Source organism: Strongylocentrotus purpuratus, unplaced genomic scaffold (genome assembly GCF_000002235.5).
Source record: "Strongylocentrotus purpuratus isolate Spur 01 unplaced genomic scaffold, Spur_5.0 spur5_scaffold_8, whole genome shotgun sequence".
In the NCBI taxonomy this organism is placed as follows: domain Eukaryota; kingdom Metazoa; phylum Echinodermata; class Echinoidea; order Camarodonta; family Strongylocentrotidae; genus Strongylocentrotus; species Strongylocentrotus purpuratus.
The window spans coordinates 9,714,931-9,782,829 of record NW_022145614.1 but is presented as its reverse complement, the minus strand read 5'-3'; the positions used below and the strand labels follow the sequence as shown (position 1 = coordinate 9,782,829).

The 67,899-nt window shown below is 37.7% G+C and overlaps 4 protein-coding genes across 5 annotated transcripts; 2 read left to right on the top strand and 2 right to left on the bottom strand.

Annotated features, from left to right (window-relative positions):
• The first annotated feature begins 10,028 nt into the window (after positions 1–10,028).
• On the top strand, positions 10,029–11,231 carry LOC585961 (histamine H3 receptor-like). Its single transcript, XM_030975605.1, has one exon. The coding sequence runs from the start codon at positions 10,029–10,031 to the stop codon at positions 11,229–11,231; it is 1,203 nt and encodes a 400-aa protein (XP_030831465.1).
• Positions 11,232–18,984: 7,753 nt separating this feature from the next.
• Positions 18,985–43,748, bottom strand: LOC100888484 (transport and Golgi organization protein 6 homolog). The gene is made up of 14 exons (XM_030975302.1): positions 43,632–43,748; positions 41,556–42,248; positions 40,716–40,964; positions 39,841–39,950; positions 38,956–39,118; positions 38,152–38,329; positions 37,034–37,216; positions 36,111–36,234; positions 35,089–35,247; positions 34,097–34,318; positions 32,464–33,640; positions 30,621–30,772; positions 22,729–22,842; positions 18,985–19,318 (listed from the first exon to the last, which is right to left on the bottom strand). Exons 1-14 carry the CDS (start codon positions 43,735–43,737, stop codon positions 19,139–19,141), a joined length of 3,810 nt encoding a protein of 1,269 aa, XP_030831162.1. The 5' UTR covers positions 43,738–43,748; the 3' UTR covers positions 18,985–19,138.
• LOC105447377 lies at positions 23,224–29,693 on the top strand. 2 transcript variants are annotated; one of them, XR_004062234.1, is made up of 2 exons: positions 23,224–29,006; positions 29,626–29,693. XR_004062234.1 is itself a non-coding variant. In XM_030975303.1 (2 exons), the coding sequence occupies exon 2, from the start codon at positions 24,181–24,183 to the stop codon at positions 27,625–27,627; it is 3,447 nt and encodes a 1,148-aa protein (XP_030831163.1). In that variant the 5' UTR covers positions 23,224–23,419; positions 24,039–24,180; the 3' UTR covers positions 27,628–29,693. The 2 variants fall into 2 exon arrangements, 1 of the variants encoding a protein (XP_030831163.1); XM_030975303.1 differs by having other exon boundaries at positions 23,224–23,419; positions 24,039–29,693.
• A 7,550-nt stretch (positions 43,749–51,298) lies between the features above and the next one.
• LOC583890 (adenine phosphoribosyltransferase) lies at positions 51,299–60,517 on the bottom strand (the record flags this gene model as incomplete). Its single annotated transcript, XM_783779.5, has 5 exons — positions 51,299–52,466; positions 53,450–53,528; positions 55,434–55,567; positions 56,786–56,892; positions 60,444–60,517. Coding segments are annotated over 5 exons (540 nt in total), but the record flags the coding sequence as incomplete, so codon positions are not given.
• Between the last annotated feature and the right edge of the window lie 7,382 nt (positions 60,518–67,899).

The window sequence follows — 67,899 nt, the reverse complement described above, 5'->3', positions numbered from 1 at the left end:
TTTTTCTTCCATGTTTCCTTTAACACAGCTTTCTATAACTATGTCACCTCATGACCAGTAATAATGTCTACGGCCTTCTCAGCTTTTAGAGTGTGTTTTTCTTGATGGGCCTTCGCTGGTAAAAGCAGTCGCCATCATAACCATCAAAGATGAAAGTACCGGGATGCACCTAGACCTTTGAAGGTACATATTTAAATAATAATAATTTCAACTTATAAACGCACATATCCAAAATATTGGATATTGTGCGCTTTATAAGTTGAAATTATTCAAAAAGACTGCTCACTGCTTAAACCGGTATAGGTTAGTGATAGTGGTGGTGGTGGACTGGTGGTGGTGGTAGTGGTGGTGGTGGTGGTAAATATAGGTGATACCGATTACGATGAAAGTGAAGATGATGACGATGATATGCATGCTGATGATCGATGATGTTAATGGTAATAATGAGGAGATGGGGGGGGGGGGGAGGGAGAGAGAATTTATACTAAATTATTATTATGATAACGATGATGATGATGACGACGACATCGTTATACGTATGACTTCACAATAATGTTCTCATATTTGAATAGGTGATGAACAAGGCTGATGGAATTTCTTCACGATTATTTTTTTCTCGAAAATCCGCGGTCGTGTTCCCATTTTTGAACCCCTCCTTCCTTTTCTATTTGTTTTGTCCTGTCACCCCCTTTTTATCATTAATGTTTACATTTGATTTGTTGTTCTGAAAATTAAATCAATCGATCGATCTGAGGACATCTACACAATGATGATGTGAAACAAAACTCACTTACAATAATATCGTGCATTTTCACACCGTTGTGAGCGTCTGTAGTACTCGTTCAAATAAAATAAAAATCGACATGATATATATTTCAATGCATAGGGTAAATATGTAATGTTAGATAAGCTAGAACCCATTCCTCTTCATCTTCGAAAATTCCGGATTAGAGACGGCGGGGGGGGGGGGGGGGGTCTTCTAGGCCCTAACCAATTAGTTGTCAGAGGACATTTAGAATTACTTTGTTGTATGCCATATGCTGGTACATCACTGAACTGATTCTTCAGCTAAAAGGGAGTAGAGATTCATTACATTTTGACATTGGTAGCAAAATCTCTCTCTCTATATATATAATACAAAGAACAACGTACGAAATGGATCATGTCAAAGGAAAAGACATAAGCCCAAGACTTTGACGAGATAACTTGCAAACGCATGTAAGATGACAGAAGGTTACAACAAAGACTCTTGAAAATTGAGCGCTAATGGCATTTTCAGTGCCATATTTCATCATTCCATTAAAATCATGTTCGTGTTACGTAATACGTCATTGTCATGAGTGCTCATTTCAATAAGTAACAGACGTCCGGCTCTTGAAATTTCATAAGGGTTTCTTTGTTCAAAAGTCTTTGAGATCGTGTTTAATAACTATACATAACGAGACGTTAAATAATGTCGAGGGTGATGTAATTTACAAATATGATTATATAAACATTAAATTATGATAAATATAACGATATTCAGTAAATAGTCAATGTGGATATTATTTTATAGGGGATAGTCCTGAAATGGATTTAATGAAAAATGCATGCATTTTTACATGCTCTTCATCTACATTTAATTTCATTTATCATTTCACGTTATATATCCTGAAAATCAGTTATCTTTTGTTATATGAATATTTTCAATATTAGTATACTTTTAATATTGTACATCTTTCTCAATTCAACCAATGGCTGCGACGAAAAATATGATAAAACATTCAGCTTAATTCTATTCAATGTACTAAATGCCACATTAAATAATTATCATTAGAATGATCACAATCAATATTATCTTGTCTATCTCAATATGAAAATTGTCATATACAAAAGGATTATTTCTCATTGTATCGCTTACTTTCAGTGTTTCTACAAATCCCTGTAAAGCCTGATCGAAAATCATCACCAAATGACTGATTTCCTGCATAATTTCTTTCATTTTATAAAGCGTGTTCCTTTATGGAGATTTGCAGCCTGCATGTTTTACCCGAATTTTTCCTTACATCTTGCTTCATTGCTTACAAGAGAACAGTATCGTAGCTCGAACATCATCGTAACCATCTTTCTTCCTTTCCTCATCCTCCTCCTCCTCTTCCTCCTCCTCCTCAACATCATCCTTGTTCGTCGTCATTGTCCTCATGTTCCTCATTATTATTCTTAATTTTCATGATCACTACTAGACCTATTCAGGCGCGTAGCCGGGGGGAGGGGGGCGGGCGGTTGGGGCGGTCGCCCCCCCCCCCAAAAAAAAAAAAAACGCCTGCCCCCCAAAAAAAAAATAGAGAAAGAAGAAAGGAAGAGGACATAAGAAGAAAAAGGATTAAGAGTCGATTAAGAACGGTACAACGAATCGTCTTCTTTCTCTAATAATTTAATGAAACGTCGAAGCTTCCCTTCGCGCGGGAGGGGGGAAACTGAATTCAGACAAGGATTAGAGTCGAGAATGGTACAACGAATCGTCTTCTTTCTGTAATAATTTAGTGAAACGTCAAAGCTTCTGCACCCCCCCCCCCCCCCCTAGGGAGCGCGCTTCGCGTGCGAACTACCACTCCCTCAAATAAATTTCTGGCTACGCGCTTGGACCTATTACTTTATAATCATCGTTATCGTCATCGTCATCATAATCATCTCCATCTTCAACTTTCTTCACCATCGTCATCACCATTCTTTATCACCATCACCATATTCTTTAAATGATGATCATCATCAACATCATCACCATTCTTCATCACCATCATTTTTCATCGTCATCACCAGCAACATCATCATCACCATTCTTTATCATTATCATAATTATCCTCCTCATCATCGCTATCATCTCCATCTTCACCTTTCTTCACTTTCTTCATCATCATCATCCTCGCCATCATCCTTATCATCGTCGTCCTCGTCATCATCATCACCTCTCCTCATCATCTCTACCTTCACCTATCATCATCATCATCATCATTATTTTGAAATCATCCACGGTGTCTGATTTCCTGGCCCTCTCTATCATACTCCTTCTCCTCATCCATCCTTCTATTTTTTTTTCTGTTCATATCCCTTATCGTTACAAATATCATCATTGGTAACAGTTGACATTAGCTTGCCGTCTAGATGATCGTGCTTGCTTTTGTCTCGGTGTCAATACTCCTTCCACTCCCCCGCCATTTGAACATAAATTGACATAATACATTGAAGTACACATTATACAAACTCTAGGTACTTCGAACGGTATTGATTATATTTCTATTTCTGTCTCCGTTTTGAATCCATCTGTAGCAAAGTCAACACTCTTTCTGCAAACAAAAAAAAGTTCTCTTCGTCGTCCCCTAAGAAAAAAAAACTTGCTTAAGAGCAGCGAAAGGGGAACAAAATGGTTGATCCTAATCAAGTGTGTCTTCATTAACATGATTATATATTAAAAAAATAAAAAGAAGGGAGATGGAAGTCGAGAAAGTATTAAAATAGAAGCAAAAGGAAATATAAGAAGAAGAACAAAGTAATGAAATAAAGAGAGGACAGAGAGAGACGGAGAGAGAGAGAGAGAGAAGGGAGTATGTTTATACTAAACTTTTTCTGGCCAGAATCAGGCATCTGTTACGCATATAGTTCAAAACACGGTTGCGTCCTTTCTCACTTTTGTAGAATCACCGAAAAACGGCGATCACGATCGCCGATCGTAAACTCACAAAAAGGTGCGTTTACAATTTGTAAACGCGTTTAAATGGGGTCAACGCACTGATCTCTAGTGGGTCTACGTAGCATGCACAGTGCCGGTTTGCGAATCCAGCTGAATGCCAATTAAGGCCACCCAGCGAGAATTGCCTGGAGGAGCCAGAGATGTGAGCATAAACAGTACACCGTGGAACTGCGATTACGATGAGCGTTTAGGATGTGCGTTTCAAATCGCTCATTCTGCCTTCAAAATTGAGCTTAAACGCACCCTAAGAGAGATAGAGACATATAGAGGGAGGGAGGGGGAGGGGTGAGAGTCATATCTCTGGGTTAGAGGGCTTAGGTATAGTGTTGGGTCCATGGTTCGTTTTACCGCGGCATAAATTGTGAACATTTGCATCTACGGATTACCTCATGCAGGAGTGGTATTCAAACAGGAACTATAAAAACGGATCAACCTCCCATTAGGAGGCTTTACTCATTCTTCGTACGGCCAAAGATATATTAAGCTTAACAAATGATACGACTCTTTTCTAAGCCTTAATAATGCCAACGATACAACCATTTATTTAGATTTTATCTTCTTGCCATAAAATCTACCATTACGCCTAAATTCGAAGTTTATTTTTTCATTTGTGTGTTTTTATTTGGTATATAAACGTTGGGTTTTTAGGGTCGTTCACCTAAAAACTGTTAAAGTAGTGCTTCAAAAAAACTAAGCTAATCCCGATCTAAAAGTATGATATGTCTGCCTCAATATGTCACTCGGGTATGATGACATTATTAACCTACCTTTTTTTTCCGCAATCTGAAATAGATGATAATTATGGATTTATAGTATGTTGCGCTTTATAATGATTGTGATATTAAGCTTCAAGAGACGGTGCAGTCTACAAAATTAATAATCGTCAGTAAACGTTTGTAGATAAACACAGCATAAGACTTTTTAATGATTCTTTAAATTTCATTTCTAAAGGTAAATGTAAAAGATATCGTTATAACCGCCCTAATCTTCCCGCAAAATGTGTCCTTATTAAGAAATACACACCTGACTTTAAAATTCAATAAATTCAAGCTTATATTACGTTTACATTATGCAGGCGCTGCTCTGTTGCAACCAGCTCTTCTTTCTTTTTGGATTTATCGTCGCTTTTCTTTACCAGAGTAGAACAAAAAATACCAAAATAAGATCACTAAATTGCACAATTAAATAAAAGTCGTCTCGAATTAATTTGTTGTCCAGTTAACAAGGACTAAAACAAACGAAACAGCAACAATGAAAAAAAAAACACATCAACAATACAACAACAAAAAACAATAAAAAAAAAAGCATGCCGTCTCTCTTTTCGGGCACCAGAAAGTGGCATTTATTGTAAGCACAGATTATTGATACTTTTTTCTTCTTTACAGTATACGTTGATCTGTTTTATTGTTTGTATGAAAACTAAAACACAGCACGATTTAGGGAAGCTACAGGCTTATTATAGACTGCGACATTGCACAGCATGTACAAAGCGTATTGGGAATACACTTTTCTTAAAGCAGGACTGTACTATACTTGTGGCTATTTGTGCCCTAGAACCAACAGTGCCTAAGCGGTACCCGTTGGTCCCCCATAGTCCTCTTTTTCTTACAGTATGTTAATTGAGAGCTGATTTGATGAGATGACCACCTGTCAGTGACCACGCATGGAGGTCTAATCCCTCCTGGCCAAATAAGTGCAGATAGGCTTTAAAATGGTCACAATATTTTATTTCTTCAAATTGGTAGCCAAGCTGGCATTCAAAATAAATGCAATTTCCGTTTTTACACATTATCGAGAAGACCCTTGAGCTGAGTTCATATTAAACCTTTTAAACATTTTAATCCTTTTGAATAACCCTAGAAACTGAGAAGAATATTGCTTGTCGAGCTAAACGACAATAAGCGCCTTCAAATATGTATTGAATTGAAGGAGGTTCATCAAGGAGCTAGGTTTTGTTAATCACGCTCCATTTCTTGGAATGAAATGTATTGGTCTCGATTGCTGCGTGAATGAGAAAGACATACTCATTTGTCGTTGTCAACTTGTCAGACTTCTCGGTAATTACACTGCAAAATGTTTAATGAAGCAACACCTCGTTACTATGATATAACGAACTTCGTGAATTGAACTCTCTGAGATTTCGAAGGTTTGCAGTTAATTTGAATGACTAGTGAAAGAGAAATCGTAAGATTTTATGAGAAAGAAGCTTTTGAAAAGGGTATTTTGGGAAAGGTGGAGTGTAAGAACGAGATAAAATACAGAAAGTTAAAATGGGCGATGAAGAATTCAAAGCTACATAATCTTGAAGGAGAGAGGAAAAGAGATGTGCTTTGGTGTATACATTGAATCGAAAACAGGGCGGGGGGGGGGGGGGGAGGTAAACGGATGTCACACGATCTTATACAATTTTCTTTTACGTACCACATCGACATGACATGAGATATTAGATGAAGGAGGAAAAGGATGAGTAACATTAAAGCACTATGGCAAGGAAGAATTATCCTTACAGACACAGATGTCATAATCGTATAAAAACAATTATTACAAATACATAGGCCTATATATCAAAACAATACAAGCAGTATACACACTTTACAGGCTTTTATGCTTATATATGTACTGCAATTGTGGATTCTTTTGTCTTCCCCTACTGAACGATATACTCCCGTATTCTCAGTGAGTCTGTGATAAAATTGATTGCTTCTGCCATTATGTTCTTTATTTGGATCAGTATGTTTACCGTCTCCGGACCTAAAGCAACTTAGTTGCATGGACAACAGCAAAAAAATCATTATTTCCTACGTGTGAGGAAGGATAGTAAGCAAATAATTACCGTTGGTGAAGGCGATGGGACAAACTATCACTTCCGAGGCGATCCGGATGTAGCTATCTTTCCGAAGCGAAGCTGAGGAAAGATAGCGTATACATTCTGATCGACGAGGAAGTAATAGTTTGCCATCGCCTGAAAACCAAAAGGTGATTATTTGCTTTATATTCCACATCTAAAACAATTTAATTACAAAAAGAAAAGGACGTGTATGCATCTACATAAAAGACACCTAGGCCCAAATTAACACACAAAAAAGTTTAAGTTTAACCCAACCCCTTGAGGATACGGTGCGCGCATGTGTTTTCTTTAATTGCGCTCATTGGGAATGCGCGCTTAATTACGCCTGTTTTAGTGCGCGTTTGGATAATCTTTAGTGAAAGTGCATTGCCCTTTGTAGATAGTACCTCTATCTTCAACGAAAGTGCGTTGCACTGTGTAGATAGTAGTACTATCTATCATGTCGGTCCATCTGCACATCGAAATTGGTAGCTAGTAGTAATATATCTACACAGTGTAACGAACTTTTTGCTTCTCCCATCAATAAAGGGCGAACTATCTTTCCTCACGTGATTTACCTTTGACCAATCGTAGAGCAAGATTCTTAGTATATGGGATATAAAATTGAATATCTCATGATCCATATAGTGTTGTATTTTTTCCAGAATAAGTATAGGCAATAAATAATTAGAACAATTAATACTTACAGTTATACTTAGACATGTATACTTCATCACTTGAGGCTCGAAGCGCCTACACAGTAATACTATAACCCTGGCAAATGGCATTAGGTTACTATGGAATATAATCTAGGGTCATATCTGCATTTTCATCGTAAAATAGTATCCTATCAATATATGGTTCAAGAACGAATGGCATGCTTATAAGAAATAGGTATATTTTAATGCAATTAAATAAATAAATTATCTCTATAGTGATATCTGGAATTTATTTAGAAAAAACAATACAGTCATGTCATGATCTGATACAGGCATTCCTGTAACAATTGAATACGAACAGGCGCGTACACAGGAGGGGGGGTTGGGGGTTAACCCCCCCCCTTGGTATTTTTATGTGTGTAAACTCCCCCCCCCCCCATAACCCCCCTAAACCCCCTCTTTGGATTTTTTTTTTAATTATAAAAAAAAAAAAAAAAAAAAATTCCCATGGCTGACCTAAAAAGGTGACCTTACCCCACCCCCCCCCCCCCCCCCCCACCCCCCCCCTCCCAACGGAGCCAAATGTCAAATTTTCAATTTTCGAGAGACAAAAAAAAAAAAAAGGAAAAGTGTCCTCTTACCCCCCGATTTTGTTGTTCTTGATATCAAACACTACTGGAAACCGTTGAAAAGCAGTTGATTGTAATTTTGTGTTGGGTCAAAGCCTATATAATTGACCCGAATATCAAGATAAGTAATAAAGCGCTGATCCGAGTTTAGTTCATTTTCCGGTCGTGTACGGCACTGCCTGCGCGTGCGTAGAAACGAAGTAGACCTACGAATCAAACTAATCCTCTATATACCTCTGTCGATCACGATATTGATTCTTTCGTGAACGATGTTTCTAGCCAGCACGATGTTTTGTTTTGGGGGACAATATTGTCGTTATTTTAAAACTTGGACTCGACGGATTCAAATGAGTGAAATTAGCTCATTGTGAAAATGAGCGCGCATCGATTAGCTTCTCTTAAATGCTTGATGAGAATCAACATTCTTTCATCATTTATATTCACCTGCCATACCTGTGAATAGTGGAGTTGAGCGCGTGGAGTACTTAAGTGTTTTGCGGAATTTCGTTCTCGAGAATTATTGTGGTTATATCATAATTTTCTCATTCAGACTTTATTAAGATAATTTACGATGTTCATCGCTTGACTTGTCTATACTGTCGTCAGCATCGTTGATTCAGCTCTTAGCTCACGCTGTAATCACAATATATATTTTTCGGTACCCGTTTTCTTTAATCAGTTAAGACACTTCTCATTATGGTAGTTATCTGTTTATCATGATGAATTTTTCCAGCTCGGTTCTTCCAGTTACTGTGTGTTTGAACAACGTGAGTATTTATTTGTTTTCTCTTCATTTAGACATTACAGAGAGAATATACATCATTTGCATTATGTGATGTGTTTGTCTTTCGCGAAAATGATTTCAAATTGACGATTTTCTTGTGTTACCAGAGGCTTCGATTTATTGTCTTTCTTCAATAGAATTAATTGGAAAGTATAGTACACGTATTGCCTCCATTTCGAAGATGTCTCGACGCCCCTGTGCTTTACTAACAAACGACTAAAGCGGACATAAATTCTAATGACTGATAAAGTTAGGTTCCAGGAATATAATATTGCAATCATAAACATCCTTCTTGAATGACAACCTTAAGGCCCCTCTAAAGTGTTGGGAGCCCCAGAAATTTTTTGATGGCAAAATTTCACTTAATTATTGTATCATAATGTGAAGGAGGATGTCATTAGTTTAAGACACATATCTGCAATGATTTTCAAAACAAATGTGTTTGAAGTCGAATATTGATAAAAGAATTCAAAATTTAGGTTTTCTTCGTACACTACAACAGAAAACCCAAAGTATGTATTCTTTTATCAATATTTGTCTGCAAACACATTCTTTTAGGAGGAATCTTGTCAGAATTGTGTTTTAAATGGCATCCTCTAGTTATCACATTATGATACAATTTAAGTGAAATTTTGCGATCAAATTTTTGGCGAATTTGGGGCTCCCAACACTTGAGAGGGGCTTTAACTAGATAATTATGATTGTATATTATTGTTCTTTGCGATGGGATTCATATCTCTGGATCAAGTCAAGCCAAGTCAAATCAAAATGTATTCTGTTCTGATGTACATTTCCTACACGCATAACAAGGAACACATAATTGTGATCGTACGAAAGAAGACTGTGCCAGCGCCAAAAAATATATTGATTTTAATCCATCTTTTGTGACACATAATGTGATTATGTGCGAAAGCATAGGGCAACCTGACATTTCACAATTAACGAGTCATTTTGTGGCTCACCAGGCAATTAGGTGATTATTACGAGTAGGCCTCTGAAGATTTCTGCACCTACGCATTGCAGTTAATGGGGTCGATAATTTGCCATTATTCCTCTCAACTTTACCCCGTTTACTATCGATTAAAAAAAATACTATTAAACTTCATCGTAAACCTAATTTGACATTTTGTGATGTTCTAACTTCGATACAAATTCTGATTTTACATCAGGCGCTATCCCCTAAAGTATTCACGAAATGATTACTTCTTTACCACAATATGCTTTATTGCAGATTCCCAGCTGTTTCAAATTTACCGTGACTCGGAAGTAAAACGTGTCACACACATTTTGATAATTGTGGAACAGTAATTTTGAGCGAAGGGACGTGTGAAAGAATCTTAACAGCATGACGGCAACGACTAGTCCCGCAATTTTTCAAACTGACCATTCATTCAATAACAATATGACGACAGTGGACATCAATGATCACGACCTTAAGCCAATCGGACTCGTCTCACCCGATCCCGTAATGGGGACCATTTCCGGAATACTGGTAGTAATGATGGTGCTTGCGAACCTTGTCAATGTGCCTTTCTTCATCAAAGGAGACGGAACGTGCCTCAAACCAGCCACCCTCTACATCATCGGCCTCATGGTTGCTGATCTCGGCATCGCTTTGGTGTGTCAGACGATGATGACGGTGATCGTTTACCTTGGACGATGGCCATTCAGCTACATCAGCTGCAGCATCTACAACTTCTTCCGACTCATCCTAGAGAACACTGGTGTGTGGATCATGGTGTTGATCAGTCTTGATAAACTGCAGCTGCTCTGCTATGACTACCCTCGATACGTCCGCGTCAAGCGAAAACCAAGAATCATCTTCGAGATCATGATGACGTTCTTTACCCCAATGTTGTTCCACCTCGGGGGCATCATCGTGTGGATCCTGACGACGACATCAGAAGAACGAGCCGCTGACCACAGCCCAGATTGCCAGGACATCCCAGCCGAAGTCGATATCCCTTTTGTTGTTCTTGGTGCGACGGTTAATATATTCATTCCTGGTCTCACTATCATGATCATCAATTCTGTAGTGTTTTACAAGATCAAGCAACGGTTGAAGAAGCGAAGCAAGATTGGAAATGGATTAGTGGCTACGGCCCAAAATAACAGAAGGGAGCCGTCTTCTTCACAAGGAACTTCTTCACAATCCTTTTCATATGCAAAAAAAGGGCCTCGGCAGACGAATCCTACTGATACTCGGAATAGGCATGCAACGACGACAATGAATGCCGTCACAATTAACAGCGTCACAGATGTGTCAGCGGCGTCAGCTGCTGCCAGAGGAAACCACAATATCTTGGCGAAGAAGAATTATCTCGACACCGAGTACCGCCGGTATATCCGTCCTGCCGTCACACTGGCCGGTCTCGTTGCCACATTTTCCATTTGCTGGTTTCCTTTGGCCATCTACCATATCTATGTCCACGTGTTTTGTCCATCTTGCTTCGACATTACGACGCAGTTATGGCTCAGATGCTTGATGTATGCCAACAGCGCCCTCAATCCGTTTATTTACATGGCCACCAATCGAAAGATCAGAAAGTTTCACGCAAAAATGTTTCAAAAAGTATTTTCGTCCCGCACTGTGCAATGGGAATGACAAATTGTATGAAATGTACTAGACTTTGACAAAAAGGCGATATAATATTTATTCTGAAGCTTTGACATTCGCACCAAACTATTTATTGTTCTTCTTTCAAGTTTCTTTGACAGTCGGGCAATCCTGGTTACAAATATTCGAGCTGTACCGTAACAGTAACCATGAGCCGTACATTAATTTCCTAAAATACTGGCCAATATTGCATAATCTGGAGTTTTAATATGTCACGAAATTCAGCCTCCGTGGCCCGAATTCCCAAAGGAGGTTTGTGGACAAACCTAGGTTTATGTGCGTCATATAAAGCGTTTCGATGCGTTTCAGACCAAGGTTCAGACAAACCTTGGTCTGAAACGCGTCAAAACGCGTCATATGACGCACATAAACCTAGGTTTGTCGACAAACCTCCTTTGTGAATTCGGGCCCGTGTGACTTCAAAATGACGGCGTACTAAAACAACAGATCATGATTATACAGGGGTGTTGCAATTGGGGGGGGGGGGGGGGGGGGGTCAAACCACACCCGTCTGAAAACGGGGAAATTGTTACCATTATTAAGCACATGATCCACACAACATATTTGTATTCCATCATTATTTCTGTTACATATTAATTTCTCCCTTTCTCTCCGATTCAATTCTGTACAGTTACTCTTGTCACCATAGTAGATGTATTCTTTTAACTTGCACACAGAAATATCAAGACCTTCCTCTTCATACTTTTATGTCACTTGTTTCTCATTGGTCAGAATAGCTTATGTAAACTGAACAGGGACTCCAGAGAAACGTTTAGTACTATTAGCGAACCTTAAATAACATATACTACCCACAATATTTGTTGACATGTGCCACAAGGGAGAAGGCGCTAGGAGAAAATATACAAGTTATTTGATATTTTTGTACAAGACAAACGGGAGAGTAATCACAGTTCAGTGACCAAATTGCCTTTTTGCGATTCGTATAGATATAGTAAACTCATACTTAAACACTGATAACTTTCTTATTATTTGTCCGATTTATTTCAAACTTTCACCATTCCATTTCTCTTATTTGTCAACTTGTAGACAAATACAATTATTACAAGGGTCGGATTGCCCTTCGATTTGTTGTTGTTGTTGTTGTAGGGTTTATCGGCGCTATCCATCGATTCCGATGATTTCCGCCAGGCTGTGTGTGAGGGCGTCTTGCTCTCACTTCTGCTGCTCTACGTTTCTGTGATTCTGATACTTGCCCAGTGTGTGAGATAAAGATTTATCTTGGCCTTTGTTATTGGCGAAGTGCAAGATTGTGGGGGTTAATGTGCTCGTTACTCTTTATTTTTTAGTCATTTAGTGTTAGAGCTGGTTGGAATTAATATCATGAAGTTTCGGTGTCAATTTATAGGGTTAATGATAAATAATGTGTCTTATGTTTAATAGTATGCGCATTTAATAGTCGGCTGCCATCATTTATTCAGGCTTTCGTATGTCCATCATCTCCTCCGTCACTCTGTTACTTTTATTGTAGAAAAAAAAAATCCTGAAAAGCACAAGCATGATAACAACTCAATGCCATAATACACTTCGAGGTAAAATTCATTATTTTATACGCATGTTAGCTTCCCCCGTACCGAGTTCTCATGGCTGAATCTTCGCTGCAACAAAATTACCCCTTGAGTATTTTCTTTCTCCACGCGCTGTCAAATTAAAATCTGTTATCCATCTTGAACAACAAATTATTTTCCAGTAATCATCTGCACTAATAAGTGATAATGTTCATCTACATCCTTATGATAATAATTATCAGCGAGGTTAGCAAGGTGAAATGTATCATTAAGGTTTGCATGATTACGGGAGTTTGGAGTTATTGATCTAACTTTAAAGCCGAGTCAATTGTGATCAGGAGGCGGTCGGGAAATGTCGTTTCCGGTAGAACAGGAGGGGGGGGGGAGCAAATTAATAAGAAGAATATTATATGCACACCTCATTAAAAAAAAACTTATAGCTACTGATGACATGGGATATCTAGACAAGACTATTAATGGTATTTATACCCCAAACAAATCATTCGGAAAACCTCGATCCGGTTTATTGTCAAAGAGGCTATTTGTGCAGGGAATTTTTTTCTTCCGGGGGTAAATGTCCGAGAGTAGTTATTCTATAGGGCGTTTTTATCCACGGGGTAGTTGTCCCAAAATAGACGTGTTGCTATCCTATAATTTCATCAAGGTATGCATGGTCCAGTATTATTGGTCTGGCCCCCTGGGACAACCATCGATACCAGAACCTAGTTTCTACGACCCACATTTTGTCTGTATTACCCCATAACTCCAGGAAGCTCCGACGCCGATGTCCGACGCCTTCGGCATCGGCGTCGGAGCTTCCTGGAGTTATATTACCCCTGGCTGGGGTAGTTGTCCAAAGGGCCTGCGGGGTTTAATTTCTTTTCTAGGGAGTAGTACTTTCCGGGGTATAGATACCCAGTGATGATTGTCATATAATCCTATATTCTACCCAGGATAGTGCTAATGAGAACTTGATGAGATTCAGTAGTATTCCCTCGCATCTATAATTAAATTAAACCATGATTGATGTTTATCAGAATGATGTATATATAGGTTAATAACTCTTTATCTGAAATTTCCTGCTAATATCAACATATTGCTTTTGATGGCAAAAAGGGCCTTCAATATCCGTATGCTTTATACATAACATTGAAGCCAAATAGCCGAGAGTGCAGTAAAACATGCAACATGTAGATTGCTCAATTTACAGACATAAAAAGCGGTCTCAATAGGCAGGTAGACTTTATATACAGGTTCCTGTAGTATCCCCTACACGTTTTAATGACAAATTGTACTCAAGGGCCGAAACATCAAATGTGGTCTTTATAGAAATGTGGTATTTCTATACAGGTGGTCGCTAAAGAAGATCTCAGTTCACTGTATTTCGAAGCTTGGTTTTGAATGTCATGATTAAGTATTTGTATATGTATTTTTCTGCTTGACATCTCTGTTTTCTCTCTTCTTCGTATGTACAGGTTCTTTAGCATTCCCTACACGTTTAAATGACAAACAGTATTCAAGGTAAACAGCAATTGTGGTCTATTTATACAGAGGTACAGTCAAACCTGCTTTAGTGACCACCTGTCTACAAAGACCACCTGTCTACAAAGGCCGCATTTGTTGTTTCCCTTGAAAATGGTTTCTCATTGAATCATGTACTAAAGGAACCTGTCTACAAAGACCACCTGTCTACAAAGGCCACTTTTTGTGTTTCCCTTGGGCGGTCGCTATAGACAGGTTTGACTGTATAATGGTTCACGGTATTTCAAATATTTTTATTACGATTATGTACTTTTATATTCAGGTATGTTTTTGCTTGGTATCTCCGTTTCTCTTTTCTTCTTCTTTTCTCATATGAGTGTAAGTATTTCAAATTAGAATGTACATAATATTTAGGTCTTACCACACAGTCATTGTATTATATGGTCACTCATTATAACTGCTATAAAGTTTGTTTTATTGAATGCGATAATATATTGTTTGTAATGCTAAATTCATGAGGCCTATCATTTGAAGAGAAAATGTTACGGAAAAATATCACAATTTTAAAACAATGCATCTAAATTCCGTAATTAAACATCAACTGTGTATTTTAATAAAAGGTGATAAAACAAAAAATATTATACCATTATTTCAAAAGGATGTGCATGATTTGAATTAGAAAGGTAACAGAGATCAAGTGTGACGTGTTGTCCCACACGCTCCGCTCCCTGGGGAGTAATCCAGCCATGCGCCATTTTATAAGCGCACATGCCAGTCCAAATACACTAACGCTCGCATGCTACTGGGTACCTATTTATGACATCTGGGTGGAGAGTGGCAACTGTAGAATTAAAGGGATAGTTGAGTTCTGTTGCAGAGGGCGCTACACCAAATAATTTTTTTGTGAGATAATGAAAAACTCGAGTCTCAAATTTGAAAGAACATAATATTGAAATGAAAAAATCATCTTTGTTTGATCGAAATCGGTTCAGAGACGGCTGAAATATAACAATTTCCAAATACTTGTGTACGTACCACAAATATTAGATATTTACACAAATTTGAAAAAACCGTTGAAAAAAACGAAATAACGCCTTTTACCTCGTATATCAGCCAATGCCGGTGTTGGCTTTTTTGTTGGGATTTCCGTGTTGTTAATATTACCCACAATAAGCCGGCTCATGTATTGTTATTCTAAAATAAGTAATTAATTAACGGTCACCATGTTTTCTTTTAAACTGGAGCTGAATTGATATGATCATATTGCCTAAATTTCACACATTTTGGGCTCTAAAATTACCTTCATAGCAATTTTAGGTTCTAAAAAGGCACTATAAATGTCATAGATAAGAATCAGAGCAATAACCATGCACTTTGAAGGCATTTGCGATCTGAAAACAGAACTCAACTATCCCTTTAATTAAGGTCTTGCCAAAACACAGTGCCACGGCAGAACTCGAACCGCTAACCATGGGATCAATCAACAATCCAGTGACGTATACGCTATACCACGACACCTTACAATGGCCAAACAACAAACTCGTTATCATTTTGTATAGTTAAGAATGTTATAAAATATTATGTAATAATGCCTCTTTTACTACAACATTCAAGGAATCGCCTAATTAGAGCATAATTATGAACATGATGAACTCATTATTAAACAATAAACACCAGTTTTGAAAATGCTAAATTATATTTATTTCAATGGATTTATCGGTGTTCGTGGGAAACAGTACTTGTTTCAGTTTATGTATCAATGTTCGAAATTTCGAATGCATGAATAGACAAAATATATGTTTTTAATATGTTTTGTATATGTCTATATCCAAGACCCTCAATGCATTTAACAGATAAGAGTTGTTAATAAAGTCCAGTAGTTCGAATACTATATGAGATGGCATGCAACTTAGACCGCAGGAGAAACCGATACTATTTTTGTTGGTAAATACATTTTAGCCCTCCATAGGCTATTTTATTGAGTCGAACAAAACATTTTAAACAAATCAGTGAAATTATGTCTTTCTTTAACTCAAATGAAACAAAATACTTAACATTTCTCTCCTTGTTGTTCATAAAAACAAATGTTGCAGTGACTGCCATTTAGTAAAAAACTTGTTATACATACCAGATATATATAATTTTCTTCTTCAAAGAACTAAAAATGTTGAATTTTGTTATTAAGCTTTTGTACAAATAGCTGATGCGTAATCAAAGCCACCATGCAATTCAAAGCATCGTTTCTTTTGTCTTCAAAACCAAAAATTACAAACCGAAAAACCGATACTAATGATTTGCGTTCGGCTTAACATGTTCAGGAAGGTTTTGTAGATGAAGTAATCTATCTCAAATTTTAGTTACCATCATCGACAAAAAAAACACGAAAATTGTAAACAGAAAATTACACATTTCAAATATAAATGCAAATGCGCAAGATTTATTCTTCTGCTGTTCGTTAGCTTATGCTAAATTCTCATCCATTACTATCATTTTCAGCTCTTTTTTTTAATATCAACTAAAGAGGTCAATGACTCATCTCTACATCTATTTTGTCGAGGCTTCACATTTCGATTTACGTAAATTATTCTCCTAGAAGGATAGGTTCTTCTTGATCCAGTTGAGTACCGGCTCTTAAATAAGAGTATTTTCGTATTTTTTGCTGTACATGTTTTTCAGTGGCACGTGTGTGGCTGCGAAACTGTCCCTAATAGAAGCAGGTTCTTTATAATACAGTTTATTTCAAAGTATTCCATTTTACTATGAAATGTGTATGTTGTAACCGCTTGAATCATATCAAACATATACATCATTATTTAATTCTACCTTTGCACGTTTTCTTAACCTGGTAACACCAATAATAGATCGACTACAAAAGTGTTTTGAATGTAAAACTTCCTGGAAGTAATTTCATTTTTTCTCCTTCAAACTCAAGAATGAAATGTGGAGTGGTTGAATTCGGGCCTTTGGTGAATACTTTCAGATTGAGTGGGAGGGGGAAGGGGAGAAAGAGAGCGCAGAGTAAATACAAGAACCAGGAAGAAAATACGACAATCAGCTACTTTCATTCAATTTAATAATTCTTTTATTTTTGTTAACAAAAGTCATATTGTTGCCACATATTTCGTAGACAGCTCTCCATAATCACATGTTCAGAAGGTTACTTTTAAATATTTCCTTTAAGGTTACTTTTAATCACGAGATATGCCAGTGCTTCTCTCATTTCTCCTTCTCCCACCCCCCCCCCCCCCCCTGCTTCTTCCTCTCTCTCTTTTGCAAAGGCAAAATTTTTACAATTTAATTTCAACAAGGTAAAAACCTGCCTCACATATGCATACATATTTGTTTGGAAGAAAAACTGAAAATATCATGACCACCCCCCCCCCCCTCCCACGATAATCTTCCTTATTGCTTGTCAAAGATTTTTTTTTTTTTGTTAGACGTTTACCTGCCAGTCAAAAGTGACAATGTGAAAAAATGATAATCGTTTTGCCCCCTTTGCTTTTTATCTAGCATGTCAGCAGAACTTTAGACATTTGCCCCCCCCCCCCCTCTCTCGATCGTCGGAGACTCGTAGATCTACAACTTATAGGTATTGACATACAAAAATTACAGTTATACAAGTCACTCCTAGATTCTAATCAAATGATAGGTCAAGTGGTTCATTAACTTTTTAATGAAAAAGCGTGCAATACTATCCAGTACTATTCAACAATTTGAAGTACGTGATGACAAGTGTAGAGGTAAGTGCACTTATCTCTGCATTTGCACTAAAATAAACACTAGCGATGACACAAAACAATCTTGAAATGACTTCTTTTTACATTAAATAACAAGGAATCTAGGAGTTTTGTTGTATGCAATAGATGATGGATGTGTTTTATTCCTTTATTACAGGATCTATCCGCTCCTGTTGAGGCTGTTTACGCACTTATTGTACAAAGCCATCAGGGCTTGTACAATAGATGCATACAGTCTGGACTTGAGTGTGGATAGATCATACAATAAACCCATTCACAAGCATCAATTGTATATGATAGCCAAATAGAAATTTGACCAATTAGACCTGTCTGAAGATAGCACATGGTGCAAATGATCCCAACCACCAAAGGATCTTTTAAAAATGGAGAAGTCACACTTTATACATTTGAGAATATTCACTGTCCAAGTGATCAAGATGGTTCACAAACTTTCGTTTTTCCTCTCAAAAGAAATACTTGCGTTTCTGCATCATAGAATGTAAAATTAGTCTATAAATGAATAATAATAAAATAACTTTTACGAGCATGTATCCAGTATTCGTCTCAATGGGTTTTACAGTTTGTTACCATGACCAGGGGCGTGTTTCACAAAGATCCTAAGTTAAACTTGACTCTAAGTTAGACTTAAACATTATGGAGAGCCATCTGTAGCCGTAAAATAAAATACAGTCAAACCTGCTTTAGTGACCACCTGTCTACAAGGACCACCTGTCTACAAAGACCACATTTTTTGTTTCCCTTGAAAATGGTTTCTTATTGAAACATGCACTTATGGAACCTGTCTACAAAGACCACCTGTCTACAAAGACCACTTTTTGTGTTTCTCTAGGGCGGTCGCTATAGACAGGTTTGACTGTATATTCAAAAGTATTTTATAGTTTTTATAAATTCCACATCAAGAACATAAAATCCCTGTAGGTAATAGAAAATATTAATGATTTGAATCAACATTTCATGCTTTTTAAAATAACTTTTACAAAATATTTTCATAGATACCAACGGCTTTCCATGATTATTAAGTCAAACTTAGAGATAAGTTCAACTTAGGATCTTTGTGAAATGCCCATGACCTGGCAGGCATAACCAAAAACTGGGTGATTGGCAATAAATCGATTCAGCTTGGGACCTACTATGGATTTAAAACTGTAATCTTCTTTGAGAGGGTCTGTTTTGGGAATAAATATTGTCTCATGAAGATGTCCAGTTCTTCCAGGGCTAACTGGGCATGCAGGAGCAGCACCTCATCCTTCTCAACATCCCTCACATGCTTCAGACAGCGGTAGACATCCCGAATCGAAGCATCCAGAACCTAAGAAAGAAGAGGGGATGGAGGTTGGCTTTATCAATAATTTGGTAAACATTTGATTAAGGTAGCAAAACACAATTGAAGTGGTATGAAAGGTGTGTCACGAACGCAAAATGTAGTGGAGTTAAAACCAAGTTAATATCAAAGTGGACTTTCTCATTAATGACATTTTGACCATTTTACATATTTGACTTAACAGATTGTTACACAGTGCACATCAAAGCAGACTGTTTAAATTGTCACCTACTGCAGATAAAGCAAGTAGATCAAAGTAGAGTATATTTAAAAAGGGGGGATTTTTTTGTGTTTTGTTGTTGTAATAATTTGGTTTCGAAAATGTTACAAGTTTGACTGCCAAGACATACATTTTGTAGATTATATCTTATATGTTAATAGTCCTCCAAAGTTTCTACTAGTTCTTAGAGAGACAAATAAACAAAAATATAAATTGTACATGCATGTACACACAGCACTACACATTTCTTGAGCATGTTTCGTAATTTTTATGAAAAAATTGTTTGACTACCACACCCATTTTTAAAAACGGTTTCATGAAATTAACCACTTGTTCCCGGACGTTGTATTGCATATTAATATATATGATTGTAAGAACTCTAAAAAGCAATGATATTAAATCCCTCCCCCATTAAAGAAATATCAGTACATAATATCAGAAAGTTATGACATTCATCAAGTTGACTGACGCACACAGAATATTTTATAAAATCATACTCAAGTTTAAAAAAACAAACTTTTAAATGGATATGTTTTAAAAAAATAATCCTGGAATCCCAGACACTTTCATGAAGTTGATTAGACGCACCCAAAAATTGTATCTAATTATTATTTTCTAGAAGCATTTGTAATAATTTGTTTGTGTGGAATATTAATAAAATTTGGATGCTTCATTAGGAAAATTTGCTTTTGTATCCATTAGTTCTTGGTCTTTTAAAGCGTTATAGAAATGTAATGGATTTTGACCAACATTCTGGGGGGGGGGGGATGATGAAATAGACAATTACAAAGTGCTTACATGTAAATGCAGATATTTAAGCATTACACACTGACGTAAAAGATGGAGTAACAATCTATTATGTAAGGTGACCAAGCTCTACCTTGTCATTTCAACAATCCTTATAAATGATTTCATTCCTTTTAATTTTGTCATTATAATATAGCTTTCCTTCAAATCTTTTTATGTAAACCTCCTTTTTATTGGGTATAATTTTTCTCATTTTCTTTTAATAATAATAATAAGATATTTGTATACCACAAATTGCAAATTGCCTCTAAGCGGTTTAGAAGAAAATGTAACTATTTTCATCCTCACACGGTATTTATCAAGAAAAAGAAATAAAAAGAATAAAAAGAATAAAAAGAATAAGACATTGCATCTCGCAAAAATCCCCATTACTTTTTTATAAGTCAAGTAAATTAGATTATTGCGATGTTGTTTGGAACAATACGAAGAAACAAAATATTCAAAAGATACAAATTTTACAAAATAGATTACTTAAAACAGTAATATGAGTGGAAAATAGATACTAAACTAGACTTTTGTATGAAAAATTGTTTTTGGATACCTTAGTTGAGAGACGTAACAAACATGTTCTATGTATGATACCAAGAATTAAAACGTGCTTCAAAAAGAAAAGTTTAAGTTATTATGGTGCAAAACTATGGAATGAAATGCCGCTAGAAACTAAATATAAACCAACTTACTGTGCTTTCAAAAGGAGTTTATAACATTTGTAATACCATGTTTGACATTTAATGGCAAACAAAACAACTGATTTGTTTCCTTTTATTTTTTTTCTCTGTTCGTTTTCTCTTTCTAAATTAGGGCTTGTTTGGATTTCTCGCCTTCTAACCTATTTGTACATATATATATATATATATTATATATATATATATATATGTGTGTATGTTTGATTAAACTTTGTATGTATGCCATGTTTATCTATAATGTATATTTCTTTGTAAAATTGTGATTGCTTTTATTATGCACGGCTATGCTGAAGAAGAGCCATTGGCTGAAGTATGCCACCGTGCTTAAAATAAAATAAACAAACATCATTTGTATCCAGTTTACAATTGCTCTCTTTCATTCAATAATTTGTGTCATAACTCATATCTCTATCACAAGGTTACTGCAAACTGTATTTAGGGAAAGGTCTTAACCTTTAAATTTCAGTTTCCAATCTTGCTCATACAATAGACAATTGCAATCACAAATAATTACAAATATCAAAACAGGATGAAAGCTATTATTTGGATTGAAAATGGTTTGATTGAAGTAGCACTTGAGTTCTTGAGAATAATTATCAGCCGGAAACTCCAGGCTTCCAAGCTCTTGAAGAAGACTCAAATCTTCTGCCTATTTGAGTAGTTTCTATCAAAAGGTGGATCAGGTAATTAATTTCAACAAACTGAAGGAGAAGGTCGAGTTCTGGGATAGATGTAAAGTATGTTATAAGATTTCTCATTCTTTATTTTACATCATTATATAAATTTGCCCGGAAGATGATTGTTATTCAAATGTCCTGTATTTAAACATGATAAGGAGCTAAACAGTTTGGACCAAACATTCCTGCCGCATGTGGGTGTAGTCCCGTGTACCTACTTCTGTGTCCAGTGCATGTGATTTCACGCTAGACACAAGGCAATTTCTTTTTATTTTGATGCTTCCAAACCTCGCAGTAGACATGATGTCTTATAAACTACATATAAACTACTTAAAAAAACCTTTCCAAGTTGTTTCAAGACAATTCATTTCACAGTTTAATTGGATGACCAGTACTTGACTTTATATTTCAAGTGATACTTCAAGTGATGGCAGTCTGTGACCTCACGTTCGTGAAGCTGTAACAAAGATGCTCAGGTAAAGTGAGTAAGCCATGGTGGAAGGGATCGAGTGGGCTGATTCAATAGATCATTTGACCTGGAAATGTCTTGGTCTACTCAAGGAGTTAGTGGATTAAGTACTGAACAATAAGGTAGATTATGTTATCATCATCATCATCATCATCATCATCATCATCATCATCATCATCACCATCATCATCATCATCATCACTGATCATAATCATTATGATCATTATCGTGATCATCATGTAGTAGTAGTAGCAGTAGTAGTAGTAGTAGTAGTAGTAGTAGTAGTAGTAGTAGTAGTAGTAGTAGGAGTAGTAGTAGTAGTAGCAGTAGTAGTAGTAGTAGTAGAAGTACTGGTATTAGTAGTGGTGGTAGTGGTGATAGTGGTGGTGGTGGTGGTAGTGGTGGTGGTGGTGGTAGTAGTGGTGATGGTGGTGGTAGTGGTGGTAGTAGCAGAAGTAGTAGTAGTGCAGTAGTAGAAGTAGTGGTAGTAGAAATAGCGGTAGTAGAAGTAGTAGAAATAGCAGTAGGATCCAACTCACTTGTATTGCATCTTTTCCCAGACCTCGGAGGAGAAGGTTCATGACCTGGACAGCTGACCTCTTGACCTCTGGCTCAGGGTCGTTCTTGATAGCAGATGTGACACAGTTCAGAACCTTCATTAAAACATTCAGAAAATTAGAACTACCATTGGATGTACTCAATACTTTGTAGGTTTATAATAAGATATAGGATGCAGTGACATTCGACATCTCCCCAACAAATTAAGGACTTGACACACATTTGTAATTTCTAAACAGTACTACCATAAACTTTCGAAAAACAGGATTATTTTCAAAGATGATTTACAATTACAGTGGAACCTCAGTATAGTTATAAAGAGCTTTGATATAACAAGGTATCTGTTATAACAAGGTGATTTTGCTGGTCCCAACTCTTTATATTCTTCTGTTTTTGTACCCTGAAATAACTAGGTAATTTCCTTAGTCCCTCGGACCTGGTTTTAACGAGTTTCCAGCACTGTATTAATTATGTTTCAGTGATCGATGTGAATTCATTTTATTAAGTCGATCAAGTAGATTGATTATATTTATGTTTAGCGCCATCTGGAGGCTACTAAATTCGTGTTAAGAAATGGCACCCTTTTTGGTTTCCAGTGGATGAAATCTATTGATATTGGAGGCATCCTTGTGTAAGATGGAAGTTAGATGCACTTAAGAAGGCAGAATGAAGGTATGTAATGATGATATGTGATGAATGTTGTATATAAATGCAGTAATGATGCGATATTCCATGATAAAGTACCTTTCATTCGCACCTAATTCGTTGTGTACATTACATGGATGTAACTTACATTGCACAGTAGCCGAGACGGTCGGCTCACATACCGAATGTTATTGTTATGTAATGTACACTACGGCATGCGAATGAAAGGTACACGTATGCAAGAATGTAAACAAAGATTTGCCTAGTTTGAGTCAATGTACTAAGATGAGTACTTAGGGTGCATAATATGAGAAAGTTGTTATATGATTTATACAAGTTTATATTGATAATTAATAGATGGCTTAGTTATAAAGATACATGCTGTAATTATGAACAGAAGTGATACAAAGGATGTATGTCAGAAAGCCTGACTTAGTTCAATTAAGCATACATGTACTGGTAGAATTGTATTTAGTTTATATGCAGTACAAGTTAATGTGTGAGATAAGGAAAAGGTTCAAACAAGGGGTTAATTAGCTGTAAGGTGCATATTATTGATACGAGTCACCAGGGTTTCTCTAAGCATAATATGTATATTTATGAACAGTTGATTTATGATCCGTTCGATCTATTTTCATTTGTGCAGTTTTTACGGAGCATTTGGAGCAACAAGAGAATTGGAATAATAAAGAAAGACCAATAAACAAAGTCAAAGATGCTTCCGCTACAGTAAAAACTTCATTTACGTCTAGACGTCTCCACAACAACTGAAAGAGAGCTATCACATCATGGCTGACACTGAAGGTGAAAGTAGACCCCATCGTGAACCCAAGCCCACAGAGAAAGGACTACAATGGCAAGTGGAAATTAAATCCAAAGAGTTTGACAGCTGCATTAAGTCCTGGAATAGAACCGCAAACAAGTTGCGAGTTTTACTTGGTGATGAAAGCGAAGCGTCGACAGTACAGGAGACCAGAGATGCTCTACAAAGTACTGTAGACAAACTGATAAACACCCAAGAAGAGTTGGCTGCACTTAGAGTAACTGCGAAAGTTGAAGACAACAGTGATGACAAGCTAGATGAGGTAGAAACAGCACACAACAACATCATGAAACAGACTCTTGATGTATTGATAGCCCTTAGACCCTCATCTCGAACTTCATCTAAGAAGTCGAAGAAGTCTCTTCCTGTTGAACCGCAGGAGCTACAAGATTGCCAGGACTGGGTGAACGACATCCAGATAAACGACATCCAGGAAGAAGTTGAAGCAGTAAGTCAAGTTAGTCAACCCAAGTTAGACAGTGTGCAGAACGTTCAAGCTGAGACGATGAGATTTCTGGTTGAACAGATGAGGATGACGAGGCTTCCTTTACCAGAACCAGCAATCTTTGCAGGAGATCCATTGACTTACCCAGCATGGAAGCATGCATTTGATGTTCTCATTGAACAAAGCGGTATACAGCCTATGGATCGTTTCTTCTACTTGCAGAAGTACCTCAAAGGCCAGCCCTTGGAACTTGTGAGAGGATATGCGCTCATTGGAGATGAGAGAGCTTATCTAGAAGCACTGGTAGCTCTTAAGCAGAGGTATGGAGATTCTTTCATTATAGCAAATGCTTTCAGAGACAAGCTAGACAGATGGCCTAAGATTTCTTCGAAAGATGCACTTGGTCTAAGAAAGCTAGCTGATTTTCTTCACCAATGTGTCACTGCAATGGATAGGATTGGAAATCTACACCACCTAAACGATGAGAGGGAGAATCAGAAGCTCTTAGCGAAATTGCCAGACTGGCTTGTGGTGAGATGGTCACGTAAGGTCATTGGATGGACAGAGATGAAAGGACAGTTTCCTCCCTTTCAAGAATTTGTGAGGTTCATAGATGAAGAGGCTAAGATAGCATGTTATCCAATCACATCTCTACACCACGTGAAGGATAGGAGATCTGATCAAGGCAAGCCTGTACCAGATGTTAGAACTCTCAACACCAATGTCAGATCTTCCAATTCAGACAACAAGAGACAGAGGGAGAGGAGAAATATTCAACGCTCCTGCTACCTGTGTAGGAAGGATCACCTCCTAGAAGAATGCAGTGAATTTGCATCAAAGGACATGACAGATCGTAAAAGGTACATAAGAGAGAAAGGTCTATGCTATGGATGCTTGAAGGCAGGCCACATGTCCAAGCATTGTAGATGGAGAAGTACCTGTAGTATTTGTCAAGGGCGACATCCATCTTGTCTACATGAAGATAGGAAGAAACCAGAACCAAAGACGGAGACAAATGTAGAAGACAGACCCATGGAAACTCAGACGTCATGGTCTCATGCTTCATTTAGTCAGCAACCTACCGATACTAGTAGATTGACCACCAGGAAGAGCACGATGATAGTTCCTGTTTGGTTATCTCATCCTACCATATCAGATGAACGAATGGTGTATGCATTAATAGACACCCAATCTGACACCACTTTCATGTTAGAGAAAACCAAGGATGAGATGAATCTGCAGGGAGTTCCTGTCAGTCTCCTTCTTTCAACGATGTCTGCTATGGATGAAAGAGTACCAAGTGAACGCATAGAGGGTCTGACCATCCGATCATTTGATGGAGAACAACGGATTGCTCTCCCGACAACCTACACCAGAGGGTTTATACCAGCAAACCATGATCATATACCCACTCCAGAGATGGCAATGAGAATCCCTCACTTATCCAAGATTTCACATCATCTCATGCCCCTGCAAAGTTGTGAAGTTGGTTTATTGATTGGATATGACTGTGCAAGGGCACTCATACAAAGAGATGTCATCCCTCCTGCTGATGATAATGGTCCGTATGGTCTAAGGACGGACCTTGGATGGAGCATCCTGGGTAATGTGAAGGAAGATGAACACAAGTATGCTTATGAGGATGATCCCGTCGGTGTAAGTCATCAATTGACAGCCTGTGAGATTGCTGCTGAGCTAAGGACAGAAAACAAGGATGTGTTGTTCGCTCATAACACATCAGTAGAGGAGGAGATCACCCCTGCAAGAGTGACGAGATTGATGGAAGCTGATTTGCTTGATAGAAAGGATGAAGGAGCAGCACAAGCTGTCAATTCAAGAGAGGTACTGAAGACTGTTGCAGAGGAAGACAGGGTAAAGAATGTCAGAGAGATTAGCCTGCATCATGATGATTTACCTCTAGAGCGAGCTCTTGGTGTACGAGGGTGTGTCAAATCCGATGCATTCAACTTCAGAATCACACTTCAGGACAAGCCCCTAACCAGGCGAGGGATACTTTCCACAGTCATGTCTATTTATGACCCCTTAGGACTGTTGGCATCAGTTATGCTTATAGGGAAGCAGATTCTCCAGACATTGTGTAAGCTGACAGCAGACTGGGATGATCTGCTTCCAGATGTTCTGCGAGAAAGATGGAAGAAATGGAGAATATACATACTGGAACTTCCACCACTCTCTATCCCTAGATGTTACAAGCCTGCTGAATTCGAGGCCGTGAGGTCGGTACAGTATCATCACTTCGCAGATGCAAGTACAACAGGGTATGGTCAATGTGCCTGCATGAGATTAACTGACGCCGCTAATAGAGTACATTGTAAAGACAGGCGTGATAAGAAAGCAAGTGACTACCCAACAACCAAAAGGGGTGTTACTGTGCAGGATCTTCATCTAGCAGAGATTGAAATTCTAAAGCACGATCAGAAGAAAGCCTCTGAAGATGAAATTCAGATCCTGAAATCTATCCAGAAGAACCAGAGTCTGCTTGAAAGAAAGAAAAGGCGTCAAATCAAGAAAGATAGTCATCTAGAGCTTGACTACGATTCATTCATTCAAGCACTTCGTCGTTTCACAGCTCTTCAGGCCAAGAGTGCAGCATCTCATAAAGTTCTGGGGTTCAGGAATCGGTGGAAGAAGGAATGTCTTCAGAACCTGCAAGTCCGACGGAAGTGGACTCACCCACAACGTGAAGCTGAAGTCAGCGACATTGTCATTGTGAAGGACGTGAATGCACCCAGAAACCAGTGGCCACTAGCACGTGTTATCAGAGTCTTTCCATCTGAAGATGGACACATTCGCAAAGTGAAAATCGTTGTGGGGGACTCCAGAGTATGTAATAGCGGTAAGCGTAAGAACCCTCTTCAAGAATTGGAGCGTCCTATCCACAAACTGGTGCTTCTGTTACCGCGTGAAGACCAAGAGGAATTCCCGGCCAAGGAACCCGACATTTGATAATTTCGCGGGGAATCCATTTAGTTATGGTTATTTAAATAGGACCTTAAGATTTCTAGTCAAGACTGGAGTTATTGAAACATTGGGTCTGTGGATAAGACTAATTAATCTACATTATCCCCAGAAACGTTTATTTGAAACAGTCTAGAACGAAGGCTGTTTGCTTCTTCAGGGTCTGCACGTGAGACTATACAAATTCATTTATTACAGACTCTGCTGCCTGAATTGAGACTAATTGAACTGTGAAAATTGCAATTGGACAAATTTTCCATAAAGACATAAAACTTTCATTGTAAACTGCAATGCATTTAAATGTATGCATGTGTTGTTATGTATTTGTCTAATAACCATTTATTTCTTCACAGGTCAGTTCTAGTAATCTCTGAATCGATTTATCATGCTAATCCACTGAAATGTCCATGTTTATGTGATTAAGTGGCTATCACATTCCAAAAAGGGGAATTTATTTTTTTTTTGGCTAAAAATTGCTAAATTCCAGATATTTGTTGGTAGTATAGTGGTTATATTGCATTTATAGCATTTTTCACCATGAAGTGATATTTATTTAAATGTGAACATTTCTACTTTGAAAACATAAGCCATGTTTTTTGTGTTTTCTCATAGCTACTAAGATTCATGCTTACCGGTAAATGTGAAACTAGTAAAATAACATTTCTAGATAAAGCATGAAAACAGTGTTTATCAGTAATTGCATTTGGACTCATATTGAGACGAAAATCTGTTTAAAGAATTTAGAGGTATTTTGTTAAATCCAGTAAGGTAAATAGCACAGTATAGGTTTGGTTCAAGCCAGATACATTTGTTATATAGCTGTTGAAGAAACCTTGTGTATGGACTTATTTAATACAAGTCGAGTCAGTAATGCTGATAGAACGGGTATTTCCCACGTAAATGTGTTTTAAAGCTGATACTATTTGGGGAATTTTTATTTGATGGTTTGAGATAGTGCATCATGTGCCCTATGTGAGTTTTGAAAATTAATCTCAAGACAGAGATATAAATATATAATTTATATTGTTGTCATCGATATTGCAAAGGTTAGACATTTTCATAAAGAGTGCTGAACTACATTCAGTAAATAGGTTAAAAGGGATAGGTAATTCCTTGATAATGTCAATCGATTGTTTAGTAAATTTTATAATAATTTAAAGGAGCCATGTTTCAGTGATCGATGTGAATTCATTTTATTAAGTCGATCAAGTAGATTGATTATATTTATGTTTAGCGCCATCTGGAGGCTACTAAATTCGTGTTAAGAAATGGCACCCTTTTTGGTTTCCAGTGGATGAAATCTATTGATATTGGAGGCATCCTTGTGTAAGATGGAAGTTAGATGCACTTAAGAAGGCAGAATGAAGGTATGTAATGATGATATGTGATGAATGTTGTATATAAATGCAGTAATGATGCGATATTCCATGATAAAGTACCTTTCATTCGCACCTAATTCGTTGTGTACATTACATGGATGTAACTTACATTGCACAGTAGCCGAGACGGTCGGCTCACATACCGAATGTTATTGTTATGTAATGTACACTACGGCATGCGAATGAAAGGTACACGTATGCAAGAATGTAAACAAAGATTTGCCTAGTTTGAGTCAATGTACTAAGATGAGTACTTAGGGTGCATAATATGAGAAAGTTGTTATATGATTTATACAAGTTTATATTGATAATTAATAGATGGCTTAGTTATAAAGATACATGCTGTAATTATGAACAGAAGTGATACAAAGGATGTATGTCAGAAAGCCTGACTTAGTTCAATTAAGCATACATGTACTGGTAGAATTGTATTTAGTTTATATGCAGTACAAGTTAATGTGTGAGATAAGGAAAAGGTTCAAACAAGGGGTTAATTAGCTGTAAGGTGCATATTATTGATACGAGTCACCAGGGTTTCTCTAAGCATAATATGTATATTTATGAACAGTTGATTTATGATCCGTTCGATCTATTTTCATTTGTGCAGTTTTTACGGAGCATTTGGAGCAACAAGAGAATTGGAATAATAAAGAAAGACCAATAAACAAAGTCAAAGATGCTTCCGCTACAAATTATATATATATATATATATGTTTACCATGGCAGAGGCTTGAGAACTTACTACCCTCCCCCCCCCCCCCCAAAAAAAAAGAAGAAAAAAAGATTTTAGGCAAATTTACAGTTTGTGGTCAATGTAGAAATAATTGTCTTTGGATTCCTTTGGAAAGTGTGAAAAATATGTCATGCCCCACATTCTTACACCAAGGTAATAAGCAAGATGAGATATGGTTTCCATAGTGAAGGTATCCCTTCAACAACAAATAAGATAGCGAAATACCTTTACTGCAGCTAAACTTCACAATGATCAAAAGTACAAATTTGAAATCTCTTGCTCACTCTCTTCATTCTCTTGCTTTCACTCATTCATAAACTTCATCTGTCCCTCTATCTATCTCTCTCTCTGTTTCTCTCTCTCTTTCTGTTTCTGTTTCTCTCTCTCTCTCTCCCCCTCCCTCTCTCTCCTCTCCCTCTCTCTCTCTCTCTCATCCCTTGTATACCATGTCATCGTTTTATTTTCTCATTCCCTGTCTCTCTATCAGCCTTTGTTCCTAGAATCTTTTAAGATACAGGGGTAATAGTGAGCACTAAAAAAAAAGCACTTTAAAAATAAAAATAAAAAAATCCCTCAACCAACTACCCACCCCCCCCCCCTTGAGTAAAAAAAAAGATTCAGGAAAAAAAATGGCATCTTAAAACATCCCCCCCCCCCCTTTGAGTAAGAAAATTGGGAAAAAAATTGGGGAAAAAATGGAAAATAGGGGTATAATCGGGAAGAAGAAGAAGAAAAAAATTGGTAATTAATTAATCGGTAATAAATTAATTGAAAGTTCTCGAGAAAATCGGGAAACCGATTTAAATCGGGTAATTATCAGGCCTGAATATAGTAGCCGGCAAGTGAAATATCCAAGGAGTGAACCTTACCTCATGTACAACTGTACCCAGTGAGTACCTGAGGAGCCCACAGACCTCCCCGAGATGCGCTAGACAGCTTGCTCTGATGTGACCGTCTGGGTGTCTAGTGCCCGCCATGATGGTATTCAGCAAGAGATCCCTGAAGTGAGGCACAAGCTCTCCTGTAATCACATGAAACATATATGCTTTATGAAAGGACCCACAATGCTTTGGCCTTGAGGACAAAGTGTCAGGAGCTCCAAATTCCCAAAGAGTTTGATGGCAACATTTCACTTTAATTGTATCATAATGTGAAAGAAGATGACATTTTTAAACACACTTCTGCTAAGATCCCCCCCCCCAATATGTTTGACGACAGATATTGATGAAGGAATACATAATTTGGGTTTTCTGATGTATGCAGAAAACCTAAATTTTGTATTCTTTCATTAATATTGGACTTCAAACACATTTGTTTTGAAAATCCTGGTAGTAATGTGTCTTTAGTTACATTTTCTTTCAACATTATGATACAATTTAAGTGACAATTTTCCATCAAATTTTTGGGGCTCCCAAAGCTTTAGAGGGGCTCTAAAGCCTATGTACAGTTTTGGTAGCAAAAAAGGAACTTGGAAAGAAATGTTTTGATTATAGTCTCAAATTATTCTCCATGCATCAAAAGAATTATGGATGATATCACATGGCATTCTATCCATGACCATGATGAATTTCCTGTGATTTGTAGTGTAATATCTGCAAAGAATGCTAGATAACGGCTACACACTCCCCTACGCTAGGACCCTTCCACCTCGATGGCTCCTGGCAAATTAATCTCAGAGCTTCGTTTGGAGACAGCATTTGTGTAGACAGTCCTCAAAGGTTTTACATACGTGTAGTGCTGGGAGTGTTTCACAAAGACTAAGATCGACTTTAAGTTGGACTTAACTATGACAGGCCGTTCATGCCACTGTTTTCTCTCACCATTTACTGGCATTGGTCTCTCAAGGGACGTACAAATCATGGTCACAAATCTACAGAATTTACATTTTTTGATAGTTCATTATTGAAGGAAAAAATAGTATCTGAAGATCATAATGGTGAGAGCAACCAGTCGCATGAATGGCCTGCCATAGTTAAGTCCACCTTAAAGTCGATCTTAGTCTTTGTGAAACACTTCCCAGGTTGGTGATGTTGGAATTTACATCCCAGAATGAGTATCTGAATTACTTTCAACCTCTCATTTGTTTGATATATAACTTGAGATGGAAAAAAAAACTTCACAGCAGCGTAGTATTGCTATTATCTTGAACTATTTATCATCTAAAATCAAATAAATCTGAATGAAAGTTTTTGAAAACTATACATAATCTTGAAGCAGAGAAAATTCTCTGGAGTCAAACTCACTGATCTAAAAGTGATCTTTCACATTTACCAGTATTACCTATAATATACGTGGCCAAGTTTTATCATTATTTCATACACGTTTAACCTGACATAACCTAAATCTATAATAATGAACCTATAATCCTTGCAATGAAGTCATTACTGCTAGGTTAGGTTATGTATTCAAAGGCCAATCACTTTTTCCACTTTTAAACTTAGTAGAATATGACTACAGTGACAGTTGATACACCATTGATTTTACAAAGGTTACTCTATTACCACCTTCTCTAAAGTAGAGCGACCTTTTGGCTGAATTAAAAAGCAATGAAAGAAACAAAATTCTTGATGTTCCCCAATGGACAAACATTATGGTCTGATTTTACACTTCAGTTTCTTTAAAAAAAATCAATGGCCAATATCTGTTTACATTTCATGCAGGAAATGTTAACATTATTTAGATATGAATTTTCTTTTCAAAATTCTCGCTTACCAAGTTGTCTAGTTGCTCTGACCAAAGCTTCCCCCATTTTGAGAGTCTTCTCCAGGGATACTGTCCGGCTAGTTGCTGACCACTGTTTGCTCTGATCCGTTGCATAGCCACTGATGGACATACTGCAGAGATGAGGCATGACCCTGTCTGGATGAATGCCTGCCAAAGCTACTAGCCCATTGATACAAGGCAGGTAGATGTAGGTGTCATCATCAGAGAGGTGTTCCTCAAAGATCTTCAGTAAGGTCTCGCTCTCAGCAAGGGCTCTTGGGTCTTTCTCCTTCAGGAGTCGGGCCAGCATGATGAGGGCGTGGCCTCGTACGGGGAGGAGAGGGTCGGTGAGGTCCTTCATGGCTTCCTCAAAGGCTTCACTCGCTGGCTTCACTTGTTGCCTACCGTTGTCCTCATCTGACCTTCCTTGCTGAAGGACCAAATCCTCAATATGATTCATCTGAATTTGAGAATCACTGCTAGATAGGCCTGGAATTTCTTCAACAGTTTCACTATCTGAAGTTGTTTTATGCTTTGAACTTTCCAAATCACTGCTGTCTATATCATGTGATGTACTATGTTCTGATTGACCTCTAACTTCATTATTAGTTTCATTATCATCTACTTGTCTTGAGGTTTCTGGTCTATTTGACACATTTCCACATGTTCTCAAAGGATCATTTCTCAAGGACTCTGCATCTTGATTTTGATGGGAGGATCTTTCACGAAGATTCTGGTTGGGCACAGCCACGTGGTGCCCTGTCGCCCATAACTTATCTTCAGTGCTTGAGCCATGTAAGAGAGACTCGCTCACATCGTCACTTGTTGCAGAGACATCCCTCTTCATGCTGTTCACCTCTTCACCACTTTGTGCACCTCTCCCCATTGCCACAGCAGATTCAACGCAGCTCTGAGCTTTGGGTCGACCTAACTCTCCCTTGGTGATGCCTTTGGTTGCACTGCCCCCAACGTCAACATTCAATCGCTCATTCCTCTTTCCAGTCGTCCTCCTATCCTGCCCTGCATGGTGGATGGAGGCTGATGACACAGCACCATGGGTTGCTATGGCAATGGTGAGGTCATCTGCTAGTTTCTGGATGGGCTCCAACGAGTGCAACTTGGAAATGGTCATCAGAAGTGGGAGAATGTCCTGTAGGATTTGTTTATCAGTTGGTCCCAATTTTTTCTGTTACAAATAAAATGCAATCATAGTAATGAATAAAACTAAATACAATCTAATAATTTTTTTGAGTGGTCAAGTGTGAACAAAAATTGTGTTTTAAACATTTTGCTATGCATATCATATAAACACTTTTCCTCTCTTTTTTTCATTTTCCCATCTTTTCTTTTCCTTCCTTGTCCTTGTCCTATTTAGATGATAAAATTCTAACTCATTTCATATTGACCCATCCTGTGCCAACTACAAAAAGTTAATTCTTTAAAAGTGAAATCTTAGATTGGTTGAATTGGACACAAAAACTAGTTTAATACATCGGAACTAACTCGTCTTAGACAAAATATGCCCATAGAATTGGTTACTGGTTATAGAACAGAATTGGTGATTGGAATTCAGAAAAGATTGTGCTACAAGTCAGATATAACTAATTCTACCCCACATTTGAACAATAGATTCTGCCGTTACCTTCTGTTCTCCCGTGATCAAAGCCGAGAGTAGAGCCACAGCCAGGGTCAGGGTCTCCGTCTCCAGGACACCAGCAGGGATGTCTGTGCCATCCTCTCCCTCCCGCTGCAGCCGATCCACGCACCTCTGGAGAGCGGCTTGACAGAACTGGAGCAGATGGTGAGTGTCCTTGAGGACATCGGGTCCAAAGGCCTCACAGAGCTGCTCAAGAACAGCCAGGACCTGGAGGGTATTTCACAAAGATCCTAAGTTGAACTTATCTTTAAGTTGGAGTTAACAACTATGGAAATCTGTTAACATCATAAATAAATATAAATAAAATATTTTGTAAAAGTTATTTCAAAAGGCATAAAATGTTTATTTATATTTTCTATTATCAAGGAGATTTCATGTTCTTGATGTGGAATTTATGAAAAGTCTAAAATACTTCAATTTTTGCTTTTGGAAATGTTTAATTTTAAGGCTACAAATGGCTCTCCATAATTTTTAAGTCCAGCTTAGAGTTAAGTTCCTTTTACGACCTTTGTGTAACACCCCCCCAGGAGTGGAGGATATGCATGATACAGAAAGAAAATTTGATATTTAGGTCTCTATAAAACTTTTCCCAAAGGTACACAGACAAATGACAGTTGTGTTTTCTCCCATAACAATTGATAACATTTACTAAACAAACTTACACAAACTTCAAACAAGTCTGTTTAAAACTGTTCTCATGGTTTTTCAATTTATCAAGGCATCCATATAAATCAATTTTATATGTGACCTCTTCATCCTTCAATATTTATACTTATATTATATCCTTCAAAGTTTGTTACTCAAGGCTCAAGTCTCCTTGAGAAAAGTTTGCTTTAAAAGGGTTCTGATGGTTCTCAAGTTACTTAGGAAATAAAAGACAGGGGCACACAGATAGACAGACAAACAATCCCAAAACATAATAATTCCATCCACATAATTATGACAGATGCAGAAAAGGTTTGAAGCCTGTTACTGACCCTCAGAGCATGCTGTACGGTGTCGATCCTATCAACCTGTGAAGGTGGTTCTAAGTCTAGAAGTTCTCTGCTATGAACCGAACCGGCACTAGGGGGAGCCCTGTCTTGTTCAGCTACAAAACCTGATGAGTCCAGTGATGCCACTGTCGCTGTCATCTCCTGCAAGACACAGCATTGTGAGATATGTCAAACTCATGAATTGTTGTACCCCATCATTTTATTATTGTTACCATTTCTGTAAAGTCACATGGATTGGAAAAGAAGACCTTCGGGTTACAGTTATTTAGTTAATCTTTTCTTTTTTCAAATGTACTCTTGTTTTGTATTCAATGGTTTTCTTTGTTTTTGCCAAATAAATAATAATAATAATAATAATAATGAAAAAACTACTCACAGAAATGAACAGAGAAAAAATGCTGGTAATTTAAAGTCGTATATTGCTTAATAGTGCTAACATAAATAACAATCCCTAAAATGAAGCAATTGTGTAATGTACAAAGTCAACTCATACTCATAAACCAATATGGTCACCTTGAAAAATAAATATGATAACTTAATTTGCTACTCTTAAGGCTTGGTGACATCAACATCATATTTCACATTATCACCTAGCTCTATAAAGGCTATTAATTTAGTTTCATTTACCCTTTCGAAATTTGAGTTTCCCCCTTTCTCCAATCCTACATGCTCAACAATATGTCGAGGATTCAGTGACACAAAGATGTAACTCCATATTTTGCCAAAATGAGTATTTGATATCAAAATGTTCAGAAAAATGTGGGCTTTCCAGGAAACACAAAGACTTGACTCCACCCAACACCCCACTGAAGTCAATGGCTAGTGAAACATAGACTTAAATCCTTAAGGCCCAAGTGCTCAGTGACACATAAACCACTTTTTCTCAGAATGACCAAAATGGAGTTACATCTGTGTGTCGCTGACCCCTCGATATGTTTACCACATTACAGCTATCAACTTCGTATTCTATCATTGCATGACCATGATGTATAGGTGATACTCACATTGAGTACAGCGATAAAGAAGTCAGCAGACAGCTTCTCCTGTGAAACCTTTAGTAATAGTGCGGTACAGCAGCTTCCAATGTGTTCATGTCTCATCAGGTTCTGTGTGAACAGTTCCTCCGGACTGCAATCAATCAATCAATCAAAGGGACCAAAGAAATGCCAGTTTGAATACAAAAGATGCAACAGTGCAGTACTGGGGATGATACATTATTGCAGAATGGCCTGTACCCCAACTGCATTGCATGCTTGATAAAATAAGCAACATTGGGTATGCAAATGAACTTTATTTTACATGCATGGCATGTGAATGAGGGTACGAAATACTGCAAATAAAAATAATTTACCTCACAAATGAATTAAAAACCCAAAATGCTTCTTACAGGAACCTTTTAATAATGGGCTATTCAAGTCACCTGCTCTCCATGATAGTATTTGTATGCATAGAATACACCTTGCATACATCACATGTTATGCTATGTTGGGCAAGCAGCTGGCAAGCTCTCATCAGGGGCCCGTTTCACAAAACTTTTCATAAGTGACAAATGACAGTCTTTGTTATAAGTTACTGAAATCCTTGCTTCTGATTGGTCATCAGCAGATTTGTCACTGTTTTTTGTCATTTGTTATCGAAAAAAGGCTTTGCGAAACGCCCCCCTGACCACCTTTGTTGAAGAAAAGTTGCATAAAATGTGATTATATTGGTAAACTGTGTATTCAGGCTTTATGAACATGTCATTTAAATGTTGCAAATCAATTTTGTGGGGTGCAAACACAGATTAAGAATATCCTTTTATTGGGGCGTTTTGAATAAACATTACAATGACTGACCCATGAAGGCCTAATATCATTTAATATTTACTTGAGAGTTCATTTTTGATGATTCATAAAAATAAATTGGTGGTAGAGAAGGGGTTAACTACCTGGCATCTCCTTGATACACCATGGTTGCACCACCACTTGAACCAGGTGTGAAGGTGACCTTCTCATCCATCCTGCCATACTGAGGATTCGTCCTGATGGCTGAGATGTGTTCCATGGCAGTGAGGGCTGTACTATGATCAGAGGTACGGAGGTATGCACAAAGGATCTCCTCTACTGAGGTTCTGAGAAGGAGAGAAGGTATCAATTTTAAAATGCTATTTTTTTCATTACCAATCTCTCGAAAGTGTAATCATTAATTACAAGAACCTCTTTGGTGATAGCTAGCTGACATTCGCTTTGGCGACCATTGCTCTGGGGTCTATTTTGTCAAAGATATAGGATTGGGTTAAAATTAGTTCAGTTTGAATAGTGTAGACATTGAGGGCAAATCAATTATCATCAGAACATGTATCATTCAATCACCTCAATATCTGAATGGATCAAGAATTTTTACAATTATTTATGCATCCTCTGTCAAATAATGCATTTTTTCTGTCATTCAATGGAAGGGACAATTATCATGACATAGCCTACTTACTATTAAAGATGGTTTACTTAATAATATGTGATGGACACGCAAAGGTTGGAATATGCTCTGTGAAAGAGAGGTATCTTCAAAAGCACTTGGTCGATGCCAAGGCATATAGAAGTCTACTGTCCAAGCTCTGATTTCAGTCCCCCAAATGGCTAACTTTATTACCTACTTCAAATAAAAGAGGTGCACAACTGTACATACATTTAGAAATGTTGATCCAAATAAAAATATTCTGTACAAAGTGTAAACATGAAACAGGAAACTGCTTCACAATCAAATGTATTTTTCTTCAAGCCACATTTGGAAACAGGCAAAAAAGGTTTGGATAACTGCATCACGAGTCTGGCAAAATACAAAGACTGCTTACTTCTTCTAATGACTCAGTCACACCTTATTCCTATTTGTTGATATCAAGAAAAGAATTCATGATATCAAGAAATGATTTTCTGTTGTAAAGCAATGGTAATTCTTCATTTCAAGAAATAGGAATAAATGTTTAAATGGCTTGCCATAAATATGCAGCAATACGCAAGCCAAACACGCAAAGACTGCTTTCTTTGTCTAAGATAGGACCAGTCTTACCGGAGATTGCAGACTCCTTCCATGGAGAAGCAGTAGAGAGAGAAGAGCTGAGGAAGGATGGGTGTAAGACATGAAAGGAGAAGGGAGCTGGGTTCTCTTCCTATGATGAATACTCTATGGATGCCACTGATGCACTGCGAAAGTTCAGATTCACAGGCCAGTACTCGTTGACTGTTACCTGGGTGTAGAAGGAGTCCAAGAACTTTCAAATAAAAATCTGATGATGACATGCCTTAATCACTTCATATATACTAAATTTTGTTATTACAGCCATTTTCAGTCACTATTATAAAGTGCAAGATTTGTTTCTTTCCTGATGGATGTATGTAATCATGAAGTTGCCAAAACTCAAAGTCATTTTAGCATGGATGAGACCCTAAAATGTTCACATCAGAATTATGCAGTTTTGGGATAGGAAGAATATCTTTACTTTATCTTAACATATTATATCCACAACTTTCAAAGATGCAAGATAGAACACTAGTAGAGTCCTCTTCTCCTTCACTCTTGGTTGATAAAATCCCTCCTAAAGTCTTCATTTTTTTCATTTTCTTTTAAAAATCGTTTCACAGTAGTTATCAATTTCAATCATCAAAATACAGAAGGCATAATAATATCATTAATTTATGGAATATATGTTAGAGTTTAAAAGAAGCTGAAGTTATCTACATTAGAACCCAAGTCCCCAACTTTGCATCTTAATTAGCTACTGCAAAAAAAAAAAAAAATTACAACAAGGACAATGCTTTTGACTCTACCGAGAATTATATTTTAAAATCATTCCGCTCATTGATTTTGTTTTACCTTGGACGTCTTTGTCAGCTATGAGGGCTTTGAAGAGCGGGTCTAGGATGTACTGCTTAGCTATCATCCTCTCATTGGTTACTATGGCAACCACAGAGCTACTGATGACCCGGACGATCTGCCCCATCATGATATCATCCCCAGAATGAAGTACATCTAGCATCTGAAAAAAAGAAGGAAAAAACTAAAAACATTATTATTATGCAAACAACAGGCAACTAAATAAGAAGAGATTCCAGTTTAACCCTTGCATTCAAACCATGACCCTGTTTCATAAAAATTGTTATCAATTACAAATGCTAATTTCTATGACAAGTTTGCTCTCAGCCAATCAAATGCCACAATTTCAGTAGCTTATAACAGTTATTGTAACTTGATATTGATAACAATTTTTATGAAACAGGGCCGAGGAAGGTAAAAAAAATACATAAACATCACACTTGTATTTTAAATCGCATATACACCCGCTGCATTTCATGCCCTTTAAGACTAATGATTAGGTCTTCCTGCATATTAAAGAGTAGACATTAAAAGAGGCATATCAAGGAAGTCAGAAACCATCTATATTTTTAAACTAGTGTTGTGGAGACTGAGCCCTAAGAAGTAGGCCTTAAAGCCTGTCTGTACTAGTCAGTTTGGCCACAGGGATTAGACCTCCCTGCAAGGTCACTGACAGGTGGTTATCTCATCAAATCAGCTCTCATTTAACATAAGAAAAAGGGGATCATGGGGACCAACAGGCACCGATTAGGTATTGTTTGCTATATAGAGGGCGCAAGTAGCTATAAGTAGTTCAGTGGGGCTTTAAATTGTACTACAGAGCGAGCCTCCTTCCAAGACTGTTTGAAAGAGCTGTTCACACCATGACGAACGCTCTCAACGTACCTGATGACAGATGCTTTTATAGTACACCTCCTTTGGTACAGCCGAGGAAGGGGGCGTGGCTAACAGATTTGCTATGGCATCACATCTAGCCCAGGAGCCAGATGGTGTATCTGTATGCATGGCAAGATGGAAATATCATTAAGAATGCCTTTTCATCTAATCAAAATAACTTTTAAATTTTAAATCCATTCCACATTAGTACCCAGATGAGGAATAGATTTTGAAATTGAATATTCAATCCAGATTTCAGTTCATACTCACATTGGATGCTGATGGCGTCCTATATTTGAGGAGGTGTGAACAAAATAAAATTTTGGTCAAAATATGCCCCACAGCCTGGCAGAAGAATATAACTTAAAATAATCTCCAATCTCATTCTAGTACTATGGATCTGTTATTTAAATGAAGACTTATCCATCACATCATACCTGCCAACATTTGAAAATAAAAATTAGGAATTTTTAGCACGGTATGCCTTCAAAAATAAGAAATCGCATTTGCAGCGGCAGTGTATTCTGGCAATACGTGGTAAATCTGTACCAAAAATCGAATCCGAATTCGCTGCTTGATCATGCAGCCATTCAATGCATGCAATACGTGAACTCTCAAATCGCGGCACATGATAAAATAAGCTTAATTTGACTTAGGGACACACACACAAAAAAAAAGGCATGTCATATCCGTGGTTATGAAAGCCGTGGTTATGAAAGTCAAATTTTGTGTCTATCAGTATCTAATGAACTTAATAATTTAGAATATAGATGTTTATTTATAATATAATTATTATATAGAGACAAACATAAGTTTTTGCTAATCAGTGATACTACATCTAAAAGTGAATGATGGTAATACCCTACATGAATGTCATAACATACCTCCATCCTCTATGATACCCTGTAGAAAATGGGCCACTCCTTTATCAGTCACAATCCTTTCAGCCAGCAGGCTCCCACACACCTTCCTCAACCATGGCGGTGCCTTGGGGAGAGGGGTTTGACCTTTCACCCCTGACCCCATCCCACCCTGGAGAATGAGAAGCTCCTTGATGACAGAGGGCTGGTAGCAGTGAAGGGTGAGGTGCTCAAGTTGGGCCTTGGCAAAGTGGATGTCAGAGGGAGGCAGGACTGTGGCATGAAGACGGGTGTATAGAAACTTATTTTGAAAAATATTTCATATTCCACTATGATTGATTAGAGTTTCTTCTTGTTGATCAAAACATTGTTATGAACTAAGAGTTGTGACTTGTAAAGGTAGCCATAAGTAATTCTTTAATTACAACTGAATAAGAGTAAAATAACTTTGATTACATTTACATGTAGTACAAAGTCAACTAAAAGTTTTAGAGAGTCCTTTGCGCCATTATCTGATTATCTAAAACACCTTTGATGTTGTACAGCAATTTTGGCAAAGATCTACACGGATAGATTTTGATAGCAGTCTTGAAACTTTAAATTGCACCATCATCAGAAGCCTGGGCAGACAATTTATATTAGATAGGGGTTCAAGATAAAGAGGAGAAAAACTGGTTCATCAGATTTCCAGAATTTTAGACAAGCCTATCAAGAACAATTAAAAGGTGATCATTTTTACAATTTGCAGGCAAATCAAGAAAAGAAGAAGAAGAAAAAAGGAAGAAGAAAGAAAGAAAAACATTGTGAGAGATAGTTCATACTGTTACCCTAGCAATTCCTTGACCATCATTTATGGCTATTTACCTGGTGCTCCTTCAGCTGGACTAACAAGAGTTCCATCTGGTTTCCTGATCTTAATTGTCTTCTTAATCTCCAGGGTGCACACTACCTGAATCAATGATGCCAACACATCAATCAGGTTCTTAGATAGGATAAATCCACCCAGGACAGGTTGCTTGATGCAGTCAGCGAGACCTCGTAGTATCAGCATCAACCTTCTCTGGCGCTCCCTGAATGGAAGAGGCTTGTTCGATGGGATGAAGGAAGCAGCCAACTGGGATCTGACATTGAGTGGAAGCCCTACTCCTTTCAGTAGGGCTGGGCAGATTCCAAGAGAAGTGATGAACTGAGTGAGAGCAGATAGAGCCGCCTGTTGGTTAAAACTTAGGATGTCTGGTGATGCGGCAGGTGCCATGTTTGGTGTCAGAGGCTTCTTAGAAGTTCCCTCGATTCTCTTCTTGTCATCCTCGTATGTCAGCATGGCATCGTGGAAGCAGGATCTCAGACTCTCAAGCATGGCCAGGCAATGCTCCACGTAGGCCCACTTCTTGTCGCTGGCTTGAAGGCCAAGCATAGACCTCAGGGACACCTGCTTATCTCCCAAGATGGCTGCAGGGTTCTTGAAGACTGTGCTTCCATCAAGAGCTTGGTGGAGAGCCTCCATGGAGTTGGTGAGAGAGGTTTCCAGAAGATCTCCGACGGGCCCATCCTGCTGTGCTGATTTGATAATAAAAGCACAAACACAATAACATAATGAATTATGAACATTAAGAATAATTATGCCAACTTTTAATTATAAAGTTTTTTGTACAAGAATAGCTACACATACTTACATGTAGCTGCAAAACAGAGTAATAATCTAACAACATACACAGGTACACTATACAACGGTAAGTAATTGTACAATATATTTTTCTCAATCAAAATTACAACAATAGTGTTTAGTGTAAAAAGGAGCGCGCAAAGAGTTTGCTAGATTCAGCAAACTCCATTTATGGGCCTTCGTACACTTAACTAATTGCTGTTATCAGTCTCAGCATGAAAGTCAACATGAACAAGATTTTCACATACAACGGCTGTATTTGCAGCCGATTCAACATCGCTAACTCTCGCCAGAGGTCAGCGTTTTTGTAATGTAAATTGTATGTTAGTTCATTATCATCCGAAACACGTGGAAGGTAAGTAAATCTCTTGATAATCAGACACCGTCTGATTATCAAGATATCAGTATTTTTCCTAAAAACGAAGACATTATAATATAATATACTTTCTCACACATTTCATGGCAAACTGCTGCACAAATACAATGCAATTACATACCGTACCGGCGAAGGAGTGCAGGGCGCGCGTGAAGTAATCGACTGTAACTTCACGCACGCGAGCCCGCCAGCAATGGTATTGCATATACATGCCAACATTTGAAAATCAGAAATCTGTACAAATTATGCTATTTTAAAAAAAAGAGGAACAATCCTAACTCTCCTATTCAATACTACAGACAAATTTGTACAGGAAGAGGAACACCTGCATTAAAATGATAATTATCTTCTCCCAAAAAGAGGAATGTTCCTCTTTAATCTGAACAGTTGGCATGTAAGTATGGTATTGTAATTGTGCAGCGGTTTGCCGTGAAACCTGTGAGAAAGTGTATTATAATGACTTGGTTATCAGGAAAAATACTCCAAAAGAGATAAGAAAATTGACTTGAAACAGGTGAGAAACATAACGACTTTTGTCTTTTATAAGTTTTAAATCATTACCATGATTACCAAGTAGATCTAGACTCTAGGTCTATTTGAATAATTGATGAAGATTTAGTTGGTTTTTGGTATGTTTTAGTAGGCTATGTCCACGCCGGAGTTACGGGTCAAAAATGAATACGAAAGAAAGTACACTAGCGCCACCGTTACGTTAGTGTAACTCGCGACTCGTGAATAAATTCTCTCGAGTGAACACACCACTTTGAACACATGGGACTGTGATAACAAATATTCATAATTTTTTCTTCATAAGTTCATTAAAATCAAGAATTTTGAATACATTTTCTTAAGAAAGTACATTGTATTAGGCGTTATTTTGATAAAATTTTGAAAAACATACCTGAAGGTTCAGTAGACGGCGATGTCAGGATTTTAATCCCTTTGAATAAATCCTGTATGACTATGAGACACTGATCATGCTGATGTGCGTCCATGGGGGCTGCCATGTTGAAAATATTTATTTCTAACAAAGAGATTCGATCATACACAGTATGTCCTCCGTAGGAGGACTAGAGGGCCAACTAAAATCGTGACCTTTGACATTTCATAGGTTTTGCATTGGATGCATTATGGGGGTTTTGTCCGATTTGAACGACGGTTTTGGAGGGTCAATGAATATTCATGAGCAATGACGTAAAAAATACGCCAACTACTGTTTGTCGATTGGCCATCGACAAAATGTTTTATGTATTAGGTCATGCATAAAACATTTTTTGCATTCCCAGAATTCCCTACGATTTGAGCACGAAAATGGCGGTTGTATGAACTGCAACTTTCAAGTTATTCAATTACGAACAATGAAACATTTTTCTTTAAAGTGAATTTCTATTATAATAGAAGTTTGTCAAGTACATCTCAGTGAAGCAGAAAATCTTCAGGCGAACACTGGCATCGAAGTGATACCCTATGATATCAAGAAAAGTAAGTAAAGATCCATTTTGTGTGAAGGTCTCTGAAATGATTGTGATGTGTTCGTCATTGCAGTGAGCGGCTCTCCGCATTGTCACAACGTATTACCCGGTTAACCCCCAACCCCATCCTCTTTTCTTTCTTCTGACCAAAGAATATTAACTGATTGAATGAACTCTAATTTAAGTCATCGACGGTAGTATTTTCAGAAACAATCAGGAGTTTACCGTAGGTTATTTCATTAGAGCACATCTCATAATTTTAAGTTCAGTTCATAGCTTGATTACCGATAGTAATCGGTCGTAGATGTGGACCTGTTGGAGACTGCGCAAATGGCTCATTGCTAGTCCAAGCCGATGAGATCTCGTCGAGCGGAATATGATTTTCAATCCGCCGGGGCTAGCCGGCTGTAACACCAAGAAGCGACTGCGTTTCCTGAGCTGGCGCGGCTATGACTTTACAGTGTGTTACTGTTAGTGTTACAGTAAAGCCTAGATCTAGACTAGTATTCATAGCATATTCTAGCCTGAATTTTCTGTCTCTTTCGTTCGTTAGCCTCTGATTTGGGTAGGGTCGGCTCCTCTCTTTAGCCGACCCTACCCAAATCAGAGGCTAACGAATGAAAGAGACAGAAAAATTCGGGCTAAGCAGGCCTAGATCTAGCAGTTGCACTGTCTTAAGTAGATCTAGAAGTCTATAGAAGTCTAGACCTAAACAGCATTTAACCCCGCATCTAGTATAGATCTAGGCCTAGATCTAGGGCTAGATTCTAGGCCTAATGTACTCTAACAAAAAAGACTAAATAAATGCCTGATGTAGACTTCCTCTAGATCTAGATCTAGGTGGATCAATGTGGAAGTTATGGGGGGGGGGGGTGCACAATCATTCTGTGCCCCCTTTTTAAGATGTGGCATAGCCATAGGGACGGGTCTAGATCTAGATCTAATAGCTTGTAGCAAAGACTTCCAAAGCCATGGGTCTAGGCTCGTTTTTGATCCACTAGACTAGTCGTGCACATGTGTCATTGTGATCCAGGTCCAGATTCAGCTTAGGCCGATGAAAGTTGATCTCATGGTTCTCGTCAGCGCCCGCATCAAATTTTGCTCGCGCATCAAAAAAGTTCAACACTCATCGCCGACGAAATTCCCGCGTCAAAAAGTCCAGATATGAAATTGCCGCCTCAAAAAATCAACAATATTTTCGATTGGCTGCCAGTATAATAAAACAGGGCCTTAAGTTTAAGTCAGAAACGAGACAGTATAAATGAAAATGAAATGAAATGAAGATGGTGTCACAGAAACCCAAATATCACAGAAAATTTGGAAGAAATAGTCATTGGAGTATGATATTGGTGTAAGAGCGTTACATGTACCGGTATAATGTACAAGACTCGATACCCTCGACAAGTTCTATTGGTTTGTATATGAAAGATGAATTTGGATCAAAATCCCTCATTCAAATTCTAAATATGCCCGCGAGAACATGAAATCAAAGTCAGATGAAAGATGAAAGTTGATCTAAATCCCTCATCAAAATCTCAACAATGCCTGACGAGAACCATGAGATCAACTTTCATCGGCCTTAGTTTGAATGTAGATCTAGGCTAGATCTACCAACAACAACAAAAACAAAACAAAAAGGGGGTCTCCCCCCCCCCCCCTCCTCCCCACCTCCCACTTCCCCTGATTTCGCTCTTAGTTATGTCATTGTGCCTTGTTTGAAATAATTAGTTTATTTTCAGGATTTTATGCCACTCCTTAGTTTTATGTTGGTGAGAATTCTGGATCCAACCCTACATATGACATGGATATTTCTTTCTCTAAAGGACATGAACAAAGTTATACACTGATAACTAATGCATGCATTTGATATTAGCAGGAACCTTACTAAGTTTCTGTTTTCTTTTAATTGTAGATGCTATGGAACAAAGAAGCAGATAATGATCACAGAAGTGCAACAAAGAGCACCAGGACCTTATCAACAAATGTATCTAATCAGGAACAGGACACCTAAGACCTAAGTTGAACTTTGGCAAGGTATGTTTGTATGAAGTTCGAAAATATTCAGGCTGTATAATCTAAGCCCGTGCGAACACCACACTCGACTTGGACTATATACAAAGATTTGGGGAACTGTCATCTTGTGTTGCATTATATCTTGTAATTCTCATTTATTCTCTAGCTTTTTATTTAGGTCACAAACTATGGTGTTGCTACAGTTTATTCTCTCAGCATATTAAAAGATGTACTCAAAGGTACTTCTCCTAAATATTACATTATATCTAACAAACTTTTGTTCACAAAAGTCTAGCCAATAATAACTTAAAATAAATTGGAAATTACTTTTAAAATAATTGGAAATACATTTAAACCTTTACTCTTCTCTTCAAAAAAGCCCTATCAGATAGACATAAGTTTATCATTTTTTAATAAAATTAAAATGCAAGACCTAAAAAAAGTGGGGAGGTACTATTTTTGAAAATCCAATATAATGCAGCAGTTTTAATCTTATTTGATTTCTCCTCTCTTTTTGTTTTTTATTATGCAGGTTGTCCCATGCAGAAGGTTTGATTCCCAGGCTTCTTTTGGACAAGTCGCTTGTCTACCCTCATCTTGAGAACTGTTCCAGTGTCTGGGATCCCTACAACATCTCAGATGTCCAGGACGCTACTTCACAATGGGGACCACAAGAGAACCAGCAGTTTGACTGAGATGATCAGCACCTTTTAGTTGCCTACTATATTTACAACTACAAGGCACTCTGCAAGAAGACTGGGAATGGTGCACAAGATAGTCAATGGTCTCTCCGCTCTCCCTTGAAAATCTCCCCACTGCACTACTTATTATAGCTACTTGCGCCCTCTATATAGCAAACAATGCCTAATCGGTGCCTACTGGTCCCCCATGATCCTCTTTTTCTTATATTAATTGAGAGCTGATTTGATGAGATAACCACCTGTCAGTGACCTTGCAGGGTGGTCTAATCCCCCTGGCCAAACTAGTACAGACGGGCTTTAACAAATCAGGAGCAGGAAGTACCATGACATGACCCTCCAGTTGCACCAAGCCAGAAGCGACATAGACAAGTTTGTATTTGCCCAACACTCTGTCCCAAAGTTAATGGAACTGACTTCCAGCAAATATAGTGCATGCTGACAGTTCAGCTGCCAGGGACTACTTCTGAGGCATCTACTCTCCTTATCCCACTTAAAAGGAAAGTCCACCCCCAAAATAAGTTTGTTTCGATAGAGGCAGAATAATAAGAAAATCAGGTGAGTGAAAGTTTGAGCAAATTCTGAATAAAAATAAGAAAGTTATGAATTATTGAAGTTGTGATCAATCAAATACAAATTGGCAACTCTGTGACTTATTATACGAGCTCTCCTTCATTTGCTTTATGCATAATATTCCATAAAATCATGTTTTCTTCGTTATTGATGACGGAATATATATTTGTTCCTTGCAGGGAGAGTATAGAAACATATTTGCAATTATTATATTTAGGGTGCATGTATGGTTGAAATTTTTCTTGAGGGAAAATGAAAATTTTAGATTTTTTTAGTACTGAGCAAATGGAAATTGAGCTCGCATGATACGTCATAGAGTTGCTAATTTGTGTTTGATTGATCACAACTTCAAAAATCCTAACTTCATTATTTTTAATCGGAATTTGCTCAAACTTTCACTGACTTGTTTCTCTCATTTTTCTACTCCCATTAAAACTAACTTAATTTCAGGGTGGACTTCCCCTTTAAAAACAGTCTGTCTTCCTCACACCACTTGTAATCTTTAGTATTAGTTCATCTTCGTGATAGGCTACAACACCTTTTGAAGATTACTAGAAGAATAAGAAGAAAATATATCGAGGATCATGAAAGTAATCATATCTTCTTTTAAATGCGTGTACATGTAATATAGTTTTTTGATATTTAATCTTAAGTCAAGTTCTGACAAAAATATTAGGGATGCTGAACTGGATAGTAAATTGAAGGGGGGGGGTATAAAATGATGTAGTTCAATAGTAATACTGTAGTAATATAATTATACACTGTCGCTCATAAAGTTGGAATATTTTTGTTTTACCCCAATTTATGGAATTATTTTAAAAATAATTTAAAAATAATAGATCTAGATAATAGTATACATTCTCAGATCTTATTTTTAAATTATTTATAAAATAATTCCATAAATTGGGGTAAAACAAAAATATTCCAACTAATAGTAACAATAATGATAATGATCATGATAATAGTAGTGATAATAATGATAATACAGGTAGTAGTAAAAACAACAACAATAATGTCCAATGTAAGATAAAGTACTCATAAAACTCAGTATATACCTGTTCTTTACATAATAAAATAGCATGTTGATATTATTGAATATTTTTTTCAAAATCTACATTAAACTTTTACAACTGAAAAATTTGAATTCAAGAGACAGCCCCCCCCCCCCCCCCCCCCCATCCATTTGCCCTCCTTTTGTTGATTTCATGTTGGATTTAAAAAGATATTTATAGAAACAAAATATGTTCATAAATGAGTTCATAAATGTTAATAAATTAGTTGATACTGCTTAATTCTGTTCTTTTCATTTTCTTATTTTGTGAAATATATGTGATTATGATGATGTAGGCACTCTGTAATGATAATGCCGTATGACTGAGGTGAGATGGGGTCTGATGCAGTATTGTGTAGAATTGAGTATGGTGTTCGACCTTTTAATGTTTGTTTATATCTGGTATCAGCGAGATAGATTTAACCATCTTTCCTAATGAGAGAAAGCGGAAATGTAACAAGAGAGTGGGCAAGACTAATGTATAAATACAGTATAAAAAATGGTTTACAATAAAGATGAGGGGGGGGGGGTTAAATAAAGAATGAGTCAATGCCAAAATGATGAAAGCATAGGTAATTGGGGTGTGGATGGGGGAGGGAGGTTAATAGAGCCTATGGAAATGTCAATATTGGAAGGGGTCCCTGTATTGAACATGTTACTGTTGGGGGGGGGGGCAAATTTCCAAAAAATCGGTGGCGACGAATGCAAAAATTTAAATTTCATTGGGGATGGGGCACAATTTGAAGAACATTGAAGTCGAGGTAAGAATGATTCATTATTTGGACACTAAAAATATAAATATATCACTTGTTAAGTCGGCTAAATGATCAGTGCAGTTTTTCTGATTTAAAAAATATTTAAGTTAATAAACAAACCAAAAAAGAGGTAAAAAATGAATTGAGGTACCACAGTGAAATGGGGTCATTATTTTTGCCTTTTAACTGAACTGAATTTTTCAAAAATGTACTTTCCATCCTGGTGACAGTGAAGTTTGTGGCCCCAACTAAGTCAAACATTTAAAAGTTTATTACCCCCCCCCCCCCCCCCCAACACACACACCTCCACAACACACACACCTCCACAACTCTGCATGACCTTTGTTCTACATTTATCCGGCCCAATTAAGGATTATGTCGATATAGTAACGCATGCGCATTGTCTTTTTTTCATGCGTTAATATGCTAATAAGTGGAAAAGAGCTCATGAATATTCCAAATTTTAATTTAAATACTTTGCGCGCTACGCGCAGTCCAAAATCCCCATTTCGCTGGTGCACTAAAACTTTGTCGTCTTCATAGGCTAATACATGAAAAGTGGAAGCAGTGTGCACTTTTGACCCTCCAAAATTTCCCCATGGCTAGACGGATGCAGAAGCGGAGTTGAACCCCCCTGATTTCTAATATAAAGTTGGCCCTCTACGATGCCAAAACAAGATGTGGAAACTTTTTCTTTCTTTCCGAGGAGGGCGAGGTGATGGTAGTCTTCTTTCCTCGATCCACCTCATCCGCCTTCTTCTTCTTCTAGTTCTTCCTCCTCTTCTTTTCTTTGCCTTTTATTCCTTACTCGAAGGTTTGTTCTCCCTGTACGTTTCTTGAATTAAAAATATAAATCAATGAGGTATCCGCCCCCCCCCCCCCCGAAAAAATAAACTGTTTTACAAAGTTTAGGCAATCTTTTATGTTTTCTCAGAACACCCCCCCCCCCCCCTCTCTGTCTATCTCTCTCTCCCTCTCCACTCTTTTTTTTTTTACTAAATCCCTTTCATTAGGCACTTAGCCCCAACATTTGTAGACCTACTAGAGCTTTCCAACAACAAAAATGAGTAACTTAATACTACAGGTCTATAGGCATGCAGTGTATTAAATAGTGACTCGGTAACATTGTTGAAGGTTGATGAAAAAAATTGCCTAATTTTTGTATAAAATGTTACTTACTATATTTCTTCTACTGTACCAACCCTCTGACATGCAAAAAAATCCTGAAAAAATTCTCAAACCACGAAGATATGGTTTTCTTTGAAGGCGTCAACCTATGACACCCTCCAACAGTGATTAGATTCTCCCAACCATTTTTGAATTTTCCCAACCGTTTTTCCATGAAAAGACATAAAACAGGCTATAAAAATCTGTCAACACTTAAATGTCTGGAATGGAATGTAGAGCCATTTTATTGCTTTATGACGATTTACATTCACCTAAAATGAAATTAAATTGTAATAATATAGTTGGGAGAATTAAGGAATCGATCAGATCAGTTTTTCCTAATTTGTACCATGAATAAGTCTGTTTTCACTCAAATTTTCAGATTATCTTTAATTGTACATCTAGCATTGAAGTCACCACCTTAGCACCACTATCTCTCATCTGAACAATGTTACCAAGTATCCCTATTAACCTTTCCAAACTTTCTTCATTATCCTTCATCCATTATATCATTGCAATTATGAATTTGTGACCAACTCGAAAAAAAGAAAGTGAAAATAGTATAGTTTTGTAAAAAAGAACTTTGGACTTGTAATAACTTATAGTAGGTAAAATTGCTTTACCATACTTTCGATATGTATCCATATGCTGCATTTTAATTTATCTAAATTCTCATTTATTTTTTTCTCTCTTTCTATCTTGATTCTACTGTTATTTTTTGTTTATAAACCAATGGAAACAGAAAGAAGTAAAAAAAAAAAAAAAATCAACTTATACATACTTTATAACACAATTCAAACACATATATTATGTACATACAAAAAAAACATATATAGATATATATTAATTTTTTAGATTTATTTATGTTTTGGAACATGATGTCTTGGGATCAATACATTTAATGGAATAATAATAATATCATTATATTTTCTTGTAAAGCACATATCATAATATAATTCAACTGTCTTTATGCGCTTCAAAACAACTTTGAATATTATATCTCCAATTAAACTCAAGCAACTGAAGTGCTCAGTACATTTGAGGAATATATCCTGACGGGGGAACACTTACTAGACCTGGGTCGAATAGTGTGGCAAATGTAGATTGATGTCTTGCCAAATGACATCACGTTAGGAAAGTAAACCTTGTGACCTACAGTCCAGTGACATATCCACTAGACCATAGCACCTCCGGATGTGCAAATAACATTCTATTCCAGTTACAAACAAGAACAAACACCAAAGATAATGAAAGAAAAATAATGATATATGGAAGCCCTGTATGGAATGGAAGTTCTGTATGACTGAAAACTCTTTGTCAATATTACATATCGCCAAGGCTCTATATATATATATATATATATATACATATATTATTGTGATGTATCATTGGTTCTACAACCCATTGGTCCTATCACAAAATAATGGTCAAATGTCTGAGCAGTTCTAAATACAATGAATTGGTCCTATAGACGATTGGTCTTATCATTCATTAGGATACAGGGCAAGGTCTATCGAGAGGTAGGACCAATGGTATAAGTAGGACCATAGAGGTGCCCCTGACGCAATATTTTCTGTTGGTTCCCATTGATCTGACAAAATATTCATCTAACCTCGGAATATCCGCAATACTAAACCTACCCTTGTTTATCCCTACCTCTTAACCTAAACCTTACAATCCAACTGGGAAATAAAACCAATGGAACAAAAAAAAAATGCCCCAATCCTCCCAACCCCCTCCCTCCCCCCCCCCCCCCCCCCCAAAAAAAAAAAAAATCCTCCAGGTCCTATGATCCCCTGGTCCAATGGTACATAGGGCCATAGAGATGCCCAGTTGTGAAAGTCTATTGCAGGTATCCGTCTCATTCTCCTTCGAAATCTATAAGGGTGTGGAACGGGTCGGTGAGTTTCTCCTTTCCTTTGAGGTCTGTCAGTTCGATGATGACCAGACACTCCAGTACTTTCGCTTCCATGTTCTTCACCAGCTGGCAGGCAGCCATCATGGTGCCTGCATAGACGGAGGAAAATATCAAAAGGGAAAGGAAGAGTAAAGATGGTGAAAAATCAAAATGGTAAAACAATATTTGGACACAATTATACTCAAGGAATATCTTCTGCTGCACAAATCACTTCCTAAATCAACATTGGTATTGCAGAGATGCCGACCTTCATCAACAAAAAAAAAGTATTCTGAAGAGGAAAAAACAGTATTTTTGAAAAAAATCTCTCAACTTAACATATCGCCTAATAGAGCAGCTTAAAAAAAAAAAGCGGTACTACGTAAACGTACCCGGATCGGAGTGCCACATGCATACCGTACACGTGGGAAGTTTGCAACGTGCGCAGTTTGGGGCCCCGTATCACCGTCCTGCGAGCATTGTTCGAAGACATAGGTGGATAATACACAAAGCCCATGATCAAAAATTAAGAAACTCATCAATTTAAAAAATAAAAATTAAATTAAAAAAACATAACAAAACATACAAAAAAGGTACTGCCGTATTCACAGCAAAAAAACGAACAAATACGGCAAAAACAGAACAGTTGTCATCTCTGGTATTGGTGTACCATGGTCCACGGATGGTTGGAGGTCATTTTTATCCCTCTAGCAGTCATGGTCAACGGTGGTTTTCCACTAGTGCTCAAAGTACATATTGTTTTGCTATTGGGCAAACACTGTTGGTAGAGGGCGCATATGATCCATGTATTGTGGCAGTAGGTAAATACTTAGTATCATCACACAGACATCTTCTGTGGCCAATGATAGCCCTAGATCATTCTGATAAAATCACATATTACTTGTTCATCAATTTTGCCTCTTTGGGATTTAAAAAAGAATGACCTTGTCACAAGCAGCTTTGAGTAGTAAAAGACAACCAGTCCCAACATATCCTTAGCAAAATAGCAACCACAATTGTGGTGTAGCTCTCGTCCCTTTTTTCCCTTGGATAATTAAGCACCCTCAAGAAAAAAATGTGGGATCAAACTTACCTCCTGTTGCTATGAGATCGTCAACAATAAGGATCTTCTGGCCAGCCGTGATAGCGCCCTTCTGCATCTCAAATACATCCTTCAAAAAGGAAAGAAGGAAGATTAAAGAGAGTGGTAAGGACCCAGTACATGAGGGAGATATAATCGAGGTGAAGAAAGAGAGATTGGATAGAAAGATAGTGTGTAAGGGGAAGGCGGGGGGGGGGGGGGGGGGGGGGGGGGGGGGGGGGGGGGAGAGAATGAGATAATTAGGACGGAAAAAGGACGGTTTCTGTTTCTTATAAAGCCTCTACCAGTTACAAAGTAACCGACCAAAGCACTACAGTATTATTAACCCGTTCACTGGATTCTGTTACAATTCTGCCATTTACAGTGCACACTCTCCACTCCCTTGGCGAGCATTCTAGTCAGTTGCCCAATTGCAGCCAGACACATGCTAATCCAACCACTTTGATGTTTGCATCTTATAGGGTACCCATTTAGCACATGGGTGGAGAGGAGCAATGTAGATAAAAATGCCTTGCTCAAGGATGTTGGGGATGGAACCCACGACCTTTGCATTCACAGTCGAGTGATTAGACCCCTCAACTATGACACCTCTACTACTACTGCTGCTACTGCATGGTAGTTTCCCCAGGAATACATTTGATTTGTTTTCCTTCTATACCATACATTTACTTATTCACACATCGAGGGATCGGTGACACAAAGACGTAACTCCATTTTGGCCATTTTGAGAAAAAAGTGGTTTATGTGTCACTGAGTACTTGGGCCGTAAGGAGTAAATCTGTGTTTCACTAGCCTTTGCCTTCAATGGGATGTTGGGTGGAGTTAAGTGTTTGTGTTTCCTGGAAAACCCACATTTTTCTGAACATTTTGAAATCAAATACTCATTTTGGCAAAATATGGAGTTACGTCTTTGTGTCACCGAACCCTCAAAATATAAAAAACATGATTACACATATAAATTTGTATGTACATGCAATATGGTATCTGTAGTCAGAATAGCAACCATACTTATATTCTAGTACTGTATAATCAAAACAAGAATAATGACAGACATCTGTTGCTAGAGGTCATATTACCATACAAATAGCCTTCTCAAGGTCATTCAATGTTATACAAATATTGTATGCTCTGGCATTTAATATTACAAAATATATGAATCAGACAAATATCAGAATTCCCAAATGATGTTATATTTCACTGAGGCCACATGCCAAAGTTAACATATAATAGCACAAGGGGAATTCTAAATTTAGAAGTGAGTCTGTATATTGAACAACAAAATGCATGCATTATTTGGTATATAAAATTGAGGGTATTTGTGATCCTTTGGATTCAGGCCCTCTTGATTACATTCAGGTTGCTCCCACGTCAGATGCGAACAGCTAAGACAATGCAAACAGTGTGTACGTGCTGGAAAGAGAGGCGTGCAGTCTCGTTCACTTTTGTACGCATTTTACCATGCAAAAAAGGTTGATATATTGCATGCCGCCTTGCACGTAACAAAATGTTGAGAGTCACCTGAAAGCTCCGCAGCCAATAGGATGCTCTCTAAACAAATACCCCATTTTATATAATTGCATGTTGTGTCAGCTTCAATCAGCGATATTTGGTATTGAATAAAAGGTCTACTGTTTTGTTGGTCTAATATAATATGTTCTCATCGTAGCACTATAATTTCATCCGGTAATTTCATGACAATATTAGATCTATTTACAAGAGTGGCTCATAAAGTACAGGTAAGATAAAACTGAGTAGTTAGCAATTCATTTATGATTTTACAAGTGAGAAAAAAAGCTTGGCATTACAATTCTGTGCCCATCAGAATATCACACACATCTTTACTCTGATAAACTTTGTAAGTTTTAAAATATATTTGTTTTGGCACAAAGACAACTAGCATTTGTAGCAAATTCATAGAGTAAATAAACAGTACAATAAACAATCAACTTCTTGTTTAGTACTGTACTAAACTTACTGTGCCGTACTCCAGTGTATAGGACACCTGGATACATTCACCAGGTAGCTTGCCTTTCTTGCGGATTGGTGCAAAACCACATCCTAGTCTCAGCGCCAACATAGGACCAAACAGAAAGCCCCTCGCTTCAAGACCTGTTACAAGAGAATAAAAAAAGAGGATATTGCCACATTAAGCAAATTCTACATTCCTAGGAAATTCTAAATGGCTTTAGTGTTTTATGTTCAGTTGATTATGGTTGTTTATGAATGATTATTTGGAACATAGGAATGATAAATATATATCATGAAGTCTTCAAATTATATTTTCAAAGAGATCTCAAAATTGCAAAAATTGATATTTGTTGAAAATAACAATTTCAGGTATGAGACACAGACTTGGGGGTATGAAACTATTGTCTAATCAAATCATGACTACCTGTATGTCTACTGTAGTCCTATTTGAAATATGAATGCATTCCCAGGGAAATACCTCTTATACTTCACTACTAATATGTTGTACTGAATGAAAATTAACAAAAAAGAAAGAGAATGTCATTTGAAACTTTCACTACAGAAGATAAAAAGTTTATGCAAAACACATTTACAGGAGACTGTAAATTGCGTTGATTTAAAGACGCATAGAAGCGCGCGCTCATGGGAAATTTGACACTGTTCAGGTGTTTACCCAATAACAGGTGTTGCCAATCACCAGGATAAGCCTTATGTAATGCTTTGCTTTTTCCTCACCCGAAGACTCTCCAAGAGACTAGGGGGTATTTCTTGATAGAACTCTGGGTTTGCTGTGTGCAGACTTGTATTTCTACCAAGCCTGGTGGCAGCAAATTGTGGCCTTCTGCACATGGAAACCGACGACCCACCCACTTTAAAAATTCTGACATGACTCCATATTCCGTACAATACAAACATGAGGATTCAGTTGAATCAAGATGATTGGTTGACACTCAAACAAAGTATAACGTCATATTTTTTAAAGACTTGTGTGATTCTGTCACTGAATGGAAAATTATGCTATATATGCCCTATGATACTTGAACTTGAGTACAATTAAGTGGTTTGTTTGTCGATTTTAAATCCATGAACAAACCACTTCTCACTGAGCATTTTTGTGAAATGAGGATTTTTACTTGCGAGAACTTTGGGCGAGCATTGGATAACCCAAGCTATAACATACATGATGCTCAGATTCATGTACATAAAATTTAAAAGTAAAAAAGAGGAACTATGATTGAAATGAAACTGCTATTTATCAATACTTTTCGGTTGATAAATCTAGTTTAATAGTCCCAGATATAAAAAACAACTATTTTTTTTAATCTTTCAAACATTGTACGTGCTTGGGTTTTGTCTTACCTACAACAACATCAACTTTATCTTTGAAGTTTTGTTGAACATGATGTACAAGAAGATCAAGCAGGTCACTCAGAATGCTTGGATCCCGAAATAGAGGAAAGATGTCTCTGAAAATACACAAAAATTCAGAAACAGTCAGAAAGAAAAGTAAAAGTGGGAGAAATATCTCAAAGGGGGCACTGGTGAGATGGGATACATGCCATGGGCAGCACTTGAGTACCCTAAAAAAAAAAACGAGAGAGAAGTGGGAAAAGGGGAAGAACATATCTGGAATGTTTATGATTTGCATGAATATATCTATTCTTTATATACTTTAATGTTTGATTCAACCAACTTGCCTCAAACTTTTTATAGTGGATAAGAGAGGTCTACAGTGACAGTGTCGTGTACTGCATACCATGTCTATACATGTATCTGTAGGTACATCAAAAGATTTATTTTACATGTATATAAAAAAATATGTATATCTACATCTTCACAGATTCACATGATCAATGCTTATTGTCTTGTGTGGGAAAAGGATTAGAAGTAGATTACCAATTACCAAACAGACAATTGGACAGGAAAACTGATCATTTTTCAGATTAACCATAGGAAGGAGGGGGTAATCGACCAGCTTCAGTTTTCGGCCGATTGGTTGGATGCATGGTAAAATCCCTTTAAAATACATCGCATAATAGCATATCACATATCCCACACATACCATACCATGCCAGAGTCACTGAAGAACCACATTTGCAATGAAAAATATATCCTAAAATATCACATTTTAGAGATGTAATCGGCGGTCCCGCTACCCGAATCTAAAAAATTGAGTATCTTACGCGTGTCTGTAAGAAATCTGGGTACCATAAAATGAGCTTTATTTCAAATATTTTTCAGATTAAGAGCCCAATTTTGTGCTAGTCGCAAGCTCAAAAGTATCTCACCTCATGTATTAAATCAATGCAGCCGGACACCGCAACGCACACACGATATCTCTGTCTAATTCAGATTCCAATTTCCGATCACTGCAGTACTAGTTTTCGGCCTGGCGAGCTCCGGGGAGCTCCGGCGTGGGATACCTGCTCCGCCCGCTAGTACTATAGATCAGCGCGGAAACGCACGGCGCGCACGCGTGCTTCTTGTTGACTTTGTACATGCAGCCGAAAACTGGTTCGCTATGCCGATAACCGACTCCGAAACCGTGAAAATTGACATGAATATTGTCATGGCAATTCGTGATTTTTTTCTGGAATTCTTTTTTTGTTTAAATAATAATAATATTTGCTTCATGATTTGAACAAGAAATGATAATAAATAGGAAGTCAAAGGGTCCAAAAAATAGGATTTTGTCTTAAGTGGCCGAAAACCCCCTCCTTTACTCTAGATCTCTATAGCAGATTTAAGTGGACCGAAGTAGCCATCTGGCCTGGTATGGAAAATTCTTTAATAAATTGGACATTTATGTAGATGAGCTGAGACCGAGAGACTCACTGATGACTGAACTCGAGCCTCAAATCAAGACAGTTTAAACTTTTACTTTAAGTTTTGATGACCCTATATTTTGGCTATAATTTCTTTGTAGACCATTTAGACCTAGGTCTAGTGCCTTTTTAGTGGTAATAAAATATATAATGTAGGTCTAGACCTATTATTAGATCTAGTAACGAATACGTATACCGGCTGTAGCGTTTACTTTCCACTTTACTCTCCAAAATGGAGTCTTCCAAGCTACCCAAGGTAAAGAAAGGGATTTCCCCCTCCGTCCCGCGGTCGGCCGCCTCCTCCTCCTGCGAATCTGTGCCGCATAAAAAAATAACCCTGGCCGCGTTATTTTTTTATGCGGCACAGATTGGGGCATGGTGCGTGTTGAGCCTATGGGAAGTACGTTCTTTCCCTTCTGAACAGTGTCTGCACGTACGTGAGACTAGGCATGTTCGCTAGCGCATAGAGTGGTGAAGTGTGACGTCATCAAAAATATATTTTTAGAATTTCTCAATTTTGTCTTCATATTCCGAAAGAACACCCAAAATAATGTCCACATGTCGAAAACCAATTGAGTTATGACCATCTGAATGAATATATGTCCTATGGGAACTCAGTGTTATATGCTCTGGCTCCTAACCATTAGGAGCCAGAGCATAACACTGAGTTCCTATGGGGAGTATATTTATTCAGATGGTCATATCTCAGCCAATATTTAACATTTTCATTTGGTTTTCGACATGTGGACATTATTTTGGGTGTTCTTTCAGAATATGAAGACAAAATTGAGAAATTCTAAAAATAGATTTTTATGACATCACAGCTTCGGTACTCTATTAGCGCTGCGAAGAAGTTTGAATATCCATCGCGAACTATGTGTTTAGATAACATTCCTCTTTGTTTAATTAAGTTTTATTGACTAATTATTGTGATGTTCGGCAATATCGTGAAATAGGCCCCGCAACTTACCCGTCTTGTAATCGATTACAAATCATCTTAGACTTCTAACTTCAGTCTTCAGCCAACATTTTCATGGCGGACAGCAATAAAAGGGATATAAAAGTGAGTTAAAAAGGGGGTTGAAAGGGACTTATTTTTAAAATAAAAATTAGGAGGAGGGGGGGGGGGGGGGGCCCCCCAAAAAAGAAAATTAAAAAAGGAAAAATATTTAACTAAAAGATAAATTTAAAGAGAGGGGGCGCGGGGGGGGGGGGGGGGGGGGCCCCCCAAAAAAAAAAAAAAATTAAAATAAAAGATAAATTTAAAGAGAGGGAGCCAAAATATTAAAAAGGAAAAATATTTAAAAAAAGGAAAATTATACAAAAAAGTAAAAATATTAAAATAGGGTCTAAAAGATGAATTTAATCATTTAAATATAACCCTTTTTAATAATTTGCTAGCTTTATTCAGTAAACCTCAAAACACCCCCTAAATTATACTTCGGTGAAAGAAGCCCCACAACCGTGCTGTCCGTTTTGAAAATGCATTGGAGGGACCTTGTTCACGAGTATATAGTATAGTCGTGATACAGGCCCCATGTCCGTGTTGTAGAACATGCAACGCTGTTGCGCGGGGCCTATATCACGAGTTAAATAGGAGACTCGTATAGTATACTCGTGATACAGGCCCCGCGGCTGTGTTGAAGTGCGCGCGATGCCGTAGTGCGGGGCCTCGATAACGAGTATATGTGATACAGGCCGCTGCTGTGTTGAAGTGCGCGCGATGCCGTTGCGCGGGGCCTCGATCACAAAGTATATATAGTGAGTTGGCTGAAGTTAGAAGTCTAGACTCTAGTATAAAATTATAATTGATTCAAAACAGTTGCGGGCCGGGCCTAGACTATATCACGAGTAGACTATGCCTGATGTTCTCCTTATTGACGTGCTGCCTCCTCTTCAGATTTCCAATTGCATTTTAATTGTTGATGTAATGATTTTCCATACGGTAGTGGATTACATTTAACACTATTAAAAATAGACCTCTAGGCCTACTACTAGTACGCACACGACCACTATTAGTCTGTAAATCAAGACCCCTTTTTAAAAAAAGCCCCAATCTGTGCCGCATAAAAAAAATAACGCATGCGGGCCAGGGCAAGCAGGAGCTGGACGTCTGCGGGCGCGGGCGCGGGGCCGGCAGAAGATCATTCATGTACCGTACCACTACGGTACTGGTCGGATTTATTACTCACCTGAATAAAATTCCTGGTTTCGGGAAATCCGGAATCGTCCGATTGCATTCTTTACACGTACTCTCTTCTCTTCGTCAGAAGACATTGCTAATTTGTTGTATCAAATCACAATTGATGACTTCGGAATTCGACCGTAAACATGCACTACACATGGACTCCTGGCCTGGCTGAGGGTACGGTACCAACGTAAAACGGATGATGTTGAAACTTAATGATGTTTTAACAGTTAACATGTACAGTGCCCAACGGGTGAAGCTTTCTCTCACACACCTAATCGGAGATGAAGGTAGCCCATCCAATGTGTAAAAATTGCCAATTTGATAAGGTAAGGATCGCATTGTACACATACAACCGCTATACTACACACACGCAATATATTCTTTGGTATTGTATCCGTCAGGCATGATCAGTGCAACGATGGCTGGCTACCAATTAAAATAGGCATGGTGGTCGGATATAATGAGAGTAGATCATGGAGGGGGGGGGGGGGGGGGGGGTTAAAGCGCAGTACTTAGGGGCAAATCAAAGAATTATACTAAGACCTCACCTCATGTATGTTAGAAATTAAAAGTTATTATCTTCTTTGAATTGCAATATACCCCCGCACCATTATTATAAGTCATGCATGAATGTTATTGTCATAATGTTATATATTTGAAAGGTGGTACACGATTCAAGCTCTATTTGCTTATGTTTCATCACCTTTGTGTGTTCTTTCTTCAAACTGTATATTAGTTGCAACGTGTCTATGAAAATCATTGTTATATTCTTTTTCATGTGAAGTCTATTCAAATGGATTGTAAATTGAAATGATTTGTTATATTCTTTTTATATCATTTTTCATGTGATGTTAACTTCAATGGATTGTGAAATTGTGAACATGCATGCATGCATAAATAAATAAATAAATAATTAAATAAATAAATATGCTTCTCTGGGAAAAGGGGCATTGACTCAATAAATACCAAATCACAGAAACTCTTCACCATTATGTCACCGTCATGTACATATTTTCTATGGATATATTTTTTAAATCTCAACTCTTTACCACATCAGCGTCTTGTACATTGTCGATGGATAAAGTGGAATATTATTCTTCACACCCTACGCTAACTTTTCACCACCCTACCGTCATGTGCATTATCTATGGATAAGCTGGAATATTAACTCTTCACCACCCTACGCTAACTTTTCACACCCTAGCGCCATGTACATTGTCTATGGATAAGCTGGAATATTAACTCTTCACCACCCTACGCTAACTTTTCACCACCCTAGCGCCATGTACATTGTCTATGGATAAATGGTAATATATCTCTTCACCACCCTACGCTATCTTTTCACCGCCCTAGCGTCATGTACATTATCTATGGATAAACTGGAATATTAATTTTTCACACCCTATGCTAACTTTTCACCACCCTAGCGTCATGTACATTGTCTGTGGATAAAGTGGAATATTAATTTTTCACCACCCTACGCTAACTTTTCACCACCCTAGCGTCATGTACATTGTCTATGGATAAAGTGGAATATTAACTCTTCACCACCCTACGCTAACTTTTCACCACCCTAGCGTCATGTACATTGTCTATGGATAAAGTGGAATATTAACTCTTCACCACCCTACGCTATCTTTTCACCACCCTAGCGTCATGTACATTGTCTATGGATAAATGGTAATATTAATTTTTCACCACCCTACGCTAACTTTTCACCACCCTATAGCGCAATGTACATTGTCTATGGATAAACTGGAATAATTATTAACTCTTCACCACCCTACGCTAACTTTTCACCACCCTACAGCGCAATGTACATTATGGATAAACTGCACTCTTAATTTTTCACCACCCTACGCTAACTTTCACCACCCTATATAGCGCCATGTACATAGTCTATAAACTGGAATATTAACTCTTTACCGTGTTAGTTTGTTTTAGTTATGCCTATGCCTTCACGGTTACCATAATGGTAGGAATACTCCCCAGCAGAGGCCGCCCTCCTGGGGGAGTAGGGGCACAGTGCCCCCCCACCTTTCAAGCACCCGAAAAGTGCCCCTTTTTACATAGGAATAGTGCTCTTTTACTCTGATAAGTGCCCCTTTTATTTTGACACGTGCCCCTTTTCCTTCGACAAGTTCCCATTTTCCATTGCAATAAGTGTCCATTTTCCATTCTCGTAAGTGCCCTCTTTAATCTCTAGTACTAGGGTAGGGTGGGGAATTGGAGACCCTTAAGCACATTTCCATAATTTACATAAACATGAAAAATGTTACACATACAGAAAGTTTTGTTTTCTCTTTAGTAACTTTTCTCTATTGGGAAACAAAATTGTGGTCATGATGTAACTGATAATAATAAGATAAAAATAATTTATGACGTCATCACCAAAGGTCTCTCATTACCAACATGCGTAGGTAATAAGGGACAGTTACAAATCAAGACATTTCAAACAAGACATCAAGACAAAAATGGGATTGTTATAGTTAGTTCAAACACTTTTGAAAGAGATACATGCAGCCAATGAACTTACTGTAATTTTGAAACGATTTTGAAAGAAGAAATTAATCCCATGTTATCCGCTTGTTATGCTTTATAATTCATTGATATTACAGTATATAACATATTGCAATTTAGTATGGGCCACCAGCGCCAAAATCAGAATCAACTCTATTTATTTATTGCAAAAGAAAGCCCTTCGTATTATGTACTGGTTCACCATTATTTATCTCACACAAGTCCAATATTTTACAAACTGAAAACCTTACAGTATTCGACATAAATTCGCTACAATGTTTACTGATCATGTTTAAGTATTTAAAAAATATGCTCCCTCTTCATTTCAAAACTTTTACACTATGAATAAAGCTATTCACTCTTACCCTACTCGTAATTCCTCAAATTTTCATCTAGTATACCGAAATAAATCCATAAGACACCATGGTCCTGACCTATGGAACTTTCTCCAGAATCTATTAAATCATGTTGCTCCCTCTCAGGGCCGTAGCCAGAGTTTGATGTTTGTGGGGGGGGGGGGGGGGGACACATACATGTAATTGATCGACGTTCTGGAGAGGGGGTCTAAACAATTTCAATTTTTTTGGGGGGGGCACGTGCCCCCCCCCCCCCCCCCGTGGCTACGGGCCTGCTCACTCTACTCATTTAAGGCCAAAGTTAAAACGATGTTATTATCAGAATACTCAAGGTAGAATTTTTGTGTCAACTCTTCATTGTTTATCATGTCATCTCTTCTTTCATTCGAATCATTGTCATCATCATCATCATCATCGTCTTCATCATCATCATCATCCTCATCTGCATTGTCAATATCACCATCATCGAAATTTGTATTTTCAATTACCTATCCGTATCTGCTTAATATGTGTTAATATATTCATGAGTTTTTGTCTGGGGTTGTCGTTTTATCAAGCAATCTGCTTACAATGACAGTCTTCCGCAAATAATTGTATCATGTTTATAATGTTTGAGGAAACTGGTATTTATGACATTTTATAAATTATATATATATATACATATATATATATATATATATATATATATATATATATATATGTATTTGCTAATTTATGATTCATTGTCAGAAAAATACTTATTGTACTTTATATTATTATTGTTTTCGAAAAACTGTATGATTACACGAATGCAGAAGAAAATATAATCAAATCAAAATATACTTATGTTATTTATCTAAGGTCTTTTCAGTCTTCCGTTATGAAAAATGTATTTATAACCCTATCAGGATTGGGGTTTTTCCTCTTTATAAGATGTAATTTTTGCACTGCGACCTCACAAATCTTAACACTTTTCCTCGCTCGCAAATAAATGTTCAGACCATCACACCCAACTGCAAAGCATGATGCATTATGCAATATCTTGTATGGTGTATAAAGTGAAACAAATATTGAAATCATCCCTGATAATGTAAACACAATGTAGGGGTATATACCGAAGTCTAAACAATGTCTATTTTTCTTTTGAGATTTCCCTTTGTAGCTAGGTGCCTTTTTTTCTTCAGAAAGTGTCCTTTTTTCTTGGTGCCCCGCCCCCCCCCCCCCATTTCGAAGTCGCTCGGCCGCCCCTTTTCCCAGTGAGTGGAGACTACAAACTTGCGATTGATTGGAGGACTTACGATTGATTTGGATCAATCGTAACTCTATAAGACGGGGACAACTAAGCTCTCATGAAATTCTCACAATGATACACATCTGAAGTTTGAAAACAATATTAAGACTGCGGACACCAGAATATTTCGAAAACTAATAAAACATTTATTGAGAAATTACAGGAAATGCCAATGCATATATGACTTTTTTTCCTTTCAATTCTATTTTCTCTTCTTCGTTCTCGTAGACATAGCCTCTACGGTAATACATGGCAACATTTAGAATAAAGAATCATTACAATACTGTATAGATCAGGCGCGCCGGAAACATTTGTTTGGGATGGGGGGGGGGGGGGTTTGGGGGTGGCAAACATTCCAGGGGGCTCACCTTCCAGGGGCAGTGACGTAATGAGAAAAAACGTTCGGAAGGGGGGGGGGCAGACGAAAAAATCTGCATCACCACCAGTCTTACATGTTACATGCAGCTCCCGCGGAACGTTTTTCAAAGTGGAGTATTAACGATCAGTAGTAGAGCGTAAATTGGCGTAGGGTCCAGGGCATGAGTCTCGGTAGGGGGGGTCAAGGGGCTGAGCCCCGGAAGCTCAGGGGTTTTAGGTATTAAATTACGGTTAGATGAGCATCCAGGGGCCCTCTTTAAGGCCATTGACGTGTTCCAGGTGGGGAGCCCCCAGAAGCCCAGAGGTTTTAATATTTAACTACAGTCAGATGAGCATCCAGGGGCCGTCCTATACACTCTTATTTCCACGGAGTCAAAAATGGCGTCAGCTGGGAGTCAACTCTATTCCGAGTTAAAGTGACACGGATTCCGAATCAATTTGACTCGGATTGTGTGGCATCAGCTGAGAATTGACTCAATTCAGAGTCAAGATGACTCCTTTTCCGTGTCACTTAACTCGGAATAGAGTTGACTCCAGCTGACGCCATTTAGAGTGAAATTGACTCCGTGGAAATAAGAGTGTAGTGGGTCCAGGGGGCAGAGCCCCCGGAAGCTCAGGGGTTTTAGGTATTTAATACGATCAGATGAGCATCCACGGGCCCGCCTAGGGACATTGGTGGGGTCTAGGGGGCATAACCCCCGAAAGCTCGGGTTTTTTAGGTATTTAATTACGGTCAGATCAGCATCCAAAGGACAGAGCCCCCGGAAGCTCAGGGGTTTTAGGTAAATTACGGTCAGATAAGCATCAAGGGGGCCGCCTTAAGGCCCTTGGTGGGGTTCGGAGCGGAGCCCCCTTAAGCTCTGGGGTTTAAGGCATTTAATTACGGTCAGATGAGCATTTTTTATACCTTATTTGTGACATTGGCAGGTCACTTATTTTTCTCTCCGTCTTTCTTTCTTTTTCTCTTTAACATACTTTTTCAAAAAGTGAGGTGGGGGGGGGGGGGGGCTTGAGCCCAGCCACTTTGCAGACCATGACATAAAGGCTTCTAAATAAGCGTATTTTTGCTCGACTGTAATTTGGGAATTTCTTTTCGTCCAACAAACGCATAAAAAGGTAAGACTTACAAAAAAAATGGAGAAAAAATACCGGAAAATCATGTCATAACAACAACATTTGTAAATACTGGTATCGAATAAGAAATACACCCCCCCCCCCTATCAGTACGCCAGCGTTCGGGGGCTCATGTCTTCTCACCCCTATAACAAAAAAAACAGACACGCTTTCCCATTCTCGCACAATATGCCCATGATATGCGCTATTATTGAGACCTCCATTGATAAATACCGTATAGGTGGCATGCGCAATGTTTATGAAATTTAATTCCTGTGAACGTTTCTTTTTTTCGAATGGAATTGTATATGTGATTTAATTCAGGATTTTATTATTGTTATGTTCTTTTGAGTTAAAAATACAAACCATGTTTACTCCTTTACTGTTTTTTTTTGTTGTTTTTTTGGAGGGGGGGGGGGCGTTTTTTGTGTGGGGGGGGGGGGCCAAAAATGCGTTTTGTAACAAATTCGTTGTTATTCACATTCTCTCTAGTTTAATTATATGGGAGATAAATTCAATGTAGTACAGTCAGTTTACATCTCAAATGCAGCTGTGCACATATTTAAAACTTTAGACATGGCAACCAAGTCACAATGAAAACCAATATTATTAAAAACATTTACGAGACCAGCTTTGCCTTCGTGCTTCATTATGTAGTCATCCCTTTGGAATCAATGTGGAATTGTGTGGAGGTCCTACATAAACAGCACAACAATTTCGCCGTTCATTCCGATTCTCTTGAATTCATAACGACTGAAATAAGATCCATTCAAGTTGCAAACTTCCGACGAATCAACAGTTTCCCAGTTGCATGTACCTGCATAAGGTCTTGCGGTACCGCAAAATATTTCGGGAACAAGGTGTAATTGCGCTTTTGCCAGGTATATTGAGGTTCATTTGTAAAATATATCCACATATTACAGAATGTTACAATATAAATTATGTTTTCTCTACAGTTGTATTAGAAAAAGATATACAGGTTAGTACAATATAATTTTAAATTATTGACGATAATATTTTTGAGAGTGCAAGTTTTATAATTTGTTTGATAGTCTGTTAAATAAAGAGGACTGTTTCATTGTAAAAGTATCTCACCCGTCTACATAAATTATCAAGCCCTATATATTTTTTTTAAATTTATATAGGTGACAGAAGGGGATCGCATCTGTTTATTTCAGTTCATCCTCGTGAAGCAATTGCTTATACATAAACTCACCGATCGGAAATAATAAATCTCTTAAAGGTTTTATTTGAACCCATGATCTCTTTTCAGCCAACATGAAAGTTTGAAGAACTTTGCATGAATTGTGAATATGTCACGTATGTCCTATCTGTCAGCAGTGTCCTATAGAATTCAAATATGCAAGGAAACCTGTTTACTTTTAAGATGACCGTCAGACGCTATTGAATGAATGATTGACTTGCTTTGGTAATAAATAGAGCTGTAAGGGGTACATGAGCATTACATGCAGGCACGGATCCAGGATTTCTTAGGGGGGGGGGGCAAATTTGAAATCATGCGAGCCAAATATTGGTACGTTATGGTGACCAGCAGTGACGTAATTGGGAGGGGGTGGGTGCATGCAAGTAGGGGCGAGTTCCCCCTCCCTCCTCCGCGAAGCGCGGAAGTTTTGACATTTCAAAAATTATTAGAGAAAGAAGACGATTCGTTGTACCGTTATCGACTCTTAATCTTCGTCTAAATTCAGTGTTCCCCCCCCCCCCCTCCCGCGCGAAGCTTTTATGTTTCATTAAATCATTAGAGAAAGAAGACGATTCGTTGTATCGTTCTTGACTCTTAATCCTTGTCTAACTTCAGT

What these genes read in the sequence shown, in the direction of transcription:
- LOC585961 (XM_030975605.1), top strand. Translation starts at nt 10,029, where the DNA reads ATGACGACAGTGGACATCAATGATCACGACCTTAAGCCAATCGGACTC.
- LOC105447377 (XM_030975303.1), top strand. Translation starts at nt 24,181, where the DNA reads ATGGCTGACACTGAAGGTGAAAGTAGACCCCATCGTGAACCCAAGCCC.
- LOC100888484 (XM_030975302.1), bottom strand. Translation starts at nt 43,737, where the DNA reads ATGGCAGCCCCCATGGACGCACATCAGCATGATCAGTGTCTCATAGTC. An exon ending in GTGTATCAAGGAGATGCCAG is followed by an intron (nt 36,235 to 37,033) that starts GTAGTTAACCCC and finishes GATTGATTGCAG; the next exon opens with TCCGGAGGAACTGTTCACAC. An exon ending in CAGAGCAACTAGACAACTTG is followed by an intron (nt 30,773 to 32,463) that starts GTAAGCGAGAAT and finishes ATGTGATTACAG; the next exon opens with GAGAGCTTGTGCCTCACTTC.